The 72,089-nt window shown below is 41.9% G+C and overlaps 1 protein-coding gene across 1 annotated transcript; it reads right to left on the minus strand.

Moving 5' to 3' along the window:
* Nucleotides 1-536: 536 nt before the first annotated feature.
* Nucleotides 537-53,415, minus strand: LOC131737878 (ribosomal RNA processing protein 1 homolog A-like). Its single transcript, XM_059029653.1, has 10 exons — nucleotides 53,383-53,415; nucleotides 51,597-51,654; nucleotides 51,126-51,211; nucleotides 50,431-50,492; nucleotides 18,014-18,143; nucleotides 17,811-17,875; nucleotides 7,565-7,740; nucleotides 7,308-7,408; nucleotides 1,086-1,152; nucleotides 537-589 (listed from the first exon to the last, which is right to left on the minus strand). Exons 1-10 carry the CDS (start codon nucleotides 53,413-53,415, stop codon nucleotides 537-539), a joined length of 831 nt encoding a protein of 276 aa, XP_058885636.1.
* Nucleotides 53,416-72,089: the final 18,674 nt, after the last annotated feature.

Below are 72,089 nucleotides of genomic sequence, written 5' to 3' on the forward strand. Positions count from 1 at the left end.
ACAGCCTTCCACGTGTGATACACATTGTTCACTGTATTCCTTTTTCTAATAGGGAATAGAGGACCAGAAACACGTGGAAGCTGATGTTTTTCTGTTCTGTTTTAATTATATTTTGCAGGTATGTTGAACTCCGTTGTTATGAATAGAAGCGAAAGCTAGTTTAAACTGCTAGTTATTGTATTTTAATTTTATTATCGCAGTAATACTCGTTAGAATGGCTGATTCATGAGCCATATTACGCGTATGTTTTGTTCCACATTGTTATGGTAACTATTTTGTGTATTTTTGATTACTGACGATCTGAAAAATGTAGAAGAAACGGTAGATCGTATCTTGAAATATATACAGTATAGGTTTAAGCTGTAACATAGGAAAAAAACGTGTTTTGTGTAAAGCTTCAGTCTGCTTTTCTTTTGGCTGAGAGGAGGGAATAGAGGACCAGAAACACGTGGAAGCTGATGTTTTTCTGTTCTGTTTTAATTATATTTTGCAGTTCTGAACAAGATTAAAGAACTTATTATCAGCATTGCACTGCCTTAGTGTCCTTCACTGAACAACACACCATAGCTGGCCTGACAGGCAGGGAAATCTTTTGCACACAACAACACAACGCAGAGAAATACACGAGTGGTAGCCAGCGCAGGACAGAATTGTGAAATGAGGAGCGCCCCGGCTACACTGACATTATTTATTCCTTATAAAACTTAATGCAAAAGAGAAAAAACTTGGTCTGCGATAGCTGCAGTTGGGTTTGTGTGGGGGGGTGTTTACAACCAATTGGTTGTAACTCGCTTCTAAGTTCTTATTCTTACTATAATTGGCTCAAAGACAACAGGGTTAACCAGTGATTGGATAATGTTTTGTTGGGTGGGTTTTTATTGTGCAGTTTCCTAGTAACTAATATTACTTGTGTAATAGAAAATAAAAAACAACTAGTCAATATCGCCAGGTTACGTAGTCCAAATGTTCGTGTCCAAGTCCGAGTCACACAAGGTTGAATCCGAGCCTTTTGTGGACGAAAAATGCGTCCTACAAGTCTGCTGTGTGGTAATATATTCTGACCCATGTATTATTCTCTCTCTCACACACATTCTGGAAGCTCTGCAGAACCCCACATCGTCTCTGTCCTCTGTTGCTGCTCAATATCACATCCTCAAAAGCCAGACAGAGAGGATAAGCAAAAACAGAGATGCTATTCTGGGTGAGTGACGATCAAATCCCGAAATGAAAAGGAAATGCAAGGTGAAAGACAGTAATGCAGAGGACGCACTTTTCGTTTGGTTTCAGCTGGTTGTTGTCAAAGGAGAGCATATATCAGGGCCAATTCTTAAATCAAAAGCTCGGGACCTCACTGTACAGATGAGGCACACAGAGTTTGAACCAAACGATGGATGTATTCCTCGCGGGAAGCAGACACCAGAGTGTTTAGACGCGAGCATGGCAAAAAGCAGGATGCTGATTCAGTAGCAGCACAGAACTGGTTAACTGAGATCCTCCCAGGTCTGCAGTACTTACACTGCAGACACAATGTGAGGAAGGGTCGGATTCAACATCCGAAGAATCCGACCCTTCCTCACCAACTATACTACCCAGCTCCTGGTCCAGGCCCTGGTACTCTCCCGCCTAGACTACTGCAACTCCCTCCTGGCTGGCCTCCCTGCGTCCGCCACCCGTCCGCTCCAGCTCATCCAGAACTCTGCTGCCCGCCTAGTGTTCTCTCTGCCTCGCTTCGCCCACGCTACTCCACTACTCCGCTCGCTCCACTGGCTCCCGATCACCGCTCGCATCCAGTTCAAGACTCTTGTACTAGCCTACAGATGCCTTGACCAGTCTGCACCCAGCTACCTCCAGACCCTCATCTCTCCCTACACCCCCACTCGACCTCTCCGCTCCGCCTGCACTAGAAGACTAGCTCTACCACCGCTATGCTCCCCTGCCTCCAAAGCCCGCTCCTTCTCCACCCTTGCTCCGCAGTGGTGGAATGACCTTCCTACAGATGTCAGGACTGCCCAGTCCCTGACCACATTCCGGCGCCTCCTTAAGACTCACCTCTTCAAAGAGCACCTGTAGAACTCCTCTGTTTGTATCCTGGGACACTATCACCCTTCATGTAAATGTGCTTTATTTTGCTCTTATCAGCCCCTATTTTACTGCATTTAATCCTGTACTTCAGAATACTGTAATCTGCCAAGTTTTTAACCTGTAGTACTTTGTATTTAATCACATCCTGATGTAACTATCACTATTACCTGCTGTATTATTGAATTGTGGTTTGTCAAACTTGTACTTTACTTGAACAAAAGTTATTGTATTTCTTGCTCTTATTGTATTACTTGTATTGTAACGCTTGAAATGTTTTTGCTTACGATTGTAAGTCGCCCTGGATAAGGGCGTCTGCTAAGAAATAAATAATAATAATAATAATAATAATGTAAATATTTTCAGTAAACAAAATTACAGCACTGAAGTAACACAATTAGCAATATCTTTTTTTTTTTTTTGCTTTAAATACTTGTTCATGCGTGTTTCTGTGTGCTTTAGCTGTTGTACTAATTGACTAATACAACTTCTTGTGTTGTTTAACTGCACATCTCTTTAGAGAGACGCCAGCACATTTTGACAAAGTCCCGCATAAAAGATTAATTCTCAAACTGAATGCAGTAGGGATTCAAGGAAATGCATGCACATGGATTAGGGAGTAGTTAACAGGTAGAAAACAGAAAGTACTGCCTAGAGGAGAAACCTCAAAATGGAGCGAGGTAACCAGTGGTGTACCACAGGGATCAGTATTAGGTCCTCTGCTATTCCTAATCTACATTAATGATTTAGATTCTGGTATAGTAAGCAAACTGGTTAAATTTGCAGAAGACACAAAAATAGGGGGAGTGGCAAACACTGTTGCAGCAGCAAAGGTCATTCAAAATGATCTAGACAGCATTCAGAACTGGGCAGACATGGCAAATGACATTTAATAGAGAAAAGTGTAAAGTATTGCATGCAGGCAATAAAAATGTGCATTATAAATATCATATGGGAGATACTGAAATTGAAGAAGGAATCTATGAAAAAGACCTAGGAGTTTATGTTGACTCAGAAATGTCTTCATCTAGACAATGTATAAAAAAGGCCAACAAGATGCTCGGATATATTGTGAGAAGTGTTGAATTTAAATCAAGGGAAGCAATGTTAACTTTACAATGCATTAGTAAGACCTCACCTAGATTATTGTGTTCAGTTCTGGTCAACCTCGTTACAAAAAGGATATTGCTGCTCTAGAAAGATTGCAAAGAAGAGCAACCAGAATTATCCCGGGTTTAAAAGGCATGTCGTATGCAGACAGGCTAAAAGAATTGAATCTATTCAGTCTTGAACAAAGAAGACTACGCGGCAAACTGATTCAAACATTCAAAATCCTAAAAGGTATAGACAATGTCGAGCCAGGGGACTTTTTTGATCTGAAAAAAGAAACAAGGACCAGGGGTCACAAATGGAGATTAGATAAAGGGGCATTCAGAACAGAAGATAGGATGCACTTTTTTACACAGAGAATTGTGAGGGTCTGGAACCAACTCCCCAGTAATGTTGTTGAAGCTGACACCCTGGGATCCTTCAAGAAGCTGCTTGATGAGATTCTGGGATCAATAAGCTACTAACAACCAAACGAGCAAGATGGGCTGAATGGCCTCCTCTCGTTTATAAACTTTCTTATGTTCTTATAAGCAGGATGGTTGTTCACTCCATCGGAGTGTCTCGCTTAAGAGGCTTCGACTGTATATTATAATTAGGGCTGTCAAGCGACTAAAAAAATGAATCACGATTTAATCTTACTATTCTAAAGTTCTTCTTATTACCTAGAAGGTGTTACATGGTCTTGGACCTTGTCATCTTCAAGATCTTCTGACCCCATATGACCCTGGTCATTCGCCGAGATTGGAAAATGCTAATCTTCTAACAGTCCTTAAAATTCGTTTGAACTCTGTTGGAGCCAGGGCATTTAGTTATAATGCCCTTCGTCTTTGGAGCTCCCGATCCATATCAAGAATGAAAACACAATTGAATCTTGTAAATTCTGTTTGAAAACGTAGATAGAAAACATATATACAGTAGTCGCCGCATATAGGAACACCTCCTGAGAGAACACTTAGCCTAAGGGAACACCCTTGTGGTGAAACTGATTTTTCCCATTGTAAATGCTCCGGCTAAATTAACAGGAACTTCGCTTAAAAGAACACCTTGTTCACACCGATAGCAATTCGTTCACAACAGACACGGTACTGTTTTGTAACCAGATAACTAGGGGTCTACCTAATTTGCGATTTTATGAAATTCACCTCTTTAGGGTTCAATGCATATCGCACTAGTACGGAGAGAAAAAAAAAAAAGCTTTTAGGCAAAAAAAAAAAATGCCCTTGGATAAATAACATTTAAAAAAAAATACTCCAAAGCGTTTTCTTGTTTACTATTCAGGTGACAGCGATGTTTTAAAAATCAATCAGTGCATCTGTACTGGCTTTTCTGTGACCTGTACTGTACAGTACTACTAGGAGGTGGGACAAAGTCAGTGTTGCATTGTTATTTTTATTTAGTTTGCTAAAATCTAGTTTTCAGCATTGGAGTTAAAATACCAAAAATGGACGACAAAGCAAAAAAAGCAAAAGTATATTTTGGCTGAAGATCGTGTCAAGAAATTTCCCAAAAAATGGATTTAACCCTTTGCGGTCCTATGTTGGACCTGGTCCGACATCGCAATTTTCCCTTTCTGGTCCAATGTCAGACCCTGTCCGACATCATCAAAAAGACACAAAATACAGGTCGCCAAGTTGTTTTTTCTCCGGAGAAAGCCAAGAAAACCATCAATGGCTGAGTGAGACCAATAGGAACCAAGAGAAACCGAAAAAAAAAGAAAAAAGGGGGCGTATCTCATGAATACTGATAGACCCGACACCACATAGATAACACGGACATACACAAACAAGATAGCTGCTTCCGCATCCAGCGCTCAGAGAATATCACAGACATTTGCAGAGCTTTTTGAGATGTTATAGTAATAAAATAACGACTTGGATCGCATTATTGAGGAGTTTGGTGATAAAACGAATGATCAAGATATGATTTATCGGTATGTAAAGCAGCATCCCCATAGCATGATGCTGCCACCACCATGCTTCATGGTAGGGATGATGTTCTCAGGATGACGTGCAGTGTTAGGCTTGCGCCAAACAATAAGCTCTAATTTGGTCTCATCAGACCATAGAATCTTCTTCCACTTGGTCTCAGAGTCTCCTACATGCCTTCTGGCAAACTCTAGCCAAGATTTGATGCGAGTTTTTTTCAACAATGGCTTTCTTTTTGCCACTCTCCCATAAAGGCCAGTTTTGTGAAGCACCCGGGCTATTGTTGCCGTATGCACAGTGTCTCCCAGCTCAACCGTGGAAGACTAACTCCTTTAGAGTTGCCATAGGCCTCTTGGTGGCCTCCCTGACTAGTGCCCTTCTCGCCCGGATACTCAGTTTTTGAGGACAGCCTGTTCTAGACAGATTCACAGTTGTGCCATATTCTCTCCATTTCTTAATAATGGACTTTACTGTGCTCCGGGGGATATTCAATGCCTTGGAAATGTTCTTATATCCTACCCCTGATTGGTGCTTTTGAAGAACCTTATTCCGGATTTGCTTTGAATGTTCCTTCGTCTTCATGATGTCGTTTTTGTTAGGAAATGTACTAACCAACTGTGGGACCTCCCAGAGACAGGTATATTTAACCTGAAATCATGTGAAACACCTCAATTGCACACAGGTGGACTCCATTCAACTAATTATGTGACTTCTAAAGACAATTGGTTGCACCAGAGCTTATTTAGGTCTGTCATAGCAAAGGGGGTGAATACTTATGCAATCAATTATTTTCTGTTTTATATATGTAATTAATTTGCAGATTTTATTTTTCACTTTGACATTATGGACTTTTTTTGTGTTGATCAGTGGCAAAAACTCGTAATTAAATCCATTTTGATTCAATGTTGTAACACAATAAAATGTGGAAAAGTCCAAGGGTGGTGAATGCTTTTGAGAGTCACTGTATGGCTTTTATTAAAAGAATGCCAGATGCCCTTGAGGGTAACCGAGTTTTGGGACTGTTTCTAATCGATTTCCACATCTGTATAACTCGGCAAAGCTTTGCCTTACACTTCCAAACAAATTCAGTGGATGCAGTCTCAATGTATGGGCAAGTCCACACCAGACAGAGAATGTCGGCAGCAACTGCTGGGGGATGTTGCATGCTTGTCTTTAACAAATGACAGCACTCAGTTTAAGTAAGGAAGCAAGTAGTTTAGTTTGTCAGTTTATTAACGTTAGTGTGTCTGTTACTTTAGTGTTATACAGGTGCACTCCACTTATAATGGATCCTATTAGAACAGAGTTCTGTTCACAACGTACTGAGGAGGCATGTCCCTGCCAAACAACATGGGTTTTCATGGGGAATTACTCTGATTAAAACATTTTAACATGTATTTTTCCTGTTCCACAGGCAGGCATTTTGCGTTTAATACATAGAGTTTAATAGTTTTCATGTTCCACTAATTTTTGTACAAATTAGGTACATCTGCGACAGTAAATGACAGTCACGGCAGCATTTGTGACGTCAGACAGGAAAAACAATTGCCGTTTACTTTTATTCTATGTTTTTGTTGGCACAGTCGCTGTACAGTTTAAACGCGTAACATATACAATTTTAATTACATTTAGCAAAAACATAAAATCATAAAATGGTACTATTTATTACATAATATTATGTACAAATAATAAAAACTCACTTTCTTTGGCAGTTAAGCTTACTTGTATTGTTTATTTAAGGTACTTATGTTCGCAGTTACATACATTTCAAATTTTGTTTACTACGTACTTCCTTTGTAAAGTACTGATTTTCATTGTCTTTTGGAGTCCATTATAAGTGGAGTGCACCTGTAGTGTATTAACATACACTTGGATATTACTTTTCATTTACTTATTCAGTTCATTCATATGTTGATGCACATGCATCATGACAAGTAATACATAAATATATTTATTGATTGATTGATTGAGTCTGGCGGCTAACTCCGTCTTTGAGAACACCTTGCTTGCTTCCGGAGGGGCAATGTATATATAAAATCTGACCCATATATTATTCTCTTATTTATTTATTCAATTAATTAATTAATTAAATTATATATATATATATATATATATATATATATATATATATATATATATATATATATATATATATATATATATATATATATATATATAAAATAAAACACTTACCTGAAGAACAGGCCCAATATCCTCACCATCGTCTTCAGGCATTTCAATGGTACCTTCAGAGTCATCTTCAAAATTCTGCCCATTTTTTTCTGCTTCTTTACCTGGCACACATAAATACAACCAGATTAAAGTCTTCATTTGAAGCAACATTCTGCCAGTTCATGGAAACTGTTTTCCAAATAACAGACCACCAAACAAAGCCATTTCCACAGTCAGTCAGAGCCCCACCAGGATTTCCTGTCAAAGATTGTGCTCACCATTTAGTTGCCGTCCTGTTGATTTTTTCGACTTGGAGAGATCTTTATTTTCTGAGTCATCGGATACATTTCCTCCCTGTTGCTGCACCTCTTTCATCAAGTCTTCAATGGCAAATGGAGACTGGTCCACAATCTCATCAAATATACTATGTGCTATTGCCTGCATCAGAAGGTGACTAGAATACAGGAAAAGCAAACAGAGCAGAGTTAACTGGAGGTCTTCTGCTGTTGTCACTTTTTATCCAAGTCACATTCAAAATACAATGTCTATTTAATTTTGTTTGCAATTATGTGTGCAAGCTTTTTAATACTTTCTTGTATGGACATATTTCTATGAAAGCTCATGACCAGTTGTTGAATTGATTTGAAAACGTCTATAGGCGCGGGGTGTACAAAAGTATGCAAACATATTGTTATCAGAAAGAATTCCCCCAAAAGCAACAAACACACTCACCCACTGGTGATAAAGTGAACTATGAGCTAGTAATGCAACTGTTATGAATTTCCCAAACAATCCAACATTTGCATTCAATTCCAAATCGAACAATACCAAACAAATCCGAATTTGTTTGTACAATGAAAAAGCGTTGGCAGTTTCAGCACTAAGCTGCTGACATTTTAGGAAGCTAAATCACACACTTTGCTGACTTTTTTATACATTGTGTATACTAGGGTGAACAAGGTTGGGGGTAAGACTGGAGTCTTTTGCAGCATCCTGAAAATATTGGTCCTACAGTGTCACAGTTGAGCATTAATTATTTTTTTAAAGACTTAATACAATTTCAGACTGGATGCAGTTACCTTAAGTGTCAAGCAGGTGTACAAGCATTCAATGCATGTACATTGTAGAAATGACTTTAGATACTACTGAACCTGTTGAGCTTGTGTTACACACACTGAGTTCATCTGGGGCAATCCGCTTTTAAACAAAGCAACCTGCCTTCAGTTTCAAAATAAACAACCCAATCAAACTAACACTTAGTTAAGGAAGGTTCTCATGTAAGGTGTGTAATTTATGAATACATGTGTAAAAATGTGTGCGTTTTTGTAGGTTGTTTTTAATCTTTAGAACATGAATACACTGTGTGAACAGTTACCATGTTAACCATGTTAACAAAAGCAAACAACAAAAATATATATACAGTGCCTTGCAAAAGTATTCAGACCCCTGATCAATTCTCTCATATTACGAAATTACAAATGGTACATTGAAATTTCATTCTGTTTGATATTTTATTTTAAAACACTGAAACTCAAAATCAATTATTGTAAGGTGACATTGGTTTTATGTTGGGAAATATTTTTAAGAAAAATCAAAAACTGAAATATCTTGCTTGCATAAGTATTCAACCCCTGTGCTGTGAAGCTCCCAGTTTACACAGATGAAAGAAATTGCCCCACCGAGGACACAATTACCTTACCATTGGCCTCCATCTGTGAACCATTAGTTGCTGTCACATTTTCTGGATAAAAACCCCACTGTAGAAGGATCATTGGACAGGCTGTGAATCTGAAGGAAAATGAAGATCAAAGAGCATTCTACAGAAGTTAGAGATAAAGTAATACAAATGCATAGATTAGGGAAAGGGTACAAAATAATATCCAAGTGTTTGGATAACCCAGTAAGCACAGTTGGATCAATAATCAGGAAGTGGAAGCTGCATCACACCACCCAGGCACTGCCAAGAAAAGGCTGTCCCTCAAAACTCAGTGCTCAAACAAGAAGGAGACTTGTGAAAGAAGCCACAGAGAGGCCAACAATCACTTTGAAGGAGCTACAGAGTTCAGTGGCTGGGAGTGGAGTAATGGTGCACCAGTCAACCATATCAAGAGCTCTGCATAACACTGGCCTATATGGGAGGGTGGCAAGAAAGAAGCTGTTACTCAAAAAGTACCATCTGAAAGCACGTCTGGAGTTTGCCAGAAAGCATGAGAGTGACCCAGCTGCGATGTGGGAAAAGGTTTTGTGGTCAGATGAGACCAAGATAGAGCTTTTTGGCCAAAACTCAAAGTGCTATGTGTGGCGCAAACCTAACACTGCCCATGCCTCAAGACACACCATCCCTACAGTGAAGTATGGTGGTGGCAGCATCATGCTGTGGGGATGCTTCTCATCAGCAGGGACTGGGCATCTTGTTAAAATTGAAGGAAGAATGGATGGAGCAAAATACAGGGAAATACTGCAAGAGAACCTGCTTCAGTCCGCTAAAAAACTGAAGCTTGGGAGGAAATTCACCTTTCAGCAGGACAATGATCCCAAGCACAAGGCCAAAGCAACATTGGAGTGGCTCAAGAACAAAAAGGTGAATGTCCTACAGTGGCCCAGTCAAAGTCCTGACCTCAATCCCATTGAGAATCTGTGGCACTATTTGAAAATTGCGGTCCACAAGTGTCGTCCAACCAACCTGAACAACCTGGAGCAAATCTGCCAAGAAGAATGGGCCAAAATCACTCCGACACTTTGTGCAAAGCTGGTACATACTTACCCCAAAAGACTTAAAGCTGTTATTGCAGCGAAAGGTGTCTCTACCAAATATTAATGTGTGGGGGTTGAATACTTATGCAAGCAAGATATTTCAGTTTTTTATTTTTCTTAAAAATATTTTCCAACATAAAACCAATGTCACCTTACAATAATTGATTTTGAGTTTCAGTGTTTTAAAATAAAATATCAAACAAAATGAAATTTCAATGTACCATTTGTAATTCAGTAATATGAGAGAATTGGTCAGGGGTCTGAATACTTTTGCAAGGTACTGTATATATATATATATATATATATATATATATATATATATATATATATATATATATATAGTTGTTAGCCACCATTATTTTAAAAAAGAGAAAAATATATATTGTCTTGTCAGATATGTATAGTTGTGGATACTTTATTTGCAGTGTATTCATGAAGTTTGGTTGATACCATTGCAATCACTGCTCAAGTGAAGCCTAATTTGCTGTTATGTAGGCAGCTTTTTTTTTTTTTTTTTTTTTTTGCCGAGCAGTGTATAAACAAAAAAAAAAAATGCTGGACGAACTTCATTGTGTTTTTTCATGAAATTATTGTTTTGTAGATATGAATTCTTGACTGCTCTATATTGTATTCTGAAGCTGAATGCATAAGCCACAGCTGGAAACTGTGTTATTACAGAAAAAAAATTTAAGCTTATTAAAGTCAAAAACAGGTGGATGCGACAGCGTGGGACTAGTACAAGTGGAAAAGTACAGAGCAGTTAGAAGCAGTTGAAAGCAGGTTGACAACTGCAGAAGTGAAAAACTAAACTTCCCAAAAAAAAAAATATTTAACATGGTCTCAAGCCAGTAATCTGTGACAACTGCATGATGTGGGAAATCCGAGAAAACCCAACAGAGCTCAACCAAATGTGTGTAAAGTGCCGCAAAATCCAGGACTTGCTTAAACTAGTAAGTGTGCTAGAAATGGAGATGCAGGAAATGAAACAGCAACAGGAGCTTGAGGAGCTGACACACCCACAATTCATGGAAGTCTGCACCCCTAGCAGACTGAAGGCCACCAGGGAGATGGAAGAGAGTCGAAACAGCTGGGTTCAGATAGGCAGAAGCTGGGAAAAAAAGAAACTTCGTCAAACACAACCACCAGAAATCCAGACATCAAACAAATTTGAGCCACTTCAAAATTTAGATGATCAAAACCAACATCAAGAGAACGAAAGGAACAACATCCAGGACCCTATAAACAGTGCTGGCCCAGGCAGCAAAAAGAAGGGAGGTCATGATTGTTGGGAACTCCATACTGAGAAACACAGCAAGCTCAGTTCGTAGTTTGGACCCCCTTACTACAACAGTGTGCTGCCTTCCAGGAGCCTCTGTCACGCACATCACTGAGAAAGTGGACAGACTCCTAGAACGAACAGGAGACGACCCGGTAGTAGTCGTCCACATCGGTACAAACAACATTGGAAGAGACAGGCCAAGATCCCTGCAAAACAAATTCAGAGAGCTAGGAAGAATTAAAAGACAAGACCAAAACTGTGGTATTTTCTGGGATACTGCCGGCACCTTGCAAAGGACCATATGGACAGCTGGAAATACAAAATGCATGGCTGAAATCGTGGTGCACACAGGAAGGCTTCATCTTTCTTGAACATTGGAGCACATTCTACAACAAGGACTATCTATATAGGCGGGACGGACTGCACTTAAACAGAAAGGGAACCAATCTACTCAGAGAAAGGATCCTTGAGGAGGTTCAGAAGCATTTAAAACTAGAAAGGAAGGGGGGAGAAAACAAAAAAGAGAAGGGAGACCACATCAAAACAGGGGCAACAACTAAGGTATGACAACTATTAAATGTATTTATCTTAATGCTAGAAGTCTCAGAAACAAAATGTTAGAACTTGAAGCTACTGCACTAAGAAGTAACTACGATGTGATAGGTGTTACAGAAATGTGGTTGTCTGACAGTGATGGAGACAAATATAATAGTGGGTACACACTGTATAGGAAAGACAGGCAGGACAGAAGAGGCAGAGGGGTAGCGCTATACGTAAGAAATAGTCTTGAAGCCCAGGTGTTAAATCAGGACTAAGAAAACAATGCAGATTCAATATGGGTCAGAATAATGGACAAAAATTCAAAGGGCATAACAATAGGAACATGCTATAGACCGCCAAATTCAGACGCTGAGCAAAATAATCTGTTATACAATGACATTCGAAATGCGTGTAGAAAAGGAGAAGCCATATTAATGGGGGATTTCAACTTCCCCCGTATAAAATGGGAGAACCCGGTGGGGAGCACGACAGACGAAATTGAAATGGTGGAAATGACAAATGACTGCTTCCTAACGCAATTTGTCAAGGCACCGATTAGAGGGGAGGCATGCCTTGATTTAGTCTTTTCAAATAACGAAAGACAGAATAACTAAAAACAGAGGTCAGAGAGCCATTGGCAAACTCAGACCACAACATGGTCTCATTTGAAGTATTTTTTAAAACCCCAAAATAATGACTAAAGCTAAGGTTTACAATTTTAGAAAAGCAAAACGATGAAGGTATGAAACAGAGACTAACAAAAGTAGATTGGAGTAAAATAGAGAGAACATCCACAGAAAAAGGATGGCTGTTTTTTAAAAATGTAGTACTAGAGGCGCAAAACAATTACATCCCAAAAGTAGACAAATCTAAATCTAAAACAAAATGGCCAAAATGGTTTAACCCTTTGCAGTCCATTTATTAAATGCGCGTCAGGCACGCCAGGTCTAATTTATTTTCACACGCGCAGTTAATTTTAGACGCGCTGTTTAAAAGTATTTTTTTTCCCACAGTCGAACGGGTTTAAATGGCCCTGCATATCAACAAAGCACCCACTAGGCATCTCCAGCCCCGCCCCACCCTTTCGTTCGCTATAGCTTTCTCCTATGTAAGAAATAAATAATAATAATAATAATAATAATAATAATAATAATAATAATTAGTCGTACATACTGATCAATCATCTCCTGATCACTCGTTTTATCACCAAACTCCTCAATAATACAATCCAAGTCATTATTTTATTACTATAACATCTCTAAAAAGCTCTGCAAATGTCTGTGTTCTCTGTGCGCTTACTCGCAGTCAGCCAGCTTGTTTACTTACGAACGCCCCGTTATCTGATACCAGGGCCATGTATGACTATTCATGAGATGCGCCTTTTTTTATTTTTTTATTTTTTTGACTTGTCTCGGCTCCTGTCGTTCCCACTCAGCCATTGAATGGTTTCGACTAAAACCCGTTTTTTGCGTTTCTATAATGATGTCGGACAGGGTGGACCTGATAGGAATAATTGCAATGTCAGACCAGGTCCGACAATGGACCACAAAGGGTTAATAGATCAATTTGAAAAAATATTCAGTGAAAAAAGGCACTTTACAGAGCGTTTAAAAGGGACCAAAAACAAAGTACACAGAAAGAGTACTTAGAACTGCAAACACAAGTCGAAAAGGAAGTTAGAAAGGCCAAGAGAGAGATAGAAATTAACATTGCTAAGAGGGCTAAAACCAATTCCAAAAATGTTAAAGGGACTAGGAGCGCTTACAATAAACAAATCCCCTGGGCCGGATGAGATCCTCCCAATAGTACTCAAACAAATGAAAGAAGTTATTTACAAACCGCTAACCAAGATCATGCAACAGTCTCTTGACACAGGGGTTGTACCGACAGACTGGAAAATTGTAAACGTAATACCAATCCACAAAAACGGAGACAAAACCGAACCAGGTAACTACAAACCAATAAGCCTGACTTCTATTATATGTAAACTTATGGAAACTATAATAAGATCCAAAATGGAAAATTACCTATATGGTAACAATATCCTGGGAGACAGTCAGCATGGTTTTAGGAAAGGGAGATTGTGTCTAACTCACCTGCTTGACTTTTTTGAGGATGCAACATCGACAATGGATAATTGCAAAGCATATGACATGGTTCATTTAGATTTCCAGAAAGCTTCTGACAAAGTCCTGCATAAAAGATGAATTCTCAAACGCAGTAGGGATTCAAGGAAATGCATGCACATGGATTAAGGAGTGGTTAACATCTAGAAAACAGAAAGTACTGATTAGAGGAGAAACCTCAAAATGGAGTGAGGTAACCAGTGATGTACCACAGGGATCAGTATTAGGTCCTCTGCTATTCCTAATCTACATTAATGATTTAGATTCTGGTATAGTAAGCAAACTGGTTAAATTTGCACACGACACAAAAATAGGAGGAGGGCAAACACTGTTGCAGCAGCAAAGGTCATTCAAAATGATCTAGACAACATTCAGAACTGGGCAGACACATGGCAAATTAGATTTAGTAGTGAAAAGTATAAGGTACTGCACTGAGGCAATAAAAATGTGCATTATAAATATCATATGGGAGATACTGAAAATTGAAGAAGGGATCTATGAAAAAGACCCTAGAGTTTATGGACATTCAGAACAGAAAATAGGAGGCGCTTTTTTACTCAGAGAATTGTGAGGGTCTGGAACCAACTCCCCAGTAATGTTGTGAAGCTGACACCCTGGATCCTTCAAGAAGCTGCTTGATGAGATTCTGGGATCAATAAGCTACTAACAACCAAACGAGCAAGATGGGCTGAATGGCCTCCTCTCATTTGTAAACTTTATGTTCTTATGCAGATGGTTCCCTTAATTTTAATATGGTATTGTAAATCAAATAAAGGATACGATTATGTCATGGTGGTCACCACTGTCACGGAACCAGTGAATTTTGCCATTTATTTAAATTCTACCAGAAAACAGTGAGCAAGTCTTGTGTAAATAGAAAGTGATTGTGACTCGTACAGTGCCTCTCATAATGGCTGACCTTTAGCTCAGTGCATGCTGTGTATTTGAAATAAATCGAGCTAAACACCTTAACATTTGTGAGATCACGGTATTCGAAAATATCTCGCTAACCACATTCAGGGTGAGAGAGAATACCTCTCTTACTGTGAAGCAAATCAAGAACTGAGGACCATCTTATGGTTCTGGAAAAGCATTAAACCCTGATTTCCAGCTCTTGTGGTAGTTGCCCTGGGATGCTTAGCAGTACCAGTCAACAGCGTTGACAGAGAATGATCCCTAGAAATATTATAGTTATAATATATTGTGTTAAATAAATGCCTATTGCACCAGTCACAAATACGCATTACAAGCAAGTGGATTCAACCATATGTTTTAATTTTTTTTTTTTATTTAAATCCTGGACTTGTCACGTATTTCTATGATCCCTTCTCTAGCAAACGCATCCAATATGTGCACAACTGACCACTGAGACATTGAGCTGTGTAGCAAAATTGTATTTGTTACAAATTAAATTTAAGTATCACACGTAATCGATATTTTTTCAATGTGTAAAACACCAATTACACAGCTTATCTGGAGCGCTGAATAAAGACCCAGTAAAGTTTTATTTTTGTAATAAGACCCAAAAATATCTTATTTTCATGAGTGGCCCTGGCATGGAGTATGGTAAATGCAGCTAAATCACCATGCAGTTTGAGTAGTTTATTTTATTTTCATGAGCAGTTTTAAGTAACTATATTACAGTTGAGACAAAGCTGAAGTTTCAATGCAAGTACTAAAAATTAAAAAAAGAGAATGTATTGGTTAAAAATATTTGTATAAAATCAGCAGTTTATACCCAAATGCAAATGAAAAGGTCGATTGGAGGCTATGACAAAAAACTGAAGATGAAAATTTAAGGAAGTTATCCTTTTCACCAGACATGCGACAGACATGCAGACAGAAGGATGGATGGCCAGATGGGCGGGATCAGTTCATATGGTCCCCATTCTGAATTAAGACCCTTAAAATAAGGAAACACTAACTACAGATATTCTGTGCAGTGATGAAAGAATAAATAAATAAATCCTGAGGTTTGTACTAATATTGGTGGAGCGGCTGATATTCATGTTTGTTTCTTGTGTTTTTTCATTGCAATTAATAATAGTACTGGAGATTATCAGCAGTTACACAATTTGGTACAGAACTAAGGACAAACCTCTCATATCCGGTGCAATTGGCCAATCGAGACTATCCTGACAACTACATACCACAAGTGCCAGCCCTGAAAATTTTATTTAATTAATTCTTGAACTTAACTTGGGTCCACAGACTATCAATACATCCTGACGGTTGTTATAAGGAACTGAATTCCCAAATCTTAAAATCGCCCTGTCCACACAATGCCTTAAACTGTATTAGTTGCATTTAAACCGGCTTAAAGTGCTAAATACAGTTACGTCCACACTACGCAGCGTTTAATACCATACTTGAGAACCGGAGTCGAGGCCACCTCAGGGGGTAGTCTTGAGTCCAGTTCGAATTAGATAGCATCAGGCAGTGCGGTTTCTCAGAAGTGTGGACGCTGTAATATCAAACTAAATTTTTTGTGTATCCTCCAATATCCCAAACTGCTTTGTGGTATGTTTGGCGCCTGAAGGAATTGCTGTCAGTGTGCAGCACAAAGGAATATCTACTAGAAAGTGTCCTGAGGGCATCAGATGACTTTTAACCCTTTGCGGTCCATTTATTCAGCACGTCTCAGGCGCATCAGGTCCAATTTATTTTCACACACGCAGTTTATTTTAGACGCGCTGTTTACATTCCTCCTCCTCCCCCCCCCCAGTAAATCAGGTTTAACTGCATATCAACAGGACACTCAGTACTGCATCTCCAGCCCCACCCCTTGTTCGCTGTATTTTTCACATACCTCTTCATAGTCATGCATACCGATAAATCATCTCCTGATCACTCGTTTACCACCAAACTCCTCAATAATGCGATCCAAGTCATTATTTTATTACTATAACATCTCAAAAAGCTGTGCAAATGTTCGTGATATTCTTTGAGCGCTGGATGCAGAAGCAGCTATCTTGTTTGTTTATGGCCGTGTTATCTGTGTGGTGCCAGGGCTATGTGTATTGCTCAGATCCGCCCCTTTTTTTTTCCGGTTCCTATCGGACTCACTCGGCCATTGAATGGTTTTCTCGGCTTTTTCTGGAGAAAAAACGACTACAGACCTATGTTTTACGTCTTTTTGATCGGACCGGAAAGGGAAAATTGTAATGTCGGACATGGTCCGACATAGGACTGCAAAGGGTTAAATGGTTTAGGGTTAGGTATTCAGTTATGGTTGGGTTGATTTTGTAGAGTTGCCGAGCTCTGGGAGTGCTTTCTGCACTGCGTATTCATTTTTATGCTTTAAAAAAAATACTGTCAGGACATCTCTCTATTGAACAACTAGTTGGGAAAATAACAAAAGCACAACGTTAAATTATACACAGAGAATTGTGAGGGTCTGGAACCAACTCCCCAGTAATGTTGTTGAAGCTGACACCCTTCAAGAAGCTTCTCTTCAAGAAGCTGCTTGATGAGTTTCTGGGATCAATAAGCTACTAACAACCAAACGAGCAAGATAGGCCGAATGGCCTCCTCTCGTTTGTAAACGTTCTCATGTTCTTAACTGTAACCAAACTATTTTAATAATGTGGCAGGGGTGGGATTTGAACCGGTGACCTTCTGGTTACAAGCCCTGGACTTTAACCACTGGACCACACTGCCTCCTAATAGCGTGTGGACGTATTAAGCCCAACTAAACATGAAACGGTACTTCAGTGTGGACACTGAGCAGGATTAATTAAACCTTTTTTGAGTATGGTTCTCGAGTTCGGTTATGTAGTTTGGACAGGGTCAAAGGATAACAAACAAATTACAATAATTACTTACTCTTTTGTCTTGGCAGCGATCTTACAAAATGGATCAATGAACTTAAAATTCTGTTCTGCTGTGAGCTGAAATTAAAAAAAAAAAAAAAAAAAAACAGTTACAAGAAAATTCAACACAAGACAGCTTACCTTTAAAACATATGGCTTACCCTTCCCCTTATTTACACAAAATTATTGTCACGTCTACCAATATAGATTTTATACCTCCTCTGCTCCAACTGTAGCCAACTCCTCCATGTAAATGTCCAGGATATGGAACTGAATTCCTGATGGAGCACCACTGGCAGCACTCAGCACTTGGGTACTCAGTATACACCCAAACTGCTCAACTAGACTATAAAAAAACAAAAACAACAAGGGTTTTAACAGCCACTCTCAGCCTGACTCCTTTACTATATAATCCCCATGCATATAAATGTATAGAACTGGCATAAAGTTACTTAGTTTGGGTATATCCACACATGCTGTGGCTGATCTAGAGGCAGTGTGGTCCAGTGGTTAAAGAAAAGGGCTTGTAACCTGGAGGTCCCCAGTTCAAATCCCACCTCAGCCACTGACTCATTGTGTGACCCTGAGCAAGTCACTTAACCTCCTTGTGTTCCGTCTTTCGGGCGAGACTTAATTGTAAGTGACTCTGCAGCTGATGCATAGCTCAGACACCCTAGTCTCTGTAAGTCGCCTTGGATAAAGGCGTCTGCTAAATAAAAACTAATAATAATAATAATAATAATAATAATAATAATAATAATAATAATACATAGAATGCTGCACTTTGGTATTGGCAAGTAACAAGTCACTGGGAACACAATGATGTCGTACCAAATGCAAATAGGGGATGCTGTTAAGAACATAAGAAAGTTTACAAACGAGAGGAGGCCATTCAGCCCATCTTGCTCGTTTGGTTGTTAGTAGCTTATTGATCCCAGAATCTCATCAAGCAGCTTCTTGAAGGATCCCAGGGTGTCGGCTTCAACAACATTACTGGGGAGTTGGTTCCAGACCCTCACAATTCTCTGTGTAAAAAAGTGCCGCCTCTTTTCTGCTCTGAATGCCCCTTTACCTAATCTCCATTTGTGAACCCTGGTCCTTGTTTCTTTTTTCAGGTCAAAAAAGTCCCCTGGGGTCGACATTGTCTATACCTTTTAGGATTTTGAATGTTTGAATCAGATCGCCGTGTAGTCTTCTTTGTTCAAGACTGAATAGATTCAATTCTTTTAGCCTGTTTGCATACAACATGCCTTTTAAACCCAGGATAATTCTGGTTGCTCTTCTTTGCACTCTTTCTACAGCAGCAATATCCTTTTTGTAACGAGGTGACCAGAACTGAACACAATGTTCTAGGTGAGGTCTTACTAATGCATTGTAGAGTTTTAACATTACTTCCCTTGATTTAAATTCAACACTTCTCACAATATATCCGAGCATCTTGTTGGCCTTTTTTATAGCTTCCCCACATTGTCTAGATGAAGACATTTCTGAGTCAACATAAACTCCTAGGTCTTTTTCATAGTTCCCTTCTTCAATTTCAGTATCTCCCATATGATATTTATAATGCACATTTTTATTGCCTGCATGCAATACTAAGCATTGCCGTGCAAGGGCAGTGTTCAACCTATCAGCACCAAGCATTGTCCTGCAAGAGAGCGTTTACTTTCCAGTCGTCTCCTAGAGCTGGTTCACTGCAATGACTGTGCTTAACAATATTTGATAACAAAACATGAAAAACATTCCTTTAGCATCTAGCACCACAACAAACAACCCCAGAGTAAAGAATATTAACTTAACATGTCAATACATCTATACAAACAAAAGGCAGACAGTTTTCAGAGCGACAGCGTGTGGAAGCGACAGCGTGGGAGAAGTACAGTCATGGACAAGTACAGTGCAGTTAGAAGCAGTTGAAAGCAGGTTGACAGCTGCAGAAGCTAAACTTCCAAAAAAAATAAATAAAGAAAGAAAAAAAAAACATGGTCTTCAAGCCAGTAATCTGTGACAACTGCATGATGTGGGAAATCCGAGAAAACCCAACAGAGCTCAACCAAGTGTGTGTAAAGTGCCGCACGATCCAGGACTTGCTTCAACTAGTAAGTGTGCTAGAAATGGAGGGAGGAAATGAGACAGCAACAGGAGCTTGAGGAGCTGACACACCCACAATTCATGGAAGTCTGCACCCCTAGCAGACTGAAAGCCACCAGGGAGATAGAAGAGAGTCGAAACAGCTGGGTTCAGGATAGGCAGAAGCAGGGAAAAAAATAATCTTCGTCAAACACAACCACCAGAAATCCAAACATCCAACAAATTTGAGCCACTTCAAAACTTAGATGGCCAAAACCAACTTCAAAAGAACGAAAGAAACAACATCCAGGACCCTATAAACAGTGCTGGCCAGGCAGCAAAAAGAAGGGAGGTCATGATTGTTGGGGACTCTATATTGAGAAACACAGCAAGTTCAGTTCGCAGCTTGGACCCCCTTACTACAACAGTGTGCTGCCTTCCAGGAGCCTCTGTCAAGCACATCACTGAGAACGTGGACAGGCTCCTAGAACGAACAGGAGATGACCCGGTAGTAGTCGTCCACATCGGTACAAACAACATTGGAAGAGACAGGCCAAGATCCCTGCAAAAAAAAATTCAGACAGCTAGGAAGGAAATTAAAAGACAAGACCAAAGCTGTGGTATTTTCTGGGATACTGCCGGCACCTTGCAAAGGACAATATGGACAGCTGGAAATACAAAATCAAAATGCATGGCTGAAATTGTGGTGCACACAGGAAGGCTTCGCCTTTCTTGAACATTGGAGTACATTCTACAACAAGGACTATCTGGGGAATTTTCAAATAACTATGTAAGTTGGTGTCCGACTGACATTTCTCAAAACAAATTAATTTCCTATTGAAAATTATATATTTTTAGAAAGGTAACATTTTAATCTATGCTGCACAATAACTTATTAATACATTTAAAACATGTTTTTGCCTTTTTTTGTACTTTCATATTTTGAATCTCATAACCGACCCGTCCCAGAGTTTGATTTTTTAGGTTTCAGAGTGAAATGTTATACATTTAATTATTATAATGTTATGTTTTTATACAAAAATCTGAAAGAAGTATTTAAGTTGTTTAAAAAACATATGTTAAATATGAGAAAAGCTATGTCATTTTCTATTTATACACCATTCTATGCATGTCCCAGAGTTTTTCACACAAAATCTCATAACCGACACCCACTGACTTTTTGTGTAGAAATGATAACATATCAATAAAGGCTTTCAAACAAGGTGAAAGGTCAAGGGTTTCTGAAGGGAAGGACTGGAGACAGAGGTAAATATGCTCTTCATTATTTTTAAAATATTACCGTTTAACTCACTAGTGCAGCCTGGCACGGTTGTGTAGCTCATAACCAACACCGCTAGCAAAACACGGAAATAAAAATATTTATGAAATGTACATGTATTTAATATAAATTTACTTCATCCTCATTGTTATTACATTGAAATCGGAAAACAATGGCTGCCCTGTTTGTTGTAAATGGACAAAGAAGTGAAATTTCTCACAACCGACACCTTACAATTTTTCTCATAACCGACACTTTTCAAAAACAAGAAAAATGTTGGTTATGAGAAGTTAGTGTCGGTTATGATTTTTATATTATTTACTTGTATACTTCAAATCATTTTTGGGGGTGTCACACATTAATAACACTAAAATCCCATTATATAGGTATAGTTAGGGTTACAATCAGTTTTATATTCTCTTCCGGATCCAGATTTTCTCTCAAAGCTGATAGTTAAGATATAAATAAGATGTATTTGCATATAGCAAGGTTGAGCTGTGTATTTGTGAGAAGTTTAGAAGATGCAGGGAAAGAAGAAAACAATTATATTGAGAGACAAAATAAGTACCTAGCAAAGGGAAGGGAAAGAAGTAAAAAGAAATACATACCAGTAAGTGAAGTGTCAGATACTACGGTACAGAGGTAGAAGAAAGAATTGGAAAAAGGCTTTTAATAAAAAACAGAAGACAGACCGACAACTAAAAGAACTGATCACTGTCACTCCACAATCAACACCACCACATCCTGTAAATCAGGGTAATAAGTGTGCAGAAAGGCCCTCTGTATCTGGATCAGGCCAGGTCCAAACGCATGAATCACCGTGCACCTCTAGAAAAAGTCTTGGGAAGGGAAGGCAGATAGTAAAGAATAGTTCCAAAGAAGAAAGACCATAAAGGACACAGAAAAAGCAAAGTTCCTTGAGGAAAAGATAAGAAAGCTGGAAAGACAAACTGAAAAATACAAATTCTGATGTAGACTTGCTTGTGTGTTTTGGATCATTGTCTTGCTGCATGACCCAGCTGCGCTTCAGCTTCAGCTCACGGACAGATGGCCTGACATTCTCCTGTAGAATTCTCTGATACAGAGCAGAAATCATGGTTCCTTCAATGATGGCAAGGTGTCCAGGACCTGATGCAGCAAAGCATCCCCAAACCATGACACTACCACCACCATGCTTGACCGTTGTTATGAGGTTCTTACTGTGGAATGCAGCGTTTGGTTTTCGCCAGACATAACGGGGCCTATGTCGGCCAAAAAGTTCCACTTTTGACTCATCTGTCCATAGAACATTGTTCCAGAACTCTTGAGGATCATCCAGGTGCTTTTTGGCAAACTTGAGACGAACATTCATGTTCTTCTTAGTGAGCAATGGTTTCCACCTTGCTACTCTGCCATGAATCCCATTTTTGCCCAGTGTCTTTCTGATGGTGGAGTCATGAACACTGACCTTAGCCGAGGCGAGAGAGGCATGCAGATCCCTGGATGTTGTCCTAGGGTTCTTTGTGACTTCCTGGACGATTTTACGCCTTGCTCTTGGAGAGATTTTGGCAGGACGGCCACTCCTGGGAAGATTGACTACTAATCCCAAACTTTCTCCATTTGGACAATATGGCTCTGATTGTGGTTCGGTGGAGCCCCAGAGCCTTAGCAATGGCTTTGTAACTCTTTCCAGACTGATAGGCATCAACAACTTTTTTCCAGAGGTCTTCAGGAATTTCTTTTGTTCGTTGCATGACGTGCCTCTAGAACCTGTGTGCTGACAAGTTCACTCTGATGGTAAGGGCCAAAGTTAGTCAGATTTATATTGGGCAGGGCTGGCCCAAATCAGGCCTGGTTGTTAACCAAAGTACTCAAACAGCTGACCCTAATTATCACTTTAATTGGGTTGAGCTAACTAGGGTGGGCAATAACTTTTTCACACCTGTAGATTACATGTTTGATTACCTTGCACACCAAACAAATGAAAGAAGCACCAAACTTTGGGGTCATTTTTTCTCTCAGACTCCCTCTATATACTACTACAACCCACAAAAAAATCTGACCAAATACAATGTGAAAAATGTGCAAAAATGCAGAAAATCAGACAGGGGGTAAATACTTTTTCACGGCACTGTATATAGTTTTTAAATGTATTTAAAGAAAGGGCACAAAGGGTACCATGTCAACTGGAATATGATATAAAAGGACTGCCTGCAGTCTGTAACCCTTTCTTCTGATGTTTTAATGAATTGCACCCAAGGATTTAGCTATAAGATGAAGTGCTGAGAAACTCATAACCAACACAGAGCTTTCATAACCGACACCCCACACTCATAACCACATTGTAATTAAAATTAGAATTTAAAGAAATATGAAATATAAGTTTAAAAAACAAATGCTATAGTTGTTTTCTATTTGCAAAACACTTCACATCTGTCTAAGTACTGTTTGCTTAGGATTTATTTTTTCTTCAGGAAAAAAACTTATGAAAATGTTATTTAATAGAGTGTTGGTTATGAGGTAGAAATTTAAATAATTTAAATTAAAAACAATAAGTTTCTAATTATTGGGTGAAATATACATAACAAATTTCAATTCTAGAAATACCACTTTTATAAATCTAACAACAGTGTTCAGTTTTAACAAGTTTTCTATTGGGTGTCGGTTATGAGATTTTGAGGGGTTCATGACAGAAAAAAAAAAAAAAAAAAAAAAATGAAAAATATTAACTGTACCAATAGTAGGAAACAAAACTTCGAAGATTGCTGAATGAGTATAGGTTTAAAAAAACACATAACAGCAATGACTTTATATCAACTTATCAGTCCAAGTTACATAGTTATTTGAAAATTCCCCATCTATATAGGTGGGACGGAATGCACTTAAACAGAAAGGGAACCAATCTACTCGGAGAAAGGATCCTTAAGGAGGTTCAGATGCATTTAAACTAGAAAGGAAGGGGGGAGAAAACAAAAAAACAGAAGGGAGACTACATCAAAACAGGGGCAACAACTAAGGTAAGACAACTATTAAATGTATTTATCTTAATGCTAGAAGTCTCAGAAACAAAATGTTAGAACTTGAAGCTACTGCACTAACAAGTAACTACGATGTGATAGGTGTTACAGAAATGTGGTTGTCAGAGTGATGGAGACAAATATAATAGTGGGTACACACTGTATAGGAAAGACAGGCAGGACAGAAGAGGCAGAGGGGTAGCGCTATACATAAGAAATAGTCTTGAAGCCCAGGTGTTAAATCTGGACAAAGAAAACAATGCAGATTCAATATGGGTCAGAATAATGGACAAAAATTCAAAGGGCATAATAATAGGAGCATGCTATAGGCCGCCAAATTCAGACGCTGAGCAAAATAATCTGTTACACAATGACATTCGAAAAATACGTGTGGAAAAGGAGAAGCCATACTAATGGGGGATTTCAACTTCCCCCGTATAAAATGGGAGAACCTGGTGGGGAGCACGACAGACGAAATTGAAATGGTGGAAATGACAAATGACTGCTTCCTAACGCAATTTGTCAAGGCACCGACTAGAGGGGAGGCATGCCTTGATTTAGTCTTTTCAAATAACGAAAGACAGAATAACTAAAAACAGAGGTCAGAGAGCCATTGGCAAACTCAGACCACAACATGGTCTCATTTGAAGTATTTTTTAAAACCCCAAAATAATGACTAAAGCTAAGGTTTACAATTTTAGAAAAGCAAACTATGAAGAGACTAACAGAAGTAGATTGGAGTAAAATAGAGAGAACATCCATAGAAAAAGGATGGCTGTTTTTTTAAAAATGTAGTAATAGAGGCGCAAAACAATTACATCCCAAAAGTAGACAAATCTAAATCTAAAACAAAATGGCCAAAATGGTTTAATAGATCAATTAAAAATATTCAGTGAAAAAAGGCACTTTACAGAGCGTTTAAAAGGGACCAAAAACAAAGTACACAGAAAGAGTACTTGGAACTGCAAACGCAAGTCAAAAAGGAAGTTAGAAAGGCCAAGAGAGAGAGATAGAAATCAAATATTGCTAAGGGGGCTAAAAACCAATTCCAAAATGTTTTTCCAATATTATAACAGTGAGAGAACATTCAAAGAGGAGGTTAAATGTCTAAGAGACACAAATGGCAAAATCATAGATGAAGAAAAAAAAATAGCAAATATATTAAATGATTACTTTTCACAGGTTTTTACAAAGGAGGACACGGACAACATGCCCCACATGTCGACCTGTTCCTATCCAATTTTAAATAACTTTAGCATAACAGAGACAGAAGTGTTAAAGGGGCTAGGAGCTCTTACAATAAACAAATCCCCTGGGCTGGATGAGATCCTCCTAATAGTACTCAAACAAATGAAATAAGTCATTTATAAACTGCTAACCAAGATAATGCAACAGTCTCTTGACACAGGGGTTGTACCGACAGACTGGAAAATTGCAAATGTAATACCAATCCACAAAAAGGGAGACAAAACCGAACCAGGTAACTACAGACCAATAAGCCTGACTTATTATATGTAAACTTATGGAAAGTATAATAAGATCCAGAATGGAAAATTACCTACAGTACTGTGCAAAAGTTTTAGGCAGATGTGAAAAAATGGTGTAAAGTAAGAATGCTTTCAAAAATAGACATGTTAATAGATTATATTTATCAATTAACTAAATGCAAAGTGAGTGAACAGAAGAAAAATCTAAATCAAATCCATATTTGGTGTGACCACCCTTTGCCTTCAAAACAGCATCAATTCTTCTAGGTACACTTGCACAAAGTCAGGGATTTTGTAGGCATATAGTCAGGTGTATGATTAAACAATTATACCAAACAGGTGCTAATGAGCTCTTACAATAAACAAATCCCCTGGGCCGGATGAGATCCTCCTAATAGTACTCAAACAAATGAAATAAGTCATTTATAAACTGCTAACCAAGATAATGCAACAGTCTCTTGACACAGGGGTTGTACCAACAGACTGGAAAATAGCAAATGTAATACCAATCCACAAAAAGGGAGACAAAACCGAACCAGGTAACTACAGACCAATAAGCCTGACTTCTATTATATGTAAACTTATGGAAACTATAATAAGATCCAAAATGGAAAATTACTTATATGGTAACAATATCCTGGGAGACAGCCAGCATGGTTTTCGGAAAGGGAGATCATGTCTAACTAACCTGCTTGACTTTTTTGAGGATGCAACATTGAAAATGGATAACTGCAAAGCATACGACATGGTTTATTTAGATTTCCAGAAAGCTTTTGACAAAGTCCCGCATAAAAGATTAATTCTCAAACTGAACGCAGTAGGGATTCAAGGAAATGCATGCACATGGATTGGGGAGTGGTTAACAGGTAGAAAACAGAAAGTACTGATAAGAGGAGAAACCTCAAAATGGAGTGAGGTAACCAGTGGTGTACCACAGGGATCAGTATTAGGTCCTCTGCTATTCCTAATCTACATTAATGATTTAGACTCTGATATAGTAAGCAAACTCGTTAAATTTGCAGACGACACAAAAATAGGAGGAGTGGCAGACACTGTTGAAGCAGCAAAGTTCATTCAAAATGATCTAGACAGCATTCAAAATTGGGCAGACACATGGCAAATGAAATTTAATAGAGAAAAGTGTAAAGTATTGCATGCGGGCAGTAAAAATGTGCATTATAAATATCAGATGGGAGATAGTGAAATTGAAGAAGGGAACTATGAAAAAGACCTAGGAGTTTATGTTGACTCAGAAATGTCTTCATCTAGACAATGTGGGGAAGCTATAAAAAAGGCTAACAAGATGCTTGGATATATTGTGAGAAGTGTTGAATTTAAATCAAGGGAAGTAATGTTAAAACTCTACAATGCATTAGTAAGACCTCACCTAGAATATTGTGTTCAGTTCTGGTCACCTCGTTACAAAAAGGATATTGCTGCTCTAGAAAGAGTGCAAAGAAGAGCAACCAGAATTATCCCGGGTTTAAAAGGCATGTCGTATGCAGACAGGCTAAAAGAATTGAATCTATTCAGTCTTGAACAAAGAAGACTACGCGGCGATCTGATTCAAACATTCAAAATCCTAAAAGGTATAGACAATGTCAACCCGGGGGACTTCTTTGACTTGAAAAAAGAAAAAAGGACCAGGGGTCATAAATGGAGATTAGATAAAGGGGCATTCAGAACAGAAAATAGGAGGCACTTTTTTACACAGAGAATTGTGAGGGTCTGGAACCAACTCCCCAGTAATGTTGTTGAAGCTGACACCCTGGGATCCTTCAAGAAGCTGCTTGATGAGATTCTGGGATCAATAAGCTACTAACAACCAAACGAGCAAGATGGGCTGAATGGCCTCCTCTCATTTGTAAACTTTCTTATGTTCTTATGTTCTTATGTAGGTTGAAACACAATCATTAACTGAAACAGAAACAGCTGTGTAGGAGGAATAAAACTGGGTGAGGAACAGCCAAACTCAGCTAACAAGGTGAGGTTGCTGAAGACAGTTTACTGTCAAAAGTCATACACCATGGCAAGACTGAGCACAGCAACAAGACACAAGGTAGTTATACTGCATCAACAAGGTCTCTCCCAGGCAGAAATTTCAAGGCAGACAGGGGTTTCCAGATGTGTTGTCCAAACTCTTTTGAAGAAGCACAAAGAAACGGGCGTTGAGGACCGCAGATGCAGCGGTCGGCCAAGGAAACTTGCTGCAGCAGATGAAAGACACATCATGCTTACTTCCCTTCGCAATCGGAAGATGTCCAGCAGTGCCATCAGCTCAGAATTGGTAGAAAACAGTGGGACCCTGGTACACCCATCTACTGTCCGGAGAAGTCTGGTCAGAAGTGGCCTTCATGGAAGACTTGTGGCCAAAAAGCCATACCTCCGACGTGGAAACAAGGCCAAGTGACTCAAGTATGCACGAAAACACAGGAACTGGGGTGCAGAAAAATGGCAGCAGGTGCTCTGGACTGATGAGTCAAAATATGAAATATGTGGCTGTAGCAGAAGGCAGTTTGTTTGCCGAAGGGCTGGAGAGTGGTACACGAATGAGTGTCTGCAGGCAACAGTGAAGCATGGTGGAGGTTCCTTGCAAGTTTGGGGCTGCATTTCTGCAAATAGAGTTGGGGATTTGGTCAGAATTAATGGTCTCCTCAATGCTGAGAAGTACAGGCAGATACTTATCCATCATGCAATACCATCAGGGAGGCATCTGATTGGCCCCAAATTTATTCTGCAGCATAACAACGACCCCAAACATACAGCGAAAGTCATTAAGAACTATCTTCAGCGTAAAGAAGAACAAAGAGTCCTGGAAGTGATGGTATGGCCCCCCACAGAGCCCTGATCTCAACATCATCTAGTCTGTCTGGGATTACATGAAGAGAGACAAGCAACTGAGGCTGCCTAAATCCACAGAAGAACTGTGGTTAGTTCTCCAAGATGTTTGGGCCAACCTACCTGCCGAGTTCCTTCAAAAACTGTGTGCAAGTGTACCTAGAAGAATTGATGCTGTTTTGAAGGCAAAGGGTGGTCACACCAAATATTGATTTGATGTAGATTTTTCTTTTGTTCACTCACTTTGCATTTTGTTAATTGATAAATATAAACTATTAACATGTCTATTTTTGAAAGCATTCTTACTTTACAGCATTTTTTCACACCTGCCTAAAACTTTTGCACAGTACTGTATATGGTAACAATATCCTGGGAGACAGTCAGCATGGTTTTAGGAAAGGGAGATCGTGTCTAACTAACCTGCTTGACTTTTTTGAGGATGCAACATTGACAATGGATAATTGCAAAGCATACGACATGGTTTATTTAGATTTCCAGAAAGCTTCTGACAAAGTCCCGCATAAAAGATTAATTCTTAAACTGAACACAGTAGGGATTCAAGGAAATGCATGCACATGGATTAGGGAGTGGTTAACATGTAGAAAACAGAATGTACTGATATGAGGAGAAACCTCAAAATGGAGCGAGGTAACCAGTGGTGTACCACAGGGATCAATATTAGGTCCTCTGCTATTCCTAATCTACATTAATGATTTAGATTCTAGTATGGTAAGCAAACTTGTTAAATTTGCAGACAACACAAAAATAGGAGGAGTGGCAAACACTGTTGCAGCAGCAAAGGTCATTCAAAATGATCTAGACAGCATTCAGAACTGGGCAGACACATGGCAAATGACATTTAATAGAGAAAAGTGTAAAGTATTGCATGCAGGCAAAAAATGTGCATTATAAATATCATATGGGAGATACTGAAATTGAAGAAGGGAACTATGAAAAAGACCTAGGAGTTTATGTTGACTCAGAAATGTCTTCATCTAGACAATGTGGGGAAGCTATAAAAAAGGCTCGGATATATTGTGAGAAGTGTTGAATTTAAATCAAGGGAAGTAATGTTAAAACTCTACAATGCATTAGTAAGACCTCACCTAGAACATTGTGTTCAGTTCTGGTCACCTCGTTACAAAAAGGATATTGCTGCTCTAGAAAGAGTGCAAAGAAGAGCAACCAGAATTATCCCAGGTTTAAAAGGCATGTCGTTGCAGACAGGCTAAAAGAATTGAATCTATTCAGTCTTGAACAAAGAAGACTACGCGGCGATCTGATTCAAACATTCAAAATCCTAAAATGTATAGACAATGTCCTGAAAAAAGAAACAAGGACCAGGGGTCACAAATGGAGATTAGGTAAAGGGGCATTCAGAACAGAAGATAGGATGCACTTTTTTACACAGAGAATTGTGAGGGTCTGGAACCAACTCCCCAGTAATGTTGTTGAAGCCGACACCCTGGGATCCTTCAAGAAGCTGCTTGATGAGATTCTGGGATCAATAAGCTACTAACAACCAAACGAGCAAGATGGGCTGAATGGCCTCCTCTCGTTTGTAAACTTTATGTTCTTCTATTTAAAAAAAAAAAAAAAAAAAAGAAAGAAAATATATCAGTGCTGTGTTCCTTTTCACATTATTTACCAAACCATGTTCCTTATGAGATATGTTATTTTAATTAAACCAAAGTTGTGGAAAGTAAGTCGTATTTGTAGTGCTGCTGTGTTCTCACATACTGTTATTTAGTACATTGTATGCCTTTAACTGTTAATGTAGTATTAAGTGTTTTAAATAGTTTCTTAGCAAGTGTCTATTGCAGCTTTTAGCAGTCTTGATTACAGTAGCAACAAGCACAATTTCAAATGGTTTATTTATGTGCGTATTGACTTGAATACTGTAGTTCTTATAGGTAATGTTTAGTATTGGTAATGCATAGAAATTAGTCCCACACTGAAATATGGTTTAGTTTAATTTTATATATATATATATATATATATATATATATATATATATTATATATATATTGTGACGATCTGCGTTCCTATCCCAGGCTTTGCTTCAATCAGACACTTGACAACCAGATGCAAGGAAACGCCGTAGCGTATGTTTATTATTTACAGACTGAAAAAAAGAAAATAAAGAAAACAAAACCTAACCCAGTCTCGGGTCCTAACTAAACAAATCGTTTCCTAACTACTGACGGGGCAGGCTAAGCCTGTTACCTTGTCTCCAAAACCAAAATCGTAATCCAAATACCTTTCCAAAATGTCGTTAACCAGTTCTCACAATCCGAATATTCTTTTTCCTTGTTTTTACTCTCCCACTCTCCAACTCAGCTCCTACCATCACCCTCGTTCAAGCATTCAGCCAACAGACATTTTAAATGGTAACCAATTATATTATTAAACAATTGACAGATCATTAAATTGGACAATTAATTTGAACTGGAGCCATTCTTGACTCCAGTAGCTTCCACCTGGTCCTAGTGTCCCCCAGGTATTGTCTCTGACCAATAATAAATATTTGTTTAAACCATACTTTTTATTAATTTTCTTTGTTTACCACCCAGTTGGTTTAGGTTGTCATTCACCTTTTTCCCGCTTCCTTTAACCAATCCCTCACACTACCCCCCCTTTTGCACGATCCCGTGGGATCGGGCATACCAACCTGGCAGAGCTGCAAAAATTAACAATTTTCCACCCAATGTCCGAGGCCTCTTAAGCGCTGTTTGGACACATAGATTCCGTCCTGTACACAACCTCTCCGTTCAACCTCACCCTGTTGTGCAAACAAACTAACCTCTGTTTGTGGGTACCGTGAAAAAAAATCTGCATTAATATGCTCTTTGCCCTTTCTGTACTTGAGCTCGAAACAGTATGGTTGCAAAGACAAGAACCAACGGGTCACCCTTGCATTCCCGTCTTTGTTGCGGTAAAGCCATTTTAGGGGTGCATGGTCTGTTACTAAGGTAAATTTTCTACCCCACAAGTAATAGCGTAGAGCCTCTACTGCCCACTTGATAGCCATACACTCCTTCTCTACAGTGGCGTATTTGATTTCCCTTGGTAACAACTTCCTGCTTAAAACAAGACTGGGTGTTCCTCTCCGTTCCTTTCTTGGGACAATACAGCCCCTAAACCTACAACAGAAGCATCAGTCTGCAAAATGAAAGGTTTCTTGAAATCTGGGCTAATCAAGACTGGCTCCTGACAAATTGCTGTTTTTAAATCTCTAAAAGCCCTTTCCGCTTCCGAATTCCAGACAATTTTGTTTGACTTTGTTCCCTTCGTCAGCTCTGTCAGGGGAACTGCTCGAGTAGCAAAATCTTTTATGAATCGTCTAATACCCTACTAACCCCAGAAATGCCCTCAGCTGTTTTTTATTTGCTGGTTGTTTACAAGCTTGGATTGCATGTACTTTCCTATCTTGGGGTTTTATTTCTCCATTCCCTAGTATAAACCCCAAATACTTGGTTTCCTGTAAGGCGAACGCACACTTCTTTTTATTTGCGGTCAGTTTAGCGTCCCGCAACGCCTGTAGTACCGCGCTCACCTGGTGTAAATGGGATTTCCAATCCTTACTAAAAATGACTACATCATCCAGATATGCAGCAGCGTACTGCTGATGGGGACGAAGAACTTTATTCATCAACCTCTGAAAAGTGGCTGGCGCGCCATGAAGGCCAAATGGAAGCACTGTAAACTTAAAAAGACCCTCTGGCGTAGCAAACGTTGTTTTTTCTTTTGAGCTTTCTTCTAAAGGAACCTGCCAATATCCTTTAGTCAGATCTGACGTGGTAATATATTTAGCCCTGCCCAGTTTCTCAATCATCTCATTTATTCTGGGCATGGGATATGCATCAAACTTTGATATCTCATTAACCTTTCTAAAGTCAATGCAAAACCTTACTGTACCATCGGGTTTCGGGACCATTACCACTGGACTTGACCAGTCACTGTCCGATTCCTCGATTATTCCCATTTTCAACATACTCTGTATTTCTGTTTTCATACCCTCTCGCTTAGCTTGTGGGATTCTATATGGCCTTTTCCTGATCACTACCCCTGGGGGTGTAATAATCCTGTGTTCCACCAGATTAGTCCTACCTGGGACCTCTGAAAAAACATCTAGATTTGTTTGTATTAACTGATTCATTTCTTTCTTCTGCATCTCAGACAACTGTTCACCAATCTGTACCTCTTCCACATTCACGTTCAACACTTCTGTCTGCGTATCATTCACCGTCAGATCCCCCTCATTCCATGGCTTCAGCAAATTAATGTGAAACAGCTGATATGGGTTTCTCTTACCTGGCCTAAACAACCGATAGTTAACATCAGAGATTTTTTCTACTACCTGGTATGGCCCTTGCCACTTAGCTAAAAACTTATGTACATGTGAGGGTAATAAAACCAAAACTTTATCTCCTACTGCAAACTCCCTTAACCTAGCACCTGCATTGTAATGTCTCTGTTGTTTCTCTTGTGCACTTTCCATGTTCTGTTTGACAATTTCAGCAACTTTTCCCATTCTTTCTTGCACTTGACAGACATACTCAACTACATTTTGGCCCGAACTTGATTTCTCCTCCCAAGCTTCTTTAACTATGTCCAAAATCCCACGGTGTTGTCTGCCATACAGCAACTCAAATGGCGAAAACCCAGTGGAACTTTGGGGTACTTCCCTAAAAGCAAAAAGCACAAAGGGCAACAGCTGGTCCCAGTCCTTCCCATCAGGGCGCATTACTTTCTTTAACATTTGCTTTAATGTTTTATTAAACCTTTCCACCAAACCGTCTGATTGTGGGTGGTAAACAGAGGTCACTATCTTTTTAATATTACATAGCGTGCACAGCTCCTTCAGTATTGAAGACACAAAGGGAGTTCCCTGGTCGGTAATTATTTCGTTTGGAAAACCCATTCGACTAAACACTTGCAACAAGGCTCGAGCTATGTTCTTGGCACTGGCAACTCTTAATGGAATCGCTTCCGGATACCTAGTTGCGTAATCTACTATAACCAAAATGTGTTTGTACCCCGAACTCGTTTTTTCTAACGGCCCCACCAAATCCATGCCAATTCGGGAAAACGGAATTTCAATTATGGGCAAAGGAATCAAAGGAGCGGGTGCAGGATTTTTTTCTGAAACCAATTGACATTCTTTGCATTGATTACAACGATTAAGAATTTCTTGATAAATCCCAGGCCAGAAGAATCTACTTAAAATCCTTTCCCTAGTTTTTTGAGCCCCTAAGTGGCCACTTAACACATGACTATGTGACAGATGAAAATCAGTTCTTTAAATTTACCAGGAACCAATAACTGTTCTAACCAATCACCTTGATCAGTTTTGGTTACCCGATATAATAAGTCATGTCTGGTGATAAAATGTGGAAGAGGTAGGCTGTCTCGGATATTTTCATAGTCGTCATCAATTTCAAAGACTTGGCTAAAAGCAGCACGTAAATTTGGGTCTGCTGCCTGCTCTTTCCTGAAATCCAATTGCGATACCGGCAACTCATTCCACATTTTCACGGACATATTTCCTTGTGAAATCAACGTTTCGGCTTTTCTAAGCCTTTCTTGTTTTGAAGTTTCACTTTTCTTTGTATGTTTTCCTGATGGTAACCTTTGTGGTTTATGCTGACCCCTGCTCTCAGGTATAATTTCCCCACCTCTCCCAGACAGTGTTTACCATAACGTTACAGAGTTGCCTCTTTTCTCGTTCCCTTTTCCCTATAACCCCGTCTTGTTTTTTTAATTTCCTGGACTTTCTTGTCTTACCCGGTTCTGCAAATATCTCATCTGAAAAATCAAACAACGTATGTCCCTCAGACACACCTTCATCAACAACTGACATTGAGGACAATTTCTTCTTCTTGATTAGAATGTTAAAACTAGGACAATCTCTCCCTATAACTACCGGGTAGGGAAGACGTGGAAATACTCCAAATTTATAGCGTACTGGTTCTCCAGCAATCTCTATCTCCACTAACTTAGCCGGATAGGTTTTAATGTCCCCATGAATGCAATTAATCCTAACTTCGTTACAGTCTGGTAAATTTAAATGTTCAATTAGTGACGCAGTGATCAAACTTTGCCCACAGCCTGAATCCAAAAGTGCTACCGTCTCCCTACCAGCTACTTTAACAGTAGACAAATAATCCCCCTCCAACATTCGTGAGGTAAACAAGTTATTAACAGTGGTGACGTAATTGCAGGTATAGTCACAGGCCCCATATGCATCAGCCCAATCACACTCCATACTTTCTTCCCCTTGAGTTTTTCTACATTGTCTAGCAATGTGTCCCTTCTGATGACAATTAAAACATATAATGTCAGGGTTATCCCGTCCCATATATTTTTCACCCCAAGGTCCCTTCACAGCCCGTGGCTGCTCTTCGTCACCCCGTTTCCCAAGCACAGTCTTACCCACGTCGGTGTGTTCCTGCTTCTTCAGGAATGGGGCGGCGTTGTCCCTCCGGGGGAACAACGAGCCAGCCTGTCGGCGGCTGTATGACTCTCGACCAGAGATATCAGTTCATCGGCGTTAGCTGGATTGGCCTGTCCAACCGTTTTCCTCAAAAAAAACGGTAACGCTCTCAAATACCGGTCCATAACAAGTAATTCCACGACCCGTGCTGATGAGTTGAGCCCCGGTTGTAACCATTTTTGGGTTAGATGTATCAGGTCAAAAATTTGAGACCGCGGCACTTTATCCTTTAGGAACTGCCAGTCATGGAACCGCTGAGCTCGTACCGCTGTAGTAACTCCCGCCCGGGCCAATATCTCCTTCTTCAACTAACTGTAGTCAGCAGCCGAGTCCGGCTCCAAGTCAGAGTATGCTTTTTGGGCGTCCCCTATCAGGAGTGGTGCTGAGAACCCTGCCCAACGAACCTGCGGCCATTTCTCCCGTTCCGCTGTCTGCTCAAAGGTTAGCAGGAAAGACTCCACATCATCCTGGTCAGTCATCTTTTGTAAAAGAGAAGTTGTGGATACAGCCCGTTCTTCAAACAGTTTAGTAACTTGTTCTTGCATTACAGTCAATTGTTGCTGTATCATCCGATTGGCCTCGTGCTGCATAGCACTAGCCTGCAACAGTGCCTGTACTGCCGCCTCCATGATCCACTCTTATCACAGTACAAAGCCAGGGTACGAGTCTGAATTTATTGTCAGACAAAACAGCCCCACTTCTGGTACCACAATGTGACGATCTGCGTTCCTATCCCAGGCTTTGCTTCAATCAGACACTTGACAACCAGATGCAAGGAAACGCCGTAGTGTATGTTTATTATTTACAGACTGAAAAAAAGAAAATAAAGAAAACAAAACCTAACCCAGTCTCGGGTCCTAACTAAACAAATCGTTTCCTAACTAATGACGGGGCAGGCTAAGCCTGTTACCTCGTCTCCAAAACCAAAATCGTAATCCAAATACCTTTCCAAAATGTCGTTAACCAGTTCTCACAATCCGAATATTCTTTTTCCTTGTTTTTACTCTCCACTCTCCAACTCAGCTCCTACCATCACCCTCGTTCAAGCATTCAGCCAACAGACATTTTAAATGGTAACCAATTATATTATTAAACAATTGACAGATCATTAAATTGGACAATTAATTTGAACTGGAGCCATTCTTGACTCCAGTAGCTTCCACCTGGTCCTAGTGTCCCCCAGGTATTGTCTCTGACCAATAATAAATATTTGTTTAAACCATACTTTTTATTAATTCTTTGTTTACCACCCAGTTGGTTTAGGTTGTCATTCACCTTTTTCCCGCTTCCTTTAACCAATCCCTCACAATATATATATATATATATATATATATATATATATATATATATATATATATATATATATATACACACACACACACACACAGTATATAATATGACACACACACACACAGTGCTCCATCGCTATAAGGCTCTCGATTATAATGCACCTTGGATATAACGCTCCTACAGCATGTCCCCCAATTCCCTATACTAGTGATTCATGCAATATTTCTACAGTAAATACAGTACCGGTGTTGTTCAAACTGTAAACAACTTCTCAGTCTAACTCTGTTTCTGTCTCTCCCTTTTGATACATTATCTGAACTGAAGAAAAGCTGTGCTGGCAATTTAACACATCTTAACACATCTTATTCAGAATTTGTTTCATAACTACAGTGCCGAGAAAGTTTGTGAACCCCAATGATAATTATGGAAATTCCATAGTTTTACCATGATAGCCTTCTTGAATCAAAACCTTTTCTTAAATATCCAATAGGGTTTATATTAACCAATCCATGTCTTTTGAAACAAAATGATGTATGAATTAGACAAACAATGAGTAATTAAGATTCAGGGTATGTGAAAAAGTAAGTGAACCCCTGGTTCTATCAACTCAATTAAGGATAATTAGGAACAGGTGTTTAAATAATTAGGTAGATCGTCAGGGGTCAGATTGGGAGGCCCCACCCTATATAAAGATCAGAAACTTTGTGAGTTTGGTCTTCACCATATAGTTGTGTAGAAATACGTCATGCCACGATCAAAATAAATCTGAGGACCTCAGAAAAACAGTTCTTGATGCTCATCAGTCTAGAAAGGGTTACAAAACAATAAGGATTTGGGGCTCCACCAATCCACTGTCAGACAGATAGTCTACAAATGGAGAAAGTTCAAGACCATAGTCACTCTACCCAGGAGCGGTCGTCCTACCAAAATCTTTCCAAGAACAAACCGGAAAATCATCAAGAAAGGTCACAAAGAACCCCAGAGTAACATCCAAGGATCTGCAGGTCACTCTCGCCTTGGCTAATGTGAGTGTTCATGACTCAACTATCAGAAAAAGACTGAACAAGAATGGTGTTCATGGAAGGATAGCCAGGAGGAAACCACTGCCCTCTAAAAAGAACATTGCTGCCTGTCTGAAGTTCGCCAAAGAGCACATACATGATCCACAAGACTTCTGGAACAATGTTCTCTGGAGAGATGAGTCAAAGGTAGAACTTTTTGGCCTCCATTAGAAACGTTATGTTTGGCGAACACCAAACACTGCATTCGAACAGAAGAACCTCATCCCAACCGTCAAGCATGGCGGTGGGAGTGTGATGGTTTGGGGCTGCTTTGCTGCCTCAGGACCTAGATGGCTTGCCATCATTGACACAACCATGAATTCTGCATTGTATCAGAAGATTCTAGATGAGAATGAGCCGAGTCCGTGAGCTGAAACTGAACCGAAAGTGGGTCATGCAGCAAGACAATGATCCTAAACACGATCTACAAAAGAATGGCTGCAGAAGAAGAAATTCCGAGTTTTAGAATGGCCTAGTCAAAGTCCGGACCTAAACCCCATCGAAATGTTGTGGCAGGAGCTGAAGCCAGCTGTCCATGCAAGGAAGCCCTCAAATGTCACCAAGTTGAAGCAGTTCTGTAAGGAGGAATGGGCCAAAATTCCTCAAAACCGATGTGAGAGACTGACCAACAGTTACAGGAAACGCTTAGTTGAAGTCATTGCTGCTCAAGGGGGTGCCACCAGTTACTGAATCTAAAGGTTCACATACTTTTTCACACATGGATATTGAATTTTGAATCGTTTGTGTCATTTGTTTAGGAGAGGAGCTGCAGCTTTCTCCAGGAGACAAAACACTTCAGTCCCGCTCCGGCAGTCGAACCTGGGGCAAGCCCATTCCCTCTTCCCCTCACCCGACCCACTCGCCTTCTCACACTTGGCTTGCTTGTCTGTCGCTTCGAACTGAACTCCTGACCACCGTTTAGCCAGGCTATTTATAGTTTGAAAACTGCTAATTAAAATGATCCACGAGTGGGAATGTTAACTTTTTTTTTTTTGTAAAAAATATAGCAATGATTACATGGTGCATAGTTAATTCACGGAAAGTTACATTTTTGCTTCACTATAGTGACCCCATATGTCCCTGGTTGTTCCCTGAGATCGGAAAATGCAAACCTTCTGACAGTCCTAAAATTAGTTTTGACTCTGTCAGAGCCAGGGCATTTAGTTATAACGCCCCTCGTCTTAGAACTTGCTTCTCTTGCTTATCAGGGATGTTAGCACAATTGAATCTTGTAAATCCTGTTTGAAAACATATTTGTTTGGGTCTGTTTATTTGTAGCTGGATTATATATTAGACACAGGCTTTTTTATATTTATTTTGTAAAAGCACCCTGGCTTGCTTGCATGAAGAGCGCTATATAAGTGAAAGTTGTATTGTCATTGTATTATTATTATTATTTGGGGGCCACGCAACAAAGTTGCTGTGGAACCCTATTGTTATTGTTAACCTTTTAAGGTCCTATTATTATTATTATTATTATTTATTTCTTAGCAGATGCCCTTATCCAGGGCGGCTTACAATTGTTGCAAGATATCACATTATTTTTACATACAATTACCCATTTATACAGTTGGATTTTTACTGGAGCAACCTAGGTAAAGTACCTTGCTCAAGGGTACAGCAGCAGTGTCCCCCACCTGGTATTGAACCCACGACCCTCCGGTCAAGAGTCCAGAACCCTAACCATTACTCCACACTGCTGCCCAGAAAAAACGACTAGAGACCTGTTTTTTACGTATTTTTGATGATCCGACCTGGTCCGACATTATTATTTTCCCTTTCCGGTCCAATGTCGGACCCTGTCCGACATCATCAAAAAGACGTAAAAAAACAGGTCTCTAGTCGTTTTTTCTCTAGAAAAAGCTGAGAAAACCATGAGTGAGACCGATAGGAGCCGAAAAAAAGGGGCGGATCTGAGAAATACAGATAGCCCCGGCACCACAGTGATAACACGGACATAAAACAGACAAGATATCTGCTTCTGCATCCAGTGCTCAAAGAATATCACAGACATTTGCAGAGCTTTTTTGAGATGTTATAGTAATAAAATAATGACTTGGATCGCATTATTGAGGAGTTTGGTGATAAAACGAGTGATCAGGAGATGATTTATCACTACTATGAAGAGGTATGTGAAAAATAGAGCGAACAAGGGGTGGGGCAGGGCTGGAAATGCAGTACTGAGTGTCCTGTTGATATGCAGTGCCTCTTAAAACTGTTTTACTGTGAAAAAAATACTTTTAAAACAGCGCGTCTAAAATAAACTACGAGTGTGAAAATAAATTGGACCCGACACACCTGAGACGCACTGAATAAAGGGACCGCAAAGGGTTAAGATTATTTTTATTCTGCCAAATTTTCAAATGTCTTAAATCAACATCGTTGTACAAAAACTCATGAAAGTTCACACAATGGCAGAGGCCTGTGGGAAGTTGTGCCAGCCCGAAAATGAAGGTCATAGGTCACATGGTTCGGTGGCCATATTGGATTTGTCCAAAATATTCAAACATCTTCTGCGAAACCGTTCTGCTGATTGAAGCAAAATTTTGTTGTCAAGGCAAGTCGCAACATAAAAAAAATAATTGCCGCCGCATATATTACAGTATTTATCCTAGGTAGAATGTTGTAGACTCATGAATCTTCACAGAGTAGTAGAGGCCTATGGGAATTAATGTGTGCTCTATTCAAAAATGACCTTGATCTTGACCTATAAAACTAGCTTCTAACTCCTTACAGAGTGCAGATATGGTAATGGTTACTATGGAACACAGATAGGAACCCATATGCGCTCTGTCCAAAAATGACCTTGCCTCGGACTTGACTTCTCCTTAAGTTCAAATGCAAAACTGGCTTATAATTGCTTAGAGTGTGCAGATACCATAAGGGCTCTATCCAAAAACTACCTTAACAATGACCTTTGACCTATGAAGTTTGTTAACCCTTTGAGTAGTGCGCTCTAAAATGCCCTGCCGGCCCTACTGGAGTTTTTTTTTCTGTCTTCTGCACGCGCTTGATTATTATGAGTACAGCGTAAAAACAAGCTGAAAGGTATGTTTGCATGTATGTAATGAATACTGACGAAATGTATTGATCAATTAAACAAACAACTATTTACACACAATCACAGACAGATCGATACATTTTGTTAGTAGGCATATTAGCAGTTTATTTACATTACTATGAAAAGATGTAAACAAATAATTACCGTAAATAAATAAAACTAATCATTAATTGTTATTTTGACATAGGGAAAGGTTCTGACTAAAAAATAACAGGTAGGCAATAAACAAAACAGGGTGGGAACACGTCCTAACAAAAAAAAAAAAGAGCTGAACGAGAGAGAGAGAGAGAGAAAGCAGTGTTTGCTCCAGGACTTACAGACTGAGGGTCAATGTGTCCCCCTCTCAATTTTAGGGGGAAATTTTTTTCAGTGAGGGTGTGTGATAAAGAGAGAAAGGATCAATGCTGTAAATCTCCCTCCCAACCAGAAAGGGCGCTGTGTAAGGGTGAGGGTATGCTGCCTCCTATGGACCACCTTGATGGTAGGTGGAACCTGAATGTAACCATATTAGGAGGAGCGCGTAGTTGCAAGTACTCAGGACGACTCCATTGCAGTCAGCTGCGGGGCAGCCCTCTGTTGGAGAAACCATGGCGACACGTTGATTGCAGGGAGGAGTTTGCTGGGTACAAAAGGGAAGCAGCTACGCCAGTACCTCCCCTTGCGCTGAGAGAATAAGCGACCAGCTGGAGCTGTTTGTTTTGTTTTCGTGTCTATTACGTGTTGTTTGTTTTCTGTGTGTTTATTCAGAGGAACAGGAGGACGGGAGGCTGTAGCCGCTGAGCCAGCACTAACCCCGGAGCAAAACACAGCACAGCGCACCCACCACGATTCCCGGAGGAAAGCAGCACATTTTCGTGCATGGAGGATTGTGGTTAAGGAGTGTTTTTCTGTTTTTTCCAGAGACTGGACACTTTTCGTTTTAGCCCGATACCATCGTTGGTAGAGGGGTGGATTATTATTATTTTTATTAGTATTATTTGTTTTTGAAAGTAAACCAAGGACTTTGTTGGGAGAATTCTGTTTGGATATTGCACGTCATTTCACTGCACCATTCGCATCCTGTTCACGGGGGGTCAATATGTTTGATACAGAACCAACCACCATTTTTTATTTTTGTTTGTTTTAAATATGCCAGAGTTTACTGACTTTTTCTGAAGAACAAAAAATAAAACTGTAAAGCTGTAGATACAATCAAGGTGTGTCTACAATACTCACTGTCACTGTTGGGGAAAATATTGGGAAATGTGTCACAGTGACGTTGGTGTATCACTGAGTAGAGGACATTCATTGTACAAAATCACATTAGAACAGGGATTTTCAATCTTTTTACACTGCATACCCCTTTCCAAAAAATGTAGTCCATCGCGTACCCCCATCGGAGATAGAGGCATAATAAAATGAAAACAGAAAAGAAAGGTCTGTACAATAACATGATATAACAAAACGTATAAGCCTTGGAGTGTGTGGTAGATACAATTATAAAAGTTACAGTTATAACAGAAAAAAATATATATTATATTTACTTTTGGATAAAAAAATAGTCCCTCAAACAGGTTTCTAGTTGTTGGGAACATCATCTTTTTATTTTAAATATTAATTAATTAAAATCAACAAAGCCTCCGTGCTAGCCTCAATCACTCAGAAATGACATTGGACTATTCTGTGATGGCAAATGGCAATCATGTATTTTTATTGATAATAAAGTTACAGAAAAGAAGGCAAAGAAAAGTTCACTGTCCACTCATCTCTACAGCTGACCTCATTACGAAAACATATTACTGCCATTTTTAAATTATTGGTGACTAAAACGTACAGTACTGATACCAATTAAAAAATAATAATAAAATGCTTACCTAGTATCAGTGTAATGGATGTCCCTGCTTCTTACCACACAAATCACTGATGATGACAGGGAAATTGCAGAGAGCTTCAGTCGCAAGACATTTTTGGCATTTTTAATCTGACGGTATTTCGTCTTGATTGCCCTTTGCTAGTAATGTACTAGTATTGAGCCAACAATCCATATTTTTTCACTGTATTGAAAGCTAAAAACTCTTATTACTCACACCAGATGTAACTGCATGTCAAACTAGACCGCATGACAATACTTCGGTTTCTGACTGGCCATACATTCTGTATTTTGAAATGAACCAATAGTACTTAAGTTACAATAAACTTTAAATCGGGTCATTGAAAAAAATAAATATCGATTTGCAGGCATGAACGCACATGAGTTAAAAGACTAGGCTTTTCATTTTTTAAAATATTTTTATAATAGTCTTTTTATGTATCCCAAAGACAGGCTGCAGTAACCGCCCAACTGTTTATATGACATTTAAACAGGGCTTATTTAAAATGTACATATTTAATATGTAAATGAGTCGTGTGTGCACTGAACGCTCTGTTCCAAGTACTCTTTCTGTGTACTTTGTTTTTGGTCCTTTTTAAACGCTTTGTAAAGTGCCTTTTTTTGCTGAATATTTTTTTTTAATTGATCTATTAAACCATTTTGTTTTAGATTTAGATTTGTCTACTTTTGGGATGTAATTGTTTTGCGCCTCTCGTACTACATTTTTGAAAAACAGCCATCCCTTTTCTGTGGATGTTTTCTCTATTTTACTCCAATCTACTTCTGTTAGTCTCTGTTTCATACCTTCATAGTTTGCTTTTCTAAAAATGTAAACCTTAGCTTTAGTCATTACTTTTGGGGTTTTAAAAATCACTTCGAATGAGACCATGTTGTGGTCTGAGTTTGCCAATGGCTGGCTCTCTGACCACTGTTTTAGTTATTCTGTCTTCGTTACTTATTTTAATACTGCACATAATGATATGGTTTTGAAAATGCTAATTACCAAAACCATGCTGCACGTGAACTGTATTACATAATAATTTCCTTTATTCCAATTCCAGTGGTGTTTTCTCAATGCAAGATGTATTGTAGGCATATATACAGTGCCGTATAAAATCACATATTTTTTATCATGCCGTTATAGACCTACTGATGAAATGGCCAAGAGACAGTTGGTGCTTAACACATACTAGATTACTTTGGCCCTGAATTTTAGCATTTTTGGTCTTAGAAAAGACACATTTCACATTTTAACGTTACCGTAGGCTACTTTTTTATCAAAATGCATTAATTTACTGCGTATTGGTATTGCGTCTGGTCTGGGAAGGGGGGACACACGGGCGCGTTAAAAGAATTTCAGCAGGACATTTTTTTTTTCAGTGGGGCATTGGCGCAATGGCACGGCCTAGCGCGAACACAGAGAGAGAGAGAAATAAATCATATCCGGGTAAACAGGTGGTGGGAGCGGAGGGAGTGAGTGTCAACAGAGGAGCTGGAACAATTTTTATAGTGGGGGTGCGGAAAGCCATTGAACAAAACTGTAAACCCTGCCGCACCCCCAGCACCCCTAGTTCCAGCGCCCCTGAGTGTCAATAATGCTTCAGCGTATGATACTCCTTAAAGCATGTAGCAACGCACAGATCTGTGTTGCACTCCATGCACATAAATCGCGTGTCCTTCCTCTGCCTGGACCTACGAGTGGTGTGGATACAGACGTGACGCCAGCGCTGTGCACGAATGCCCTTTGCTGTTTGGGGTACGGGATGTGGAAAATGCCCGTCGGTGATCCTTGTCGGGTGTAAATGTAAAAAAAAATGTAAAAATGGTAAATATTCTTCACTTGTGTCTTCACTGACACACTCGCTGAATTGTATGTATTTTAAATTTAAATCGGAATCTGAATTCAGTATTATTTCTAATACTTCTTTCTCACTGAGTAATTTTCGCCAGTTTACAGACATTTGTCTTTTACAGACATTTGTTGACATTTTTGTGACTGGGTTTATTGTATGTAATTCAGTCAATATCTGGCAGAGGGCACAAGAGACCAATAAAAGGTGTTACAGAAACCTAGTGTTACATTATCATGTTAGGAGTTTTGTAGGCTTAGCAATTGCAGAATGTACCGGTGCGTTCGTACTCCCTGGGGACCAGAGAGCAGTGAAGGTACCGGTACGTTCGTACTACTCAAAGGGTTAAAAGTAAAGATGCTGCATCAAAAAAAATGGAGGCCAGGAGCAAATCAAATTCAGCATATATTGTTCTATTACTCTATGGTAGAATATAGTACAGTCTTCAAAGTTCAAAGAGTAGTAAAGGCCAATGGGGTGCTATGCCACAGGGGAAATAGTCATAGGTCACATGGTCTGGCACTTGGCCCCCTGGTCATTGCTGCTTGCAGTCATCATCATCATCATCATCATCCAAAAAACAACCCAGCATAAAAAACCTGTTGTCCTATTTCTTGATTAATAGTGTTGTCCTTTCTTTATTTATATTTATTTACACAGAATTACATAAAAACATTCCAGCATTTGCGGTTAAAACTGTTTGAACCAACTGCTAAATCACAATGGAGTCAGTTTATTACTCACCTTAATGCATTTTAAATTATACTGCATATTTTCTATCAGTTTCCTTTATATAAAAAATGATAGTCATTAGACAGAGGCATTGCTCTCTTTCATTTTGTTGTTCTGGCTTGCTGGCATACTATAGAACACTTCAGTGTTAATATAATTTACACCACATTAACAACTGTATATATAAACACACATGAGTACATTATTATACAGGACTACATTATTTATTTTGGCGACACAGTTTTCAGGTCCCGGTAATGTACAGACTGTCAGCATTAATGTACCAAAACCTTTTTTATTCACCGATATGTAAATTTAAAAAAAGTACTTGCAATAGGAGTCGAATTTCACCAATGAGAAGACTATTCTGTATAAAACAGGCGATGCTATGTTCGGTATGATTCTTTTGTTACATTAAACTTCACTGCCTTACATCAGCTGTGACAGAAAGAGACACTTATTGCACTTATGTCGGCATCAGGAAGCAATCACCACAGAGCACAAACCAGATGCTGATAAAAGCACGATGTATTAATACAGTTGTATTAACTTTTTTTTTTTTTTTTTTTAAAGTAAACGTCAAGAAATAAGACAAAACGCGCAATTAACACGCATTAAAAAAAATTCATCTCCAAAGAAATTAACACGTTAACCTCAGAAGTTAACTGCGATTAATTGATAGCCCTAATTGAAACATTTTGTACTGAAAAGATCGGAGGGTGTGCAAACTTACATTAGACCAGACTCACTTCTAGGCTAAAGAGAACACAAAAAACAAAACAATAAACTGCACTTTATGCTTTCATTTCAACGAACACACAGGGTGCAGTCAATCAGAATCATCATGGATGAAAAGAAAAAACAAATCGTCCTCTCTAAGAGGAACAAAAGGAGGGTCGTGGATTAAATCTGCCAGTGACTTGCTTTGTTAACAAGCATGCGCTAAGGAAGGAACTGCCAAACGACTCACTCATTCAATTGCCTGTGCCTTTAACCCCTACGCACCGGACCACTCCAATGTCGGAGCTTAAGCACCGATGACACAATCTCTTTTCCTTGAGATCTCACAGCAATAAGCCGTGGGGCAATCAAATCAGTCTCTGAGCCATTGAATAAGGCTAGGCACTAAGAACAAAACTAATATCGTTAAATTTGCAGACGACACAAAACTAGGAGGAGTGGCAAACACTGTTGAAGCAGCAAAGGTCATTCAAAATGATCTAGACAGCATTCAGAACTGGGCAGACACATGGCAAATGACATTTAATAGAGAAAAGTGTAAAGTATTGCATGCGGGCAATAAAAATGTGCATTATAAATATCATATGGGAGATAGTGAAATTGAAGAAGGGAACTATGAAAAAGACCTAGGAGTTTATGTTGACTCAGAAATGTCTTCATCTAGACAATGTGGGGAAGCTATAAAAAAGGCTAACAAGATGCTCAGATATATTGTGAGAAGTGTTGAATTTAAATCAAGGGAAGTAATGTTAAAACTCTACAATGCATTAGTAAGGCTATGTTCAGGGTAGACAATCATACTTTAACCTTAGGCGTCTCTCTAATATTCTGTATTCCCCCTCAGACTCACTTGTGCCTGAGATCCATCTCTCGCTTGACGAAAGGTGTTATGTGGGTGTGGCGGAGTGTCCCGCCCCTATTTATTATTATTTGTATTTTTGTTTGCGGCGCGGGTAAAAGCGCCGCGTCTTTTATTATTATTTAAAACCCTGTGAGGATGCATGGCTGATCAGCTACTGATTATTTAAATAGCTGACAGTCATGCATCCTTACCAAACGCGTGCAGACTCTGGCCGGGGGATAATAAGATAATTACCAACTAGTTAAATCCCTCGGCCAGAGTATATAAACCAGCAGCTCTCTGCACTCGGGGTTGGGGTGTTGGAGTAGAGAGTACGGGGAGCGGAGAGAAGGAATAACATTTAAAAAACAATTGCTAATACGTGCTGGATTATCCAGCACGGCACTTACTTGTTTGTTTATTTATTCGTTTGGCCCTCGTGCCCTTTTGTTTGTATTTTGTTTAAATCTTTTGTTTGTTTATTATTAAATACGCTGAGTGCTTTTGCACTCGGTTTCACCCGCCCATCCACTGTTTTGGAGTCAGTTACTTCCTGGTCCGTGACGTCATCCACCACACCACTGCGAGCCAGACTGTCACATATGGTGTCAGAAGTGGGATAAAACAAACGCCTCCAATAGCCGGACCAGGAAAGAAAAGCTCGTTTTTTTGTTCGTTTTTTTTTTTCAAAGTGTTTTTTGTGTGTTTTTTGGGGAAAAAAAAAAAAAAATATGGGAAGAAACGGACGGAGGAAGCAGCAGCTACAGCAGCGTGGGGCCGGTCGCAGGTCCCACTGTAGCTCAACCATGCTGGACGTCTGCCCCACCTGCTTGAAAGGTGAGGAGTGGTGCTTCGCTGTTGGGGAGGTGGGTCACATAGCACCCGACCAACCCCCTCCATGGCAGGAGAAAGAGGAGCCAGAGCGTCCAGTGAGGGAGGACCTGCATCCTCCAAAGAGGACGAATGCACTCTCCTCTGAGGGAGTCTGGGACTGGCTGGTGGAGCCGGGGAGGGATTATGAGGAAGCCCTCCCTGCAGTGATCAACCTCCTGTGGGCAAGAGATGGGGAGCGCTGGGAGGCCTGGGAACAGCAACACCACCCAGCATCCCTCCCAGACATCGCAGCCATGGTGCTCAACTACCTGGCTGCGGATATGGGAGAGACCCTGCTGCTGCCATCTCCAGCACCAAAGGGAGAGGAGCCATCGCTACCGTCTCCACCAGCAGAGGGAGAGGAGCCATCGCTGCAGTCTCCACCAGCAGAGGGAGAGGAGCCATCGCTGCCGTCTCCAGCGCCAGAGGGAGAGGAGCCATCGCTGCCGTCTCCAGCGCCAGAGGGAGAGGAGCCATCGCTGCCGTCTCCAGCGCCAGAGGGAGAGGAGCCATCGCTGCCGTCTCCAGCGCCAGAGGGAGAGGAGCCATCGCAGCCGTCTCCAGCGCCAGAGGGAGAGGAGCCATCGCAGCCGTCTCCAGCGCCAGAGGGAGAGGAGCCATCGCTGCCGTCTCCAGCGCCAGAGGGAGAGGAGCCATCGCTGCCGTCTCCAGCGCCAGAGGGAGAGGAGCCATCGCTGCCGTCTCTAGCATTAGAGGGTGAGGAGCCCTCGCCACTGTCTCCACCACCAGGAGCAGAGCAGCAGGAGCTGCCTCTGTCTCCACCACCGTCAGGAGCAGAGCAGCAGGAGCTGCCTCTGTCTCCACCATCACCAGGAGCAGTGCAGCAAGAGCTGCCTCTGCCTCCGCCACCTCCACCAGCAGAGGGAGAATGCCTGCTGGTTTCGCCTCCACAGCCTGAGGAGGAGGAGCCCGAACGTCCTACGCCCGAGTGGGAGGAGCCCGAACGTCCTACGCCCGAGTGGGAGGAGCCCGAACGCCCTACGCCCGAGTGGGAGGAGCCCGAACGTCCTACGCCCGAGTGGGAGGAGCCCGAACGTCCTACGCCCGAGTGGGGGGAGCCCGAACGTCCTACGCCCGAGTGGGGGGAGCCCGAACGTCCTACGCCCGAGTGGGGGGAGCCCGAACGTCCTACGCCCAAGAGGGGGGAGTCGGTGCGTCCACAGCCCAAGAGGGAGGAGTCGGTGCGTCCACAGCCCAAGAGGGAGGAGTCGGTGCGTCCACAGCCCAAAGAGGGGGGAGTCGGTGCGTCCATAGCCCAAGAGGGGGAAGTCTGCGCTTCCACAGCCTTAGGACCCAAGCTGCCAGCAGAGGGAGAATGCCTGCTGTCCCCATCTCCGCCAGCAGAGGGTGAGTTCCTGCTGGTTCTGCCTCCACCGCCGTGGGAGGACGACGTGTTGCTCCCGCCTCCGCCAGCAGAGGGTGAGTTCCTGCTGGTGCCACTTCCACCCCCGTGGGAGGACTATGTGTTGCTCCCGCCTCTGCCAGCAGAGGGAATATGCCTGCTGGTTCCGCCTCCCTTGCCACCACCAGCAGAGGGAGCATGCCTGCTGGTTTCCCCACGGCAGCCTGAAGGGGAGGAAGCCCTGCGGCCTTGGCAGCCTGAAGGGGAGGAAGCCCTGCCGCCTTGGCCGCCAGAAGCGGAGGAGCCCTGCCGCCTTGGCTGCCAGAAGAGGAGGAGCCCCTGCCGCCTTTACCAGCAAGAGGAGAGGAGCAGGAGCTGCGCTGGGGACCACCCCTGCGCTGACTCGGGAGGGGCGAAGATGAACACACGCTGTCCTCCGAAGCGTGTGCCGTCAGCCGCCCGCTTCTTTATACTCTGCAGACTCACCGTGCAGCTGCCTCAGAGCTACGGTTACAAGCCCTTTTCTTTAACCACAGGACCACACAGCCTCCTACATAATCTTCACTTTTCTAAAACTAAATTAGCCAGAATCTACCCTGGATTGGACCCTACCTGTGCAAATGTAAACAAGCACCTGCCTCCATTTCATATGTTTTGGTCCTGTTCCGAGCCGACACCTTTCTGGTCTTCCAGTTTTGAAACTTTTTCTCAAGTGTTGGACACACCCATTGATCTCTCCCCAATTGCTGCACACTTTGGAGTTGCACCTGAAGGAACTGGTCTGTCTAGGATGTAGACTGACACTCTGCAACTTTAATAGCTAGATGCCAAATGTTATCCTGTTGTTAGGGATCTCATGCAGATCCTCCAGTTGGAGAATTAAATTCACAATCCGCGGAGGCAGATAAATTTTACTCTGCCTGGCAGCCTTTCCTATCCCACTTTGAAGAGCTCAGATTTTCCTCTCTCCCCTGACCTCTCCGCACGGCCTTCAAGGTGCCAAGCCTATCTCTGTCCCTTTTTTTCCCTTTAATTTAGTTATATTTATATATTTTTTCTTGTGACATGTTTTGTCTTTGATTTTGTGTTTGTCTAAAAAACTTTCAAATGAATAATACTTTGTGATATTTTGCTTAATCTGGACTACTTCCATAAAATAGCTGACAGTGCCTGTAGATAGCACTGTTTGTCATACAGACCATGACTCGGACAAAATCTAGTAGCTCCTCAACGGTAGAAGATATTTGATATCTGATTTTTATATTGTCATTCTATTTAGGCAGGAAAGGCTTAAAGGGCATAGTCTAGAGGCACACTAATTCGCGACAGTCAATGTTTTTAACTGCCCATAATAGACCTTTTAAAGTCAATCAAACTGACTGGCGGCTTCAGTCTCTGCCCGTCAACTAGCTTTTGAAACGTTCTGAGGAGTAATGATCAGTTAATGCAAACACTAAACAATATACTGGCCCAGTAGAATCTGTGTGGGGCCGGTGGATTTTTCCATCCATTAGCCCTGTTGGATTGTAGATGGAAAAGTTAATTTCAGTTCTACAAGTAATAACTTTGTATTGCCTCATTGTGTTCCCAACGGCTTCTTCTGTACCAGGACCAAAATTCCACCCTCTACATCCCAAACTTCTTAAAACACAGATGACTGCTTCTCTTGATACATCAAAAATAAGTTGCAAGGACGTACAAGCACCACCACTGTGCATAACCCACAAGGGATAAATGCAGATTAGTGGATTTTACTGAGTGTACCAGCTATAATCTATACAGCAAGCTATCCAAATAATTAGCCCTTACCTCTCATCCCAGCTTCCCCTCTTCAGCATTTCAAAAGACTGCCTTAAAACCATTCGGATGAGCTGGAAAAAGAAAGCAAGAATCAAAGTCTGGAATATCAATTTGTAGGGCAATGCTGGTGTTTATTTCAGTCAAGTAATCATTTGTATTGAAATGAAGACTGGCATTGTGAATATTAGATATGTGAAAACTACATTTATTTAAATGTAATGCAGTCCTTCTACATTAAAAACAGAAGAAAATATGTATGTTGTGCATAGTATATGAAGTGTGCTTGCAGTTGATGAAAATTGTGTAGTTTATTTATAATACATAATGTAATAAAAGAAAAAGCAGTATGTGATGACAAAATACAACGAGAAATAGACAAGAAAGTAGATAACATATATCATCAGATTTTGATAATCTCAACAGTTTATACTAAAGAATGTTTAACAAATTGCATCACAATAGGATGGATTGACAAACGCCTCCATATATTCCCAGTTTATTACTCGTAATAACTTATGGGACAGTCAGCAATACTTTCTATACTATATAGAAAATATACATAACATTTTATGTATAACAATTTATTATTTGTTAATGGCAGAGATGTAAAGCTGGATTACCGCTCTATTGGTTATCTGAATAATTTTCAACTCATGCGAGTGCATGGCTGGATGGCGGAAATGTAGTAGCATGTGCAGTAGTACCTTGTAAAATTTATCAAGGCGCAGTCTGTCTATGCCATTCCATTCCCGATTCATGGTCTGAAGGAAGGTCTCTAGAAATAAATACTCTGAAAATAGAAGAGAGTGGGTTAACATCCCATAACATTACTCCAACGTTCTTTTTCAATACTCTGAAAATCCCTGTTCATATGTTGAGGCGTACCGACTGGTTTAAAACACGGTTATAAATATCTGGTGTCAAACAAACCTGTCTAATCTCTACTTTTTGGGGGAAAGCTTCTAAATGCTTACTTAGAACAATGACAGGTATACAATAGGCTCACTCCCAGTATGTTCATTAATGTGTTCCCATGAGCAAATATCTTCATTTGACTTCTTATGGTAGTTTCACATATGGGTTGTTTCCAAGTGAACCAAATTGAGTAAAGACAGTTGGTTTGGTTTCTTTTTAACATCAAACAAAAAAACGAGAATAAAAAAAAGATCACTTACGGGCATCAGACTTCTGCAAGGAATGTATCAGCCGAGAAATAACAGCTGCCAATTCTTCCTGTAAGAAAAAGCATCTGAGGTAAGATCTTAGACAACATTATACAAACTAATCTAGTAATGACATGCAAGTTATGATTATGATTTATTTAACTCTTTCAGCTGTTTGACAAAATTGAAATGAAAGCTTAAAACTGAAAAAACAAACTGCATTTTTTTAAATTGTGACAAATAAGCTCAATACAGTGTTATTGCAGCACTCATACCAATGGATTATACAGTTAGACAGAATGTAGAAAGAATAACAAGGATCACAGTTTATTCCAGTTTCATCAGTTTCAGGACCTCAACTAATATTTTCTTTCAATACGTTTGCATTTTTAGTCAGTTTAACATTATTGATGCATTTTTTTATTAGGTCTAGGGCTGTAGAAGGGTCAATTTTAACCTTTGAACGTTCGGAACACATTACCGAATGAAGGTTTGAGTTTACTAATTTGCATAATTTACTGGTGTCGTCACCATAGCTACTAGTTTATATTTGATTGAAAATCCTATAAAAAACTGAAAAAAACATCCATGTGTAGTTCAAAAATGTTATATAGAACTAATTATGTTTTTATAATTTAAATAAAAATACACATTTATGTAACCTCATACATTAGTGTTGGGTGATAATGCAATTTCCTGTTATCTATTTTAGGCTCTATGTTCTGTGGCTGATTAGTTCGTTTTGTGTTGCCCCTTTGTGGTCACTTTTTATATATTTCTTAAGTGTCATGTTCTCTTAATTTCTCGATTGGTTTGGAGGCATCACATGACCAGAAGTAAGTCTCCATTGCCTCAGCACATTGTAGTACACTGTTCAGTACTCAATCTGTTTGCATCTGTAATCGTTGCTGCCTTGGAAAGCATTGTTTGTAAGTATCTGTTGAATATATATATTAATTGTGATTGACATGATTATTATATTGATGATGTGCTTTATTTCGCTATTTCCAAGTTCTGTTAGTTTCCAGAGGCTGTGTAAATAAACAGCATTAGCGGATTGATAACCAGCAGTATTTTATGTTTGTTTAATTATAAGTACGGCTTAGTGTTATACGATATACGAACTGGGATTGATGTGTGTATATGCTTAGATTTAATCGCTATATCGTTACATGTTTGGTATATACTGTACTTATTTGTTATGCAAGTACTGTGTAGACTGGAAATAGGTATATTTTGTATATTAGAAAAATATGTCCAATAAGGATGGTGTTATGCAGTTATATTGCAGATGTTCCTTACAAAGTGTACATACAGTGCAATTGTGATGAAGTACTGTACTTCTTTCTTTCTTAGTTTCACACCAGTTTTTACTGCTGCATAAGTGGCTAAACAAAAAACATCAGCATTCAAATGTTCTTCATGTCTCTTTATGTAGTGGTGAAAGAAGGAGTTTAGCTGCCTGTTAAATTGTACAGAGCTACGTGCAAGGAGAACAGAACAATGAAAAAACAGCTTCATTTCGGGCGCAACAACACAGATCAAGTGTCTACTGCCACGTCAATTACGGCATTCAGTCGCCTGCAACAGAAGCAGTAGTCAGCAACCTAAGGAAACCTCTCTTTATTGTGCTCCTAGAAAAAGACAACCAGCATCTCATTATGTCAGAACAAGGTGCTATAGGTGATACGATAGCTGAAACCAGATCTCATAGTTCCAGCTCATCCAGACGCTCTTCCAGATCAACGATTAGCATGGAGGCTGCCAGAGCACGTGCCAAAGCAGAGGAGACACGTACTTGTGCTTCCTGTGCAACAAAGGAAGCAGACATGATGGTGGAGAAAGCACGCACTGAGGAAGAAGAAAAGAATTCCGTAGCTGCAGCCACACGCAGGAAGGCAGAATTGCAAGCAAGCTTACATGCCCTACAACATGAAAAGGAAGCTGCCGCTGCCCTGGCCCAAGCTGAGACCTGGGAGGCAGCCCTGGAAATGGATGACAGGGTGCACCACAGTCAGATCAATTTGCAAATGGCCCCTCAAAACCATGCGCAACGCACCAACGACTACGTGGAGAGTCACTCCAGACTACACAGCAGTCAGCAACGACTATGGAACCGTTACCAGAATCTGTTACGTCGCAGCTTCCACATCAGGTGATCGATGCTTCTGCAGCACATCACACTCAGCTGCAAAGTGACACATACGGCAACATACCCACAGTCGAGCCGTACCAGACTTCAGAACCACACTGGCATAATCAGAGGAAAGCTCTATTGTCTGATCGTGAGCCACCTTATCTGCGACAGTCAGAAATCTCTGCCACACAAGTTCCCCGCATTAAAGATGAACAGCCTGAATCTCGCCGGTCAAGGAGATCAGCGGTAGCTGACCAAAACCACCCTCACCCTTTCAACCTTCAACATGCTCCCTCCTTCTACAAAGCTGCTTCCCAGCACGAAGCATCAAGCACGTCAGACTTAGCCAAGTACTTGGTTCGTCGGGAGCTCGTCAATACAGGTCTTTTGAAGTTTGACGACCGTCCAGAGAACTACAGAGCATGGAAGTCTTCATTTATGAACACCATAAGAGGGTTAGACCCGACTGCTAGTGAAGAGCTGGACTTGTTGACGAAATGGCTTGGCAATGAGTCATCAGAGCAAGTAAGAAGGATTAGGGCGGTACACGCCAGTCACCCCACTGAAGGACTGAAAATGGTCTGGGAAAGGTTAGAAGAACGCTATGGATCCCCAGAGGTCATTGAAAGCGCACTTTTCAAAAAGCTTGAAAGCTTCCCTAAGATTTCCGACAAAGACCACCTGAAACTAAGAGACCTGGGAGACCTGCTGCTAGAGCTGGAGTCTGCCAAGGCAGAGGGATACCTACTTGGGCTCAGTTACCTGGATACAGCTTGCAGTGTAAATCCTATTGTGGAGAAACTACCTTACAGTCTGCAAGTGAAGTGGATGTCGCAGGGCTCAACATACAAAAAGGATCACCGCGTCGCCCTTTCCCCCTTTCTCTTTCTTCACAAGCTTCATCTGCAGTCAAGCAAAGACAAGGAAAGACCCAAGCTTTACTTTTGGCGCGTCCAGTTCTGACACCTTGAAGACAGATAGGTCTATCATAAGGTATGGCAACTCAAGAACTCCTATCTCTGTGCACATCATTGAAGTGTCTACCTCTGCACCTACTCGTTCAAACAACATAATTAAGAAGGTGGAGGATCCCAACAAGAAATGTCCCATCCACAACAAACCTCATCCACTCAGGAAATGTCGTGGCTTCAGAGCAAAATCTCTTGAAGAGCGCAAAGTCTACCTCAGAGAGAATGGAATCTGCTTTAGATGTTGCGGTTCTACTACTCACTGCATGATGTGGGAAATCCGAGAAAACCCAAAGGAGCTCAACCAAGTCTGTGTAAAGTGCTGCACGATCCAGGACTTGCTTCAACTAGTAAGTGTGCTAGAAATGGAGCTGGAGGAAATGAGACAGCAACAGGAGCTTGAGGAGCTGACACATCCACAATTCATGGAAGTCTGCACCCCTAGCAGACTGAAGGCCACCAGGGAGATGGAAGAGAGTCGAAACAGCTGGGTTCAGAAAGGCAGAAGCTGGGAAAAAAAAGAAACTTTGTCAAACACAACCACCAGAAATCCAAACATCCAACAAATTCGAGCCACTTCAACATTTAGATGACCAAAACCAACATCAAGAGAAAGAAAGGAACAACATCCAGGACCCTATAAACAGTGCTGGCCAGGCAGCAAAAAGAAGGGAGGTCATGGTTGTTGGGGACTTGATATTGAGAAACACAGCAAGTTCAATTCGCAGTCTGGACCCCCTTACTACAACAGTGTGCTGCCTTCCAGGAGCCTCTGCATGGAAGAATAGTTTGCTATGCATTACATTAACCTTGTCATGTGCATTAAAATAACATGTGTATCAAGTTTTTAGGGTATATAGAGCCAGAGATATATCAATTTGAGTAGTTTGTGTTTTATGAAGTAGTAAGTTTAAAATGATAAAATAATTGTTGTTATGTGTGTGTGACCTCATTTTCTCCTAGCAGGTGCAACAGGAAGACCTTATTTGGAGCGGAAAGTTTCAACTGTTAGCTAGAAGAGAGGAAGCTCTCTTCATTTTGTAACCGCAAGCTGCATCCGTAACATTTTCTTAAGAAATTGTCACGAAGTTTAGTTAAGATGTTAAGACAGTACAGGATGCTTGCAAGTAGGACAAAGTTGTTTCTTGTTGTATATGATTGGTCTCCTCTTGATCTTCCAAGCTGTTGCTACCTGACGTATATTGAGTTAAGCTTCTGTGATTGGCTCGTAATAACTGTAGGTTGTAAGATATATATCACGTTTACTGGCTCTGCGCAGTCAGAACTCTACTCAATGTTTTTCTAACACCTTGTGTGTTGAGAGTGTTTTCGGATTTGCAAATCATTAAACTTGTTTACTCAATTTTGTCTGTTCCACTGAGTCTCTATTACAGGAATTAATCTCAAAACTTCCACCACATTCGTCAAGCACATCACCGAGAACGTGGACAGGCTCCTAGAACGAACAGTAGACGACCCGGTAGTAGTCGTCCACATCGGTACAAACAACATTGGAAGAGACAGGCCAAGATCCCTGCAAAACAAATTCAGAGAGCTAGGAAGGAAATTAAAATACAAGACCAAAACTGTGGTATTTTCTGGGATACTGCCGGCACCTTACAAAGGACCATATTCCAAAATGTTTTTCCAATATTATAACAGCAAGAGAACATTCAAAAGAGGAGGTTAAATGTCTAAGAGACACACATGGCAAAATCATAGATGAAGAAAAAAAATAGCAAATATATTAAATGATTACTTTTCACAGGTTTTTACAAAGGAGGACACGGACAACATGCCCCACATGTCGACCTGTTCCTATCCAATTTTAAATAACTTTAGCATAACAGAGGCCGAAGTGTTAAAGGGACAAGGAGCTCTAAAAAATAAACAAATCCCCTGGGCCGGATGAGATCCTCCCAATAGTACTAAAAGAAATGAAAGAAGTTATTTACGGTTTGTAAATAACTTCTTTCATTTCTTTTTACTTGCACGTGATGTGATGTGCCATCCCTGTGCCTAATACAAATATACAATTTACACACACACGTGAAACACAGACCCGCTTATATCCCGTGTACCAATGCCTATACACCAACATTTACACACAACACGTAACATATAACATACACAGGGAGTGTACTTTGCCACATATACCCCCCCTTGTGCAACACACACATGGCCTCAATGGCCACCTCCCCCCTCAGTCCCAAAGTCCCGGAAGAGGGGGAAGCAAGTTGTTTCTGGGGGTGGCCATGGTGGAATGTCTGGCACCCCCCAATTCTTCGTGGCTGGCAGCTCCCTCTTCCGGGGCTTCAGCCACACTATCTCCTGCCGCGAAAGAGCAGCTGGGGGAGCTGGTCTCCTGACCTCCCCCCCCTTCATCATGGCTGGCAGTTCCCTCCGTGGGGCTCCGGCCACCCAATTTCCAGCAGCGAAACTGCTGCGGGGGGAGCTGGTCTCCTGACCTCCCCCCCCCCCTTCTTTGTGGCCGCCAGCTCCCCTCCGTGGGGCTCCGGCCACCGTGTTTCCTGCCACAGAAATGCGGCTGGGGAAGCTGGTCTCCTGACCTCCCCCTCTTTCTTTATGGCCGGCAGCTCCCCTTCATGGAGCTCCGGCCACAGTGTAGCAACCCGAGGCAAAGCAGAGGCCCCGGCGACCCCAGGCGACGCAGGACCCTCGACGACCCCAGGCGAAGCAGGATCCCTGACGACCCCAGGCGACGGCAGCAGCAGCGGCCCCTCGGGAGGCGACGACAGCAGCAGCGGCCCCTCGGGAGGCGACGGCAGCAGCAGCGGCCCCTCGGGAGGCGACGGCAGCAGCAGCGGCCCCTCGGGAGGCGACGGCAGCAGCAGCGGACCCTCGGGAGGCGACGGCAGCAGCAGCGGACCCTCGGGAGGCGACGGCAGCAGCAGCGGACCCTCGGGAGGCGAACTTGGGAGGGGAGCCCCTGGCCATAGGGGCGGCAGCGGGAGCTCCACTTCTCCCTCGCACCCTGCACCCTGTGTGGAGCAAAAGGCAGCCCCAGGCGATCCGGAGCGGCTGGCAACCCCAGGCCATGCGGAGCGGCTGGCAACCCCAGGCCATGCGGAGCGGCTGGCAACCCCAGGCCATGCGGAGCGGCTGGCAACCCCAGGCCATGCCAGACAGACATCCTTGGGCGAAGCGTGGCGAGCATCCTTGGGCGAAGCGTGGCGGGCATCCTTGGGCGAAGCGAGGCGGGCATCCTTGGGCGAAGCGAGGCGGGCATCCTTGGGCGAAGCGAGGCGGGCATCCTTGGGCGAAGCGAGGCGGGCATCCTTGGGCGAAGCGAGTCAGGGAGTCAGGACAAACTGGGGTGCGGGTGTTGGCCCGCTTCTCGACCTCTGCGGCCAGGGGGTTCTTCCCGTGCTTCCCTCAGCAGCCTATGCAAGGGCTGCTGAGGACCGCCAGCATCTAGTCCTGGTTTTTCAGGTGAAGGGAGAGGTAGCAAATATATTAAATGATTACTTTTCACAGGTTTTTACAAAGGAGGACACGGACAACATGCCCCACATGTCGACCTGTTCCTATCCAATTTTAAATAACTTTAGCATAACAGAGGCCGAAGTGTTAAAGGGACAAGGAGCTCTAAAAAATAAACAAATCCCCTGGGCCGGATGAGATCCTCCCAATAGTACTAAAAGAAATGAAAGAAGTTATTTACGGTTTGTAAATAACTTCTTTCATTTCTTTTTACTTGCACGTGATGTGATGTGCCATCCCTGTGCCTAATACAAATATACAATTTACACACACACGTGAAACACAGACCCGCTTATATCCCGTGTACCAATGCCTATACACCAACATTTACACACAACACGTAACATATAACATACACAGGGAGTGTACTTTGCCACATATACCCCCCCTTGTGCAACACACACATGGCCTCAATGGCCACCTCCCCCCTCAGTCCCAAAGTCCCGGAAGAGGGGGAAGCAAGTTGTTTCTGGGGGTGGCCATGGTGGAATGTCTGGCACCCCCCAATTCTTCGTGGCTGGCAGCTCCCTCTTCCGGGGCTTCAGCCACACTATCTCCTGCCGCGAAAGAGCAGCTGGGGGAGCTGGTCTCCTGACCTCCCCCCCCTTCATCATGGCTGGCAGTTCCCTCCGTGGGGCTCCGGCCACCCAATTTCCAGCAGCGAAACTGCTGCGGGGGGAGCTGGTCTCCTGACCTCCCCCCCCCCCTTCTTTGTGGCCGCCAGCTCCCCTCCGTGGGGCTCCGGCCACCGTGTTTCCTGCCACAGAAATGCGGCTGGGGAAGCTGGTCTCCTGACCTCCCCCTCTTTCTTTATGGCCGGCAGCTCCCCTTCATGGAGCTCCGGCCACAGTGTAGCAACCCGAGGCAAAGCAGAGGCCCCGGCGACCCCAGGCGACGCAGGACCCTCGACGACCCCAGGCGAAGCAGGATCCCTGACGACCCCAGGCGACGGCAGCAGCAGCGGCCCCTCGGGAGGCGACGACAGCAGCAGCGGCCCCTCGGGAGGCGACGGCAGCAGCAGCGGCCCCTCGGGAGGCGACGGCAGCAGCAGCGGCCCCTCGGGAGGCGACGGCAGCAGCAGCGGACCCTCGGGAGGCGACGGCAGCAGCAGCGGACCCTCGGGAGGCGACGGCAGCAGCAGCGGACCCTCGGGAGGCGAACTTGGGAGGGGAGCCCCTGGCCATAGGGGCGGCAGCGGGAGCTCCACTTCTCCCTCGCATCCTGCACCCTGTGTGGAGCAAAAGGCAGCCCCAGGCGATCCGGAGCGGCTGGCAACCCCAGGCCATGCGGAGCGGCTGGCAACCCCAGGCCATGCGGAGCGGCTGGCAACCCCAGGCCATGCGGAGCGGCTGGCAACCCCAGGCCATGCCAGACAGACATCCTTGGGCGAAGCGTGGCGAGCATCCTTGGGCGAAGCGTGGCGGGCATCCTTGGGCGAAGCGAGGCGGGCATCCTTGGGCGAAGCGAGGCGGGCATCCTTGGGCGAAGCGAGGCGGGCATCCTTGGGCGAAGCGAGGCGGGCATCCTTGGGCGAAGCGAGTCAGGGAGTCAGGACAAACTGGGGTGCGGGTGTTGGCCCGCTTCTCGACCTCTGCGGCCAGGGGGTTCTTCCCGTGCTTCCCTCAGCAGCCTATGCAAGGGCTGCTGAGGACCGCCAGCATCTAGTCCTGGTTTTTCAGGTGAAGGGAGAGGTAGCTCCTGCTCCTCTCCTCGTGACGGTGGGGGAAGTAATACCAGCAGGCATTCATCCTCTGCTGGTTGGGGAAGTGATACCAGCAGGCATTCCTCCTCTGCTGGTGGGGTTGGCGGAGGCAGAGGCAGCTCCTGCTGCTCTGCTCCTGCCGGTGGAGGTGGCGGAGGCGTGTAGTCTCCTGCCGGTGAAGGTGGCGGAGGCAGAGACAGTTCCTGCTGCTCTGCTCCTGCCAGCGGAGGTGGGAGCGGCGTGTAGTCTCCTGGCGGCGGAGGTGGGAGCGGTGTGTAGTCTACCCTTGTTTCAGGGGACTGGTGCGGCCCTCCCTCTCTCAGCAGGCATTCACCCTCTGCTGGTGGACAGGGACCCAGCAGGCATTCACCCTCTGCTGGTGGAGACTGTGGATGCTCTACCTTCCTCTTCTTGGGCCGTGGACGCACCGACTCCTCCCTCTTGGGCTGTGGACGCTCGGGCTCCTCCCGCTCGGGCTGTGGACGTTCGGGCTCCTCCCGCTCGGGCTGTGGACGCTCGGGCTCCTCCCGCTCGGGCTGTGGACGCTCGGGCTGTGGACGCTCGGGCTCCTCCCGCTCGGGCTCCTCCCGCTCGGGCTCCTCCCGCTCGGGCTCCTCCCGCTCGGGCTGTGGACGCTCGGGCTCCTCCCGCTCGGGCTGTGGACGCTCGGGCTCCTCCCGCTCAGGTACTGGAGAGGGCAGCGACTGTACCTCCTCCTCTCCCTCTTGCTCATGGAAGGCATCCCTCCCATGTCTGCCGCTAGGTACCCCAGCACCACCATGGTGAGGTCACGAACTGATGCCGGGTTGTGCTGTTGCTCCCAGTCCTCCCATCGTTCTCCATCTCGCATCCGCAGTGTGTTAATAACCCAGGGGAGGTCACTGGCGAAGTTCCCCTCGGGGTGCACCAGCCAGTCCCATATTTCCCGGGACGGTGGGGAACCCGGTGGCAGTGGGGGTAGAGGGGTGGCTACTGCCCCGTTGTGGCTGTCCTCCTCCCAGCCCGGCATGTAGGATGAGGGCTGCAGCTGTTGTTGTTGCTGCTGCTGCTTCCTGCAGCTCTTTCTTCCCATCCTCGCTTTACTTTTTGTTTTTTTTGTAATCCAAGAAACTGTGGTTCCTGCTCTGGCCTGAGTCCTGGAGGCGCTGTCGATCCCACGCAGGACACCACGTGTCACAAAGACGGCCGGAGTGGGTGGTGTCAGACCAGAGCCAGGAAGTAACACACAGAGACTTGGAGTTTTGTTTAAGCTGAGCGCGTGATCGCGCTCAGCATTTAATCATTAAACAGAACAGAAAAACAAAAGGTTTGAACCAAAAACACGGGACACGGCACTTGCGCCAAAATAAATAGACAAACAAAAACGGACAGACACTAACAAACAGGGACGAACAAACACGGTGAGCACAAACAACTAATATTATTATTCTTTATCTTCCTATTTTATTCTACCTCTCCACACCCGTTCTCCACTCACCGAACACCAACTACCAGTGAGTGAAAACATGCAGCTTTTATGCAGTTGTACCGAGACTCGATTGCTAGTCAATCATTCAATTGGAATCTCGGTACAACTGCACGTGAATTAATTAAAGTGCAATTTCCCGTGCTCACATATTATTACTTTTTACTTGCACGTGATGTGATGTGCCATCCCTGTGCCTAATACAAATATACAATTTACACACACACATGAAACACAGACCCGCTTATATCCCGTGTACCAATGCCTATACACCAACATTTACACACAACACTTAACATATAACATACACAGGGGGGGCACTTTGCCACAACCGATTAGAGGAGAAACCGCAAAATGGAGCGAGGTAACCAGTGGCGTACCACAGGGATCAGTATTAGGTCCTCTGCTATTCCTAATCTACATTAATGATTTAGACTCTGGTATAGTAAGCAAACTTGTTAACTTTGCAGATGACACAAAAATAGGAGGAGTGGCAAACACTGTTGCAGCAGCAAAGGTCTAGACAGCATTCAGAACTGGGCAGACACATGGCAAATTACATTTAATAGAGAAAAGTGTAAAGTATTGCATGCAGGCAATAAAAATGTGCATTATAAATACCATATAGGAGATACTGAAATTGAAGAAGGGAACATGAAAAAGACCTAGGAGTTTATGTTGACTCAGAAATGTCTTCATCTAGACAATGTGGGGAGGCTATAAAAAAGGCCAACAAGATGCTCGGATATATTGTGAGAAGTGTTGAATTTAAATCAAGGGAAGTAATGTTAAAACTCTACAATGCATTAGTAAGACCTCACCTAGAATATTGTGTTCAGTTGTGGTCACCTCGTTACAAAAAGGATATTGCTGCTCTAGAAAGAGTGCAAAGAGCAACCAGAATTATCCCGGGTTTAAAAGGCATGTCATATGCAGACAGGCTAAAAGAATTGAATCTATTCAGTCTTGAACAAAGAAGACTACGCGGCGATCTGATTCAGACATTCAAAATCCTAAAAGATATAGACAATGTCGACCCAGGGGACTTTTTTCACTTGAAAAAAGAAACAAGGACCAGGGGTCACAAATGGAGGATTAGATAAAGGAGTATTCAGAACAGAAAATAGGAGGCACTTTTTTACACAGAGAATTGAGGGTCTGGAACCAACTCCCCAGTAATGTTGTTGAAGCCGACACCCTGGGATCCTTCAAGAAGCTGCTTGATGAGATTCTGGGATCAATAAGCTACGAACAACCAAACGAGCAAGATGGGCTGAATGGCCTCCTCTTGTTTGTATTTATTTGTTTATTTAGCAGACGCCTTTATCCAAGGCGACTTACAGAGACTAGGGTGTGTGAACTATGCATCAGCTGCAGAGTCACTTACAACTACGTCTCACCCGAAAGACGGAGCACAAGGAGGTTAAGTGACTTGCTCAGGGTCACACAATGAGTCAGTGGCTGAGGTGGGATTTGAACCGGGGACCTCCTGGTTACAAGCCTGTTTCTTTAATCACTGGACCACACAGCCTCCTTGCAACCGTTTGTAAACTTCCTTATGTTCTTATGAATTGTAAGACAGCTGTGAAATGCGGAGAGTGCGAAAGTGACAGCCATGACACAGCACTTCATCCAGGTCCTGCCCCCTGGATCTCCAATGCGTCTGCCCAAGCTGCAGAGCTTGGCGGGGAGGAAGAAGCAAGTACTACAGTTCCTGCAGTTACCTCCAAGTGCACTGAGGTTTGCAAAGAAGGCCTGAGTGCAAGGTCCTCCTCCAAGATATGTTTGGTGAAAGTTTATCCCAAAGGACACTCAGAAAGGGTTACGAAGATGTATGCCGTCTTGGATGATCAGAGCAACAGATCATAAGCAAGGTCAGAGTTTTTTGATTTGTTCAACATCAAAGGAAACACGTCTCCATACACCCTCAAAACATGCGCTAGAGTAATGGAGACAGCAGGGAGAACAGCAAATGGCTACCAAGTAGAAGCCATTTATGGAAAGACAATCCTGACTCTTCCTACCCTCATTAAGTATAACCAAATGCCAAACGACCGGTCGGAGATTCCTACATCTGCAGTAGCACTTTATCACCCCCACATGAAGTCTATAGCGGCTCAGATCCCCGAACAAGATTCCCAAGCTCAAATTCTTCTTCTGTTGGGAAGAGACCTCTTGAGGGTTCACAAAGTACGTGAAGAGCTCAATGGCCCTCACAATGCTCCCTTCGCACAGAGGCACGACCTTGGATGGGTCATTGTGGGTGAAGTATGCCTAGGGAACGCTCACAAACCTTCGACCGTAAGTACCTTTAACACAAGTGTGTTAGTGAATGGACGTCCATCCCTCTTCAGTCCATGTCCTAATCACATTCTTATGAAGGAGAGATTCAACAGCAAAGGCCAGCGACCAAGTCGTTGTCCCTTCACCTTTAGAGACAGCCCCACTCTTGGAGCAGTTGAAGATGACCTCGGAAGCACCATCTTCCACAGAACGAAGGATGATGACATGCCAGCTCCCTCAATTGGAGGACCAAGTCTTTTTAAAAACTATGGACAAAGAGTTTTTCAAGGATGATGCCAACAGCTGGGTTGCACCACTCCCATTCAGAACACTCAGATGCCGTCTTCTTAATAACAAAGAACAAGCACTCAGTCGTCTCATGCCTCTGCGCCGCACACTGGAGAAGAAACCTGAGATGAAAAATCATTTTGTGACCTTTATGCAGAAGATGTTTGAAAATGATCAAGCAGAGTTGGCACCCCCTCTGAAAGATGGAGAAGAATGCTGGTACTTACCAACATTTGGTGTGTATCCCCTCTCGAATCACACATGAAGTCCTCACTACTCTTATGGCTGAGGTTTCAGCTATTGTGAATGCAAGGACACTTATTCCAGTGTCTTCCGATCCTGAATCTCCTCTCATCTTGACTCCTGCAATGCTCCTTACCCAGAAGCTGGGCACTTCACCGGCTCCCCCAGAAGAATTCAACACAAAAGACCTCTTCAAACGGCAGTGGAGACAAGAACAAAGCCTTTCCAACACCTTTTGGGACCGCTGGCGGCGCGAGTACCTTGCCACGCTTCAGAGCCGCCGTAAATGGCAATCTGAGAGGCCTAACCTTAAAGCAGGAGACCTTGTCCTCTTAAAAGACAGTCAAGTCAAGAGGAATGAGTGGCCAATGGGACTAATCACTAAGACCATCCCCAGCAATGATGGAAAGGTTCGCAAAGTTGAAATCAAGGTTACCAAACAAGGGACGATGAAGATTTTCTTGAGACCTGTCTCCAAGACAATCCTTCTAGTTTCTCCGGATGACTAGACAGACGAACTCAGGATTCTTACATGGACATTAAGTTTATTGTTTTTCTGATATGTAAATTACCATAGTGGTATCTTTGATACCAGACGGGGAGTGTTCTGTGTTCGTTTTATGTTGCCCCCTTGTGGTCACTTTTTATATATTTCTTAAGTGTCATGTTCTTCTCTTAATTTCTCGATTGGTTTGGAGGCATCACATGACCAGAAGTAAGTCTCCATTGCCTCAGCACATTGTAGTACACTGTTCAGTGCTCAATCTGTTTGCATCTGTAAATGTTGCTGCCTTGGAAAGCATTGTTTGTAAGTATCTGTTGAATATATATTAATTGTGATTTTGACATGATTATTATATTGATGATGTGCTTTATTTCGCTATTTCCAAGTTCTGTTAGTTTCCAGAGGCTGTGTAAATAAACAGCATTAGCGGATTGATAACCAGCAGTATTTTATGTTTGTTTAATTATAAGTATGGCTTAGTGTTATACGATATACGAACTGGGATTGATGTGTGTATATGTTTGGATTTATCGCTATATCGTTACATGTTTGGTATATACTGTACTTATTTGTTATGCAAGTACTGTGTAGACTGGAAATAGGTATATTTTGTGTATTATACAAATATGTCCAATAAGGATGGTGTTATGCAGTTATATTGCACTGTATGTACACTTTGTAAGGAACATCTGCAATTGTGATTAAGTACTGTACTTCTTTCTTAGTTTCATACCATTTGTTACTGCTGCATGAATGGCTAAACAATAAACATTGGCATTCAAATATTCTTCATGTCTCTTCATGTAGTGGTGAAAGGAGGAGTTTAGCTGCCTGTTAAATTGTACAGAGTTACGTGCAAGGAGAACAAAACACTAAATTATCACGAAAAAAATCAGGATTATTGGCTGAATAAATAAAGTACAAAAAATTTCTTGTCACGTGTCTTGTTCTTGCTAACTTGTTTACAAAATGAAAAATAAAACAGTGTTTCAAAAAATGCTTTCTGGTTCATACATGTTCTAAATTGCGATTAAAAAACTAATTTGCCCAATACAAGGTACCCCGATGTAGCTTTATAACATTTACTCTCCTGGTCTGTTAAATAAATGCTAATTTTCTTCAAAATGAAATATAGCTCAACGAAACACTTCAGACTAGGTGAACATCTTTTTACAAACTGTAGATAAACGAGGTTTCTATGTTTTCTGTCTGTCTTCTATCTTTCTGAAACCTGCTTCAGGTCCACACAGAGTAATTTAACACAGATGACAGACTCAACTTTTCCTCTTTTTATTCAAACAAGTGTTTGCATATGAAGAGCCAAAGACATCTGAACACAGACTAAGTATGAAGCCACAGTTATCCCTACTGAGGGCTATCAGAATCAATCACTTAAGTCCTGTAAGAACTTTTGATTTCTGTTATGACATATTAAGGGTTGTTAATATAAACCGTCTATATGCAGCAAAGTGTGTGATGAGCTCCAGAAAGTCATTACCTGTTAACTTGAATATTCTTTTTTGTCAAACATAATACATAAATGACCATGATGTTTTCAGGCAATACTTTTAAATAAAGCAGTACAGGTCGGGTCAGAATCTGAATCGCCAAAAACGTTTTCTGTGTACTCGTCTGTAACCCTTTCCCAAATAACGTATTAGAAGGCAAGATCCTTTTATCACGTCTGCTTCTTGGTGATATTAAAAAAGTTTGTGAACGAGGTGAAACAAAAGATAGCGCAGGGTTTATATCATGTAGTTTGAGAAGTAAATTAGAAGTGTGGAATTATTTTAGAATCATAGCAAATTAAAATAATGAACATGTGACTGGATCCGTTGCTTGTAAAACCTGTCATTATGTTTTTGTGAACGATAGCCACAAAACTGGTACATCATTTCTGTGAAAGCACAGGTGTAGCTCCCTTTCAACTGGTGGCATGAAAGGAATAAACAGGTATTTTATAGGAAAGTAAGTAGAGATAGTTAATATGTTAAAATATCCAGACCACTAGAGAAAGCTACCACGCTGTATAGCCTATTGTGTAAACTCAATCTGTGGAGAATGGTAGAGATATCTGTGTGTGAAAGAGTCAGTTGACACAGGCAGTAGGTAAAAGGACAAACACTTGCGGGTTTGGGTCAGGTTGCAGGTCTTAATAAAGCGGGTTGGGTCAGGTTGCATGTAAGTAGACTGTGTTGCAGCGGGTTGCGGGTCCGGGTCGGAAGCGGGTCCAAAAAAAAAAAAAAAAAAAAATTGGACCCGCCCAGGACTCCATCACTCTAAAACCATCTAATTTTTTATCATAACTGTTCAGTAAACCAGTGGACTAACCCACATTCCCATCTTTCTGGGGATTAAGGTACAAAATTATTCTAGCACAAACACACATAGAGATTAGATTCTGTAAAGCTACTGTATGGGAGGGATGCAAATATAAAATAGGTATTAAATAAAAAAATAAAAACGTAAATGTAAAACATCAGTAAAAACAAACATCGGGGGAAAAATTCACTTTACATGTGGAATATGATGCGTAGCAGTTCTGGTTTCTGATTAAGTTTAATGTTCTGGCATATCTGATGAAGAATCTGTGCAAGTTGAGGCCACATTAGCTAGTACTTTGCGAACGTTTAGGTAGATATCACATTATTAGATTGTAAGTCGCCCTGGATAAGGGCGTCTGCTAAGAAATAAATAATAATAATAATAATAGGTAAATCACTGTGCTGACGGAAACAGCATCTGCAGAAGGTATGAACACGACATCAGCACAAAACAAGCCAGGTTTATTCGCCTTGAAATCATAAAAATTGGCAGAACTAGACAAATCACACTGGACATTTCTACAAAAGCGTTCCATAAGTTTACCAACTAAAGCATCATCATTTTCTATCAAATATTTACGATTAATAATGTCAGCGTTAGGCAGGGTTTTAGCTGATGGACAGTACTGTAACACAAAGTCACCAATACACACCAATCTCTGCAATAAACAGTGGCTGTCCAGCAAAGCACAGCGCTCTGACAAACTCATTAACACAGTCTCTTTCATTAAAGCACATGTAAAAGCCAGAAATGGCAAACAGTTAATTAATAACTGTCTTTCTGCGTGTGACGTCAGCAGCACGGCTCGGCTTTGCAGTGGAAAAACAACCCAGCCTCTCCCTGACCGCACCGTGAGGGATCGGTACGGCCCCGACGCGGCTGTACAGTGGAAAAGAGGCATTAGTTTAATGTTCTTTTATTCTGTCAGCGCGAACATGTACCTCAATGCAGTAGTATTTGCAACGCTATACATCCTCTGCCTCATCTGGCCCACTTCTGCCATTTGGCTTTTTGTATACTTTGAAACATTTGTTTTCTTTTGAATATTCATAAACTGTTTTACATTCTCCCCATTCCTCATCCACTCATATTTTCATGTATTTCAATTTAGTTTTTGATCAAGCTAGTTACTACGCCCAGCACTTGCCACAATTATCAGACTGGCCAAGAGAATCAGGTGATAATGTGTTTGTGAACAGAGAACCAATGTGCGATGTTTGAACGTCATTTGATCCTATGAGGTCTAAACATACCTGCTGTACACTAGGCTGCTTATTACAGTCAAAATAAAACAGCATTTTAAACAAAAGTGTATTTTCTAGAAAATAGTATGGGGAAAATACTGAATAGTAGACAAAAAATCATGTATAAAATCAGTAAAAACAGAGGTTCAGTGAAAAAAAAAAATCCTGAAATTTTTCTGTAAAATTCGGAATAAAACGGAAATGCGCAACACTACAAATGCAGAATTACTTACTTGCAAAAGAGGCTTGTCTTGCATCCACATGCAGTAGAAAAGGCCTTTCCATATCTTGAGCAGTTCATCATTACTAAACCCACCTGCACAGAATAAGAAAATACAGGTGTGAAGGTTAATACTGTAAATGTTTTCATGTAGCCCAAGGGCAATTCGATAAGCAGCCACCACACCAGCGTACTATATTGCGAATCAGAGACCTGGAATTGATGAAACTGTATACGTTGAGTGCTCCCATATAGAAAACAATGCTGAAAAAAAAGTATTTGCCCCGTCTGATTTTCTGCATTTTTTTGACACTGAATGTTATCAGATCTTCAACCAAAAACTAATATTAGATAAAAGGGACCCTGAGTGAACAAATAACACAAACATTTGATACATAGTTCATTTATTTATTAAAGAAAGTTATGCAACACCCAATGCCCCTGTATGAAAAAGTAAATCGACCCCTTGGACTCAATAAATGGTTACGCCACTTTTAGCAGCAATAACTGCAACCAAACGCTTCCTGTAGTTATTGATTAGTCTCTCACAGCGTCGTGGAGGAATTTTGGCCCACTCCTCCACGTAGAATTGCTTCAACTCAGTGACATTTGTGGGTATTCGAGCATGAACTGCTCGTTTTCAGGTCCTGCCACAACATCTCAATGGGGTTTAGGTCTGGACTTTGACTAGGCCATTCCAAAACTTTAAATTTCTTGTTCTTCAACCATTCTGATGTAGACTTGCTTTCGAATCATTGTCTTGCTGCATGACCCAGCTGCGCTTCAGCTTCAGCTCACGGACGAATGGCCTGACATTCTCCTGTAGAATTCTCAGATACAGAGCAGAATTCATGGTTCCTTCAACGATGGCAAGGCGTCCAGGTCCTGATGCATCAAAGCATCCCCAAACCGTGACACCACCACCACCACGCTTGACCGTTGGTATGAGGTTCTTACCAGACATAACAGGGCCCATGTTGGCCAAAAAGTTCCACTTTTGACTCATCTGTCCATAGAACACCGTTCCAGAACTCTTGAGGAACATCCAGGTGCTTTTTGGCAAACTTGAGACGAGCATTCATGTTCTTCTTAGTGAGAAATGGTTTCCACCTTGCTACTCTGCCATGAATCCCATTTTTGCCCAGTGTCTTTCTGATGGTGGAGTCATGAACACTGACCTTAGCCGAGGCGAGAGAGGCCTGCAGATCCCTGGATGTTGTTCTAGGGTTCTTTGTGACTTCCTGGACGATTTTATGCCTTGCTCTTGGAGAGATTTTGGCAGGACGGCCACTCCTGGGAAGATTCAATACTGTACCAAACTTTCTCCATTTGGACAATATGGCTCTGACTGTGGTTCAGTGGAGCCCCAGAGCCTTAGAAATGGCTTTGTAACCCTTTCCAGACTGATAGGCATCAACAATTTTCTTACAGAGGTCTTCAGGAATGTATTTTGTTCGTGGCATGATGTGCCTCTAGAAACTGTGTGCTGACAACTTCACTCTGATGGTAAGGGCCAAAGTTAGTCAGATTTATATTGGGCAGGGCTGGCCCAAATCAGGCCTGGTTGTTTACCAAAGTACTCAAACAGCTGACCCTAATTGCCCCTTTAATTGGGTTACCAGGGCTTGACACCAGTTGAATTTACAAACAGATAAATTAGCTAGCCTACATTTTTAGTTTAGTGACAGCCTTTCTCCTGCAATGCAACAGGATATGTTTTCCACCGATAATTTTGTCTTAAAAGTAACACAGTAATTCATTTTATCACAGACAAACACACCTGTAAACCAGTACTTTGGAAGGAAAATTACATCAGGTGATGGTATAAAAAACAGCACCTTTTTCTGTTTGCCATTTGGGACAACTAAGCCATTCCTGATGAAGTCACCTAAATTAATTGACTTTGTATTGTTTAATTTTAAATATTCACTGCTTTACAATATTTGGATTTTTTTAAACGCAGGCTTAAAATGTGATAGTCATTTACATAATCAGAAACATACCAATAATACACCATTGTGTTCATAATCGCATCACTGCATACATGGGTCATGAAGACTACATGTTTTATCTTTTGTGTTTAAATATATACACATTACACAATATGGGCAATCTGTACGGGCACAAAAAAACATTTCTGGTCTTCTTGACTTCCAGCAGTATGCACGTGTGAGATCACGTCAGAAAACTGAACAACATGTGCAACACACTCAAAACCAAACACATCCAAATTATCTCATCTGAACACGAACGTTTAAACGTCTTTTCTAAACATACTTTAAACAACAATGATGCCTGTAACAATTATACAAATATGTACCATCTGCACGCCTATCAAAATTACTAAAACACACTACTTCAGTATAGTCCAGGCAGTACTAAGTTACTGTGGTCAATGGAACAGAGCAGGATCAGTTTCCTCATCAGGTCAACATATGATGTTCTCCCATCACCACAGAACCTAAACCTCTGGGTAGGAGAGGATCCCTCATGTCCTTTGTGTTCATCACCTGCAACATTAAGGCACATTTTGACAGGATGTAAGGTGGCTCTTAGCCAAGGACGGTTTACTTGGCGCCATGACCAGGTGCTGCGATGTTTGGCCTTAGCATTGGAAGACAAGCGTAACATGACCAATAAGTTGCCACCTGTTCCATCAAAACATTACACACAAAAGACAACATTCCTCCGCCCAGGAGAGCAACCACCAAGAAAAGGTGTTAAAACCAATCCTCGCCCAGGACAACTGGAAGCTGCTAGAGACTGGAAAATGCTGGCAGATGTTGGTCAACGGCTTATTTTTCCACCTGAGATTGCCACCACTAACCTTCGACCAGATATTGTCTTGTGGTCTGGATCAGCACGCCTTGTTCACCTGGTAGAGTTAACAGTGCCATGGGAGGACGCTGTAGATGAGGCGTATGAGAGGAAGAAACTGCGGTATGCTCAACTAGCCACTGAAGCGGAACAGCGAGGATGGAGAGTTCGGGTTTACCCAGTGGAAGTGGGTTGTCGAGGATTTGTGGCACACTCTACAACCCGGTTTCTCAGAGACGTCGGATTCAGTGGCCAAGAGTTGCGTCGCACAGTGAAGAACTTATCTGAAGCAGCAGAGAGGAGCAGCAACTGGCTGTGGTTGAGACGGAAAAATTCTGGCTGGGGACAGGTAAGTAAGCTGGGCTGAGTTGAGTGGGGGACGGAGGGGGGTGATGCTGGGACGCCAGAATCACCGTCGAGCCCTCTTGAGGTGTCGTGGGCTAGTCGACGAAACACTGAGGATGGAAGGTGCCCACTTGAAAACCCCAGAGATGTACCCTACTTAGCTCAATCCAGACGGTTGTCATGCTGATGCGCTGGGGAGGCCGCACTTTGGTTGATCCCCGGAGCCAGCATCGCAGCCGTTGTGTGTGCTGATGCGCCAGGGAGGCAAAATAAGCTGATCCCTGGAGCCAGCATTACACTTCAGCCATTAACACCAGACAGAAGGATATCTACATCATCATATGGAAGGAAACGTAAATGGATGGAGACGCATATGGATCACATTAGTTTACTGTAAAGCTACGTCTTAGTTGGTGCTTATCTTGGCGAGAGCCGAGTTCAAATCAGCATGAAGTTTTA

The sequence above is a fragment of the Acipenser ruthenus genome, chromosome 8, assembly GCF_902713425.1.
Source record: "Acipenser ruthenus chromosome 8, fAciRut3.2 maternal haplotype, whole genome shotgun sequence".
In the NCBI taxonomy this organism is placed as follows: Eukaryota; Metazoa; Chordata; class Actinopteri; order Acipenseriformes; family Acipenseridae; genus Acipenser; species Acipenser ruthenus.

Bases quoted from the DNA above. Each gene is read 5' to 3' on its own strand.
- LOC131737878 (XM_059029653.1), bottom strand. From the start codon at position 53,415: ATGTCTGCTTCCTTTGTTGCACAGGAAGCACAA. The intron at 51,655-53,382 runs GTACGTGTCTCC...TTTTTCTTACAG, and splicing joins TTGTTGCACAGGAAGCACAA to GAAGAATTGGCAGCTGTTAT. The intron at 51,212-51,596 runs GTAAGTGATCTT...TTCTATTTTCAG, and splicing joins CTTGCAGAAGTCTGATGCCC to AGTATTTATTTCTAGAGACC.